Genomic DNA, 69,518 nt, shown 5'->3' on the forward strand with positions numbered 1-69,518 from the left:
TATGTACTATATTCATTCATACCTATATTTGAAAAAAGCACAAAAAGTCATATTTGATGGAGAATACAATGCTAAACTGCATATTTTGTCTATCATATATAAAAAAAATGATCAAAGTACCCCTCACTTCAACTGCTACCATGAGTCAAGCAACTCCATATCAAATTCCTGTAGCAGAAGCCTCTATACAGTCACTGGGCTTTCAACGTTTCCTGTACTCTATTCCTAAAACAACAGCCAGAATGATCCTTTTAAACATGGTAAATTGCACCACTCTTCTTTTAAAAACTCTCCAGATCCTATTTTAGTCAGCTTTTTCACTGCTGTGATGAAAAGACTTGACAAGAACAATTTTAGAGGAGGAAAAGTTTATTTGGGGCTCAGAGTTTCATAGGTCTCTGTCCATAGACAACCAATGCCACTGCTCTGGGCCCAAGATGAGGCAGCACATCATGACAGAAGGGTGAGACAGAGGAAAACAGCTCAGGATATAACCACCAGGAAACAAAGAGAGCTCGCATTTATCAGGAACAGAATATAAACCCCAAAGCCATGCCACCAATCATCCATCTCCTCCATCCACATTCTACCTGCCTACAGTTACCATCCAGTTAATCCCAATAGGGTATTAATGCACTTATTAGATTAAAACTCTCATAACCCAATCATTTTACCTCTAAACTTTCTTGCATTCTCTAACATGTAAGTTTTGGGGGAATAATTCATATCTAAACAATAACACCTCCTACTTCTATTCAAAAATATTCAGATTCTTTACCATGTACTCTATGATCAGCACTTACCAATTCCTACCACTCTTCTACTCTTCATCTCCAAATGATTCGATATTCCTGATGCTCCTGTCTGAAGCCAGACATGACCCTATCTTAAATATTTATACTGATCATTCCCTTTGCCTGGAGAACTTTTCTCAAATAGCCACATGGCTAATTCCCCCACTTCCTTCAAGTCTTTTCTCAAAGAATATCTTCTCAACTAAACTTGGTATAGATAATGGGTTGAAAATAATACTCTTTCTCCTTTTCCACAACCTTGACCTTGGGTTTACATTTTAGCACTGTTCCCCTGGAAACCTGATAAAGGTGGAAGAGCAACTCTGTTACCAAGCAACAGTGCTTTTGGTGAAGACAACCCATATCTTTAGACTTCTCAAAGTAGTAAATCTTATAATTAACATGCCCTTGCAGAATCCCCAAAGCTATGTCTGAGACTATAAAGTGAGATACCATGTCACATTTGGGACATGGGGATTTTATTATAATTTTATATTATAATTCCCCCACTGGATCTCTTCTCCTCACAACTGAACTAAAACTTGGTGTTGGTAACAGGGCACAAAAAGGACCAACTCATGGATGATTGGACTGCTGCAAGGACTGCTCCTGCCCTGCTGGCAGGATCTTTCCTGGCATATATCCTAAATGAAGTTTATTCCCATGTTGTCTATGGGAGTTTAGTTGAACCAAAGAAAACTTCAAAGGTGATAACTAGGATAAAATCTAAAGAATAAATGAGCAAGAAATCATCCATGTAGCAGACAGGCAAGAATATGGGAGAACTAGAAAGCTCCCAGAGAAACAGAGAGTGAGTGCACTGAGCATTGATGCAGACAGCCCAAGAATGCAAGACCAGAAAGGAGCCCATGTCTGCAGGGATTAAAAGAAGCAAGTAAGCTCCTCTACACATCTACCTTCCTATTGCCACCCACATCTAAGATGCCTGCATTCAGCTCCTAGCCTTTGGGAGGATCCTATAGAGGAAACTAGTGAACTTTCTACTGCTGTTCTCACACCTGATGATGAAACCAGTAATTATCTGCACCTTCCTGGAGTGGGAGCCATAGTCAATCAGCAGCATCTCCTGGAAAGTCCACCTGATAAACATAGTGGCTGAGTCAGAATCTTAAACCAGGCCAGATACCCTGTACCATGGTAACTCTGGTAAAGAGAGGGGAGCATATGAAGAATTATAGCTCTAGTTCTGGGATGTTAGGTCCCAGAAGTCAAAATCCATCTCACATTCCTCCCCTTTCATCCTCTACCTTTTTATCCAAACAGATCCCTTATTGCCTACCCTCAAACCAGATATTCTCCTGCCACCAAAAAAAAAAAGCAAGACAATATTCAGATATATTATTAACTCGATCTCTCAATTAATGTGAAGGGGATTTTTTAAATTGAACGAGGCACAGCAGGGAGCATGCTTTTGAGTTATATTTTGAAGACATAGGCAAAAGCTAAACTGTAAAGTCTCTTGGGCACCAGCCCCTGTATTTTTATTTGTTTCACTAAAGAGAAGTTCACATTATCCAGAAATATTTTGAAGGATTTGCTTTCCTAATCAGCCAGCAGACCATGACTATAGGAGAATATCCCATTTCCAAAGACCCTTCACAATACAGCTCCTGCCTGCTTCTCCAACTTCATCAACTCCACTCCACCCCAGAAACTTCCCACCCTGAACTTCTCACTATCATTTCACACATTAGACATTTTCCCACCTTCCTACCTTGTGAAGCATTATTCCCTCTGCCAGGCATTGACTTCTCCACTTCACTTTCTTTGTCTGGCTCAGAAAAATTCTGCAGGCCAGCTGAGTATCTTGACCCTAAGTCACCTTTTCTACAGGTGACCTTCTTTCCAGAAATTGCTTCTTCTCCTTTCCCCTTGAGACTGCCCACATTTTCATTAAATTCTCCTCAAATTATGCACTTTATGCATGTGCCAGATTTTCCTACTGGGACTTTGATAACATTTATAGAAATTCACTGAACTTTTTCCACTTGTGCCTTCCTTCATTAGGATCATAGTTTCCTCAATTATTTTATACTTTTGTTCAGTAGTTCAGCATGTATTGACAATCTTTTTCACTATGTCAGAGATTGTACTGGAAGCCCAGAGACAAAAATGACAAGTGAGAAAGACTAAGTCCTTGTGGAATTTACTGTCTAGCAAGGGCCATTAAAATACTTTCTTGGCATTTTTAATTCTGAAGGCCATAGCACACATCACAGCAAATGTGTTTTAAATGTACCTACCAAAATTTTGAAAGGAGTCTTATAATTTTGTGTTTCAGATTATTGGATACAAATAAAACACAAAATTCATGAATTTTTATGATTTTTTAGCATGTAGGCTTATTGAAGACTTTGAAATTAATAAACAAACTTCTTTTGTATGTAGTATAGGTATTAAAACCACGGGTGCTTTACCCCTGAGCTACATCCCAGCCCTTTTCATATTTTGTGTTGTGACAGGATCTCGCTGAGTTGCTGAGGCTGGCCTCAAACTTTCAATCCCCCTGTCTCAGCCTAACACATAGCTGGGGTTATAAGCCTGCACCACCAACCCCAGCAAGAAACAAAATTTCTGAATGCAATGAAATATTTATATACCCAATTTAATGATGAAGTAACATTTAGCTGAACATTTATTACTTTGGATTTTATTTTTTATTTTGATTTTTTATTAATTTGAATTTCCAGCTTTATTTTCATGTTTTAGAATTTTTTGAAAACATAATATTGATATTCACCAATAGCTGGCCCTCCTTCCTCATGGGCAAAAAGAAAGCTGCATATTTCAGATCATACACTTGAGCAAAGTCATGTGATTGGTCCCATCTAATGACAGGTGAGTGGTGAGGTAGAGAAAAGCCTATGCTCAATTCTTTAGGCTCTCTCTGCCTCTGCTTTGGCAATCAGGAAAGCTGTTTTCTAGATGGTGCAACTAAAAGATGGTAGAGGATCTATCAGTCTGGTTTTCTGAGTGACTTCATAGAGCCCAGAATCACCAACTCCTTTTTGTCAACCTCCAGTAGAAATGTAATGTAAGCTAGTAATAAAGTTTTGATAAGAAGCCAGAAAGACCTGAGAAATAATTGATACTGCAGTACAGCCTAACCAATACTGACAAACACAAGCCTCATTTTTGTGTTTGTTTTCCTTTTCTCACATTTCTTACATTTTCTGGAGATCCTGCAAATGGAGTCCAAATTAAAAGTTAAAATGAAATTCAATAGCTGCAATTCTTTCAACAAATATTTATATTATTTATAAGATTTATTGCTATATAGAAAGAGAATAGGGTTCTCTGAGTCACATGGCCTACATGAGGGGGAGTGGATGCTGGAACAGATTCAGAATGGAGTAGAAGAGCGGTTGAGGTTCTGTAGGCAATCAGAGTGTCATGGAAGAGCAACTTCAAAATTATAATGGGCTTAACTTTCACCAGTGATCCCAAGTGAAACAAAGATGCTAAAGGAAAGACTATTTTCCTAGGAAGACATGCCAAGACACTGTACTGTGTTATGCCTGTGACTATTAAGGAGGCTAAGAAGGATGAACTTATAAAGAGGCCATTCCGTTAAAAACAAGATAAAACACTTTCTTTTCAAGTATGGTGTGAGAGAAAAAGAAACTGGCTAAGAGATGACAGTGACTAGGGAGGAAAAAAAAAAGAGAAAGAAAGAAACAGCAGGGCACAGTGGCACATACCTGTAATCCCACAGGCTGGGGAGGCTGAGACAGGAGAATCACGAGTTCAAAGCCAGCCTCAGCAGAAGGGAGGCGCTAAGCAACTCAGTAAAATACAAAATAGGTCTGGGGATGTGGCTCAGTGGCTAAGTGCTTCCGAGTTCAATACCTGGTACACTCTACCACCTCCCACCAAAAAAGAAAGAAGAAAGAAACAGAAGGCAAGAAAAAGCTTTCAAGGCTTCTGGCCCAGAAAGCTACTCTCTCCACAGTATCTTTGGCTTCTGGCAATTCTATCAGTAAGATGTTATCTTATAAAATACTCATTGTAAGCCTGCAGGTAGGAGCTAGGTTCTTTTGACTATGAATATTTGTGTTTTTCAAAATTTTATAATTTTTAAAATACAATTTTCTGTATATAAACATACTTTTTATTCAATGGATTTTATTAAGGCCTAATTTAACTACAATAAAACTCATCAATATCAATTTTGATGAGTTTTAAAGGCATAAAGTCTTGTATCCATCACCCCTATTGATATATAAAACACACTCCCCAAAAGTTCCCTCATATCCCTTTTTTTTTTAAAGAGAGAGAGAAAGAGAGAATTTTTTAATGATTATTTTTTAGTTTTCGGCAGACCACAACATCTTTGTTTGTATGTGGTGCTGAGGATTGAACCTGGGCCACACGCATGCCAGGCGAGCGCGCTACCGCTTGAGCCACATCCCCAGCCCTCTCATATCGTTTTGATATGCACTCTTTAAAATGTGGCCTTAAGAAATTTGCCATCCTCAACTCCCCATATGGACTCTAATTAGATTGCATCAAAATAGGTAACCCCATAGCCTTTGCTGGTGAGTGGCTCAGGAATAAATGTGAAAATCTAATTCTGACCTAGGACAAGATTGTTATAGACTTTTGAGAAAGAACAGCCACCCTCTTCCTGTCCTGAGGGAGTAATGCTTATCTAAAATAAATAAATAAATAAATTTTTTTAAAAAGATTGAAATAGATAAATAAAAATAAACAATTAGAAAGCTGAACAAAATTTGTGAAGGGACTGTTTTTGGACATCACACAGCAGGCAGTGTAGGATGGGGCTGTGATCCTGTTGTTCACTCTTAATTTCTGCCCAGAGGTATGAGCCAAGCAGAGGCTAGTTTACAGAAATGGGAAGAGAGATAACAGAGTTTGGGAAGCTGAGCAGCCAGAATTTATGAGGCTGAGTATCAGAGAGAAGGGAACTGAACTAAGCAGAAAAAGAGTGGCAGAAATATACATCAGATCTGGCAGATTCCCAGAGGCCACGTGACTGGTCAAAGAACAACCTCAATGAAAAGAACAAATATCAGGTTGTTATAAGTTGAGTATCTACTGGGGATGTTTAATTGTGATGAATTAGCTGAAACATTCAACAGGAACCCTAGAAAGGCCACATATTACCATGTGTTCTTTAGCCTCCCCTAATGAAATTCCAACTTAATTACTGCACTGCGTGTTTTAGTTTTTCCTCCATAATAAATAAGCAGCTCTTGTAAATATCAGAAGTGTTTTTCCACACTCAAATAAAATTATAAGATTCTTAGAGTGATACAAATTCCCAATACAAAGAAAAAAGAAATATGAATAGATTAATATCTATTAAAGAAATTTAAGTCATAATTTAAAACTTTCCAGAAAAGAAAATGGCAGTCTCATTTTCTGGATTCATCTAGATAGATAATTGCATAAAAAAGAAGGAAGATATAACATCAATCTTATATGAACTTTCTTAAGAAACAGGAGAGAACACGTTTCAAACCATTTCAGGCCAATATAATCCTTACACCAAATCCTGCCAAAAACATTACAGACTTATAATCCTAGAAAACTACAGATTAATAATCCTCAAAAATATAGATGCAAAATTGTTCACAAAATATTTAAAATTTGAATTCATAAATATAGAAAAGTTACACATCACAACTAGTAACTCTTAAATCCATTTTGCATGAACACAAAGTGGGTTTAACAGTTTTAAATCAATCAATATAACTTACTATATTATCAAAAATCAGATACATAAAGGCATGTAAAAAATAGATACATAAAAAGAATTCAACAAAATTTTACATTAATTACCCTAAAAACTCTCAGAAAAAAAAAAAAAAAAAAAGAAAGAAAAAGAAACACAACCTGATAAGGGACATTTACAAACAAACAAACTACTGTTACCTAATTCTTAAGTCAGAATAAATAAATATGCTACTACTAAGATCAGGAAGAAACTAAGTTATGATGTTTTTTCATCATAGTAAATGTCCCAGCTAATACAACTGATAAGAAAGAAGGTTGCAAAGAAAGAAAGAAATTTTTTGTCCTTGATGAAGGATTGACATTAATTACTACATAAATAAATTCTACAGAATATACAAGAAAAAAATAACTAGAACTACTAAGTAAATTTAGCAAGAGTTCAGGATGCAAAGCCCATATCCAAAATCAATACTATTTCTATAAATAAAATAAAATAATTGAAAAAAGAATCTTAACAAAAACCAATACTTTTGAAAGTATCAAATAAATATAAATTACTTAGGTACAAAAATGCACGTAAGACCTGAGACTAAAAACTGTGAAACAATGTTGACAGAAACTAAAGATGATGTATATAAATAAAGATCTATACCATGTTTTGGGTTATGATATTTAAGATATAGATTCTCTATATATCTCTAAATTTATCATATTATCAACCCAAGCTCCAGCAAGATTTTTAGAGAAATTGACAAGGTAATCCTAAAATATATATGGAAATATAAAGGAGCTAGAATAGGAAATCAATTTTTAAAATAAAGAACAATTTTGGAGGACTTACACTTTTTAATAACAAGAGTTACTATAAAGCTAAACTTATAAGGACAGTATTCTACATATAGACATGGAAAAAAAAAGAAATTGACTCACACATATATGGGTATATCATTAAAACACAATTGTTTTAAATGAAGATGGAAAAATAATGCAATGAGGGAAGGACAGTCTTTCCACCAAATAATGCCAGATACGTTATGAATATTCATAAACAAAAATAAGTAGCCTCCTAAAATCAAACACAAAAATAAATTTATAAGCATATAGCAACTGGTACACAAATATTTTTAAAGTTCTACTTTATAGTAGCCAAAAGATAAAAACAAGTTAAATTGACAGGTGAATGGTTTAACAAATTTGGCATTTCCACACAATAGCATACTGCTAAACAGTAAAAAGGAATGAAGTATTGATATATATCATGACATGTATGCATCTCAAAAGCATTACACTAAGTAAAGGAAACCAGGCACAGCAAACTGAATGATCCCATTCACACAAAATGCCAAGACAGGCAAAACTAATTCATAGTGACAGAGATCAGATTAGTAATTATCCAGGCTTCAAAGTGGGATGAGGAGATTGCCCAGAAAAGACCTCAAAGGAATTGACTAGGGGCGAAAGAGCTGTTTTATATCCCAGTCTGTTGAGAGCCACAACCGAAGGGGCCCCAGCAAACTTCCAGCTGCCAGCAAACTTCCAGCTGCCAGCTGATTGGCTCTCAGCGGCCCCAGCAAATTCTAGCTGCCAACTGATTGGCTCCTCTGCGGTGATGCTCACTGGGCTGTTTCCCTACCCTTTCAGACCACAGAGCTGCTCATTGGGGGACTTTTTTTTGGCTCTGCCCACGCGACCCAGCCAATCGGACCCAAGAGCTGGAGGAGTGGGGGAGGTGGAAAGGCTTGTGGGAAGCCGGTGGTGGCAGTTGGGGTCTGAGGGTTTTTCCTGAAGAGCTGTGTGGCGCGGTGTGTGTTCTAAAAATAAAGTTCGTTTCTTTTGACAAGTGGCTCCTGAATTGTGCCCAGCCAGACTGCGGCACCAGTTGAAGAGGATAAATACATTTGCCCAAATTCATTGAACTTAAAAAATGAATGAAACTACATGTAACTCATATCTCAATAAAGTTGCTTTTTTAAAAACAAATACTTTTTAAAAAAACAAACCACTGAATTGTGCTTTGACTGAATTCAAGACTTAGCAATAAAGTTAAACGTGATTAAAATCAGAAAAGTAATATAGTTCTTGTCTAAGCAAGGGGCCATAGAATTTCTAATGTGGACCAAGATTTTAAAATGCAACTCTTTCCTCTAAGAATTTGAGTTACCATTTTTGAGATTTCAATTGATTTATTCCCTCAATTACAATATGAATAAGTATTTCACACTACTTTGTTCGTGGAGGATTGTCATCCTTGGCCTTTGTGGGTTCTCCCTCTTATTTTATACATATTTTCACCCTAGATGGACACTACCATTTCCCAATACTCACAAGCAGAGAGAACCATTTGAAAGGTTTAATTTATGTATTGATTATGCTTATACATCCCGCAAAAAGTTCATTGTTTTATGTGTTTCTAGTTTTTTATTTATGTACTTTTTAAATTTATCACAAGATTTCAGATCAGGTAGCCATATGTAGATTTACTTTGTTGCTTTTGATGCTATTTTCTCTACAGCATAAATTTCTGTAGTTTGGCCCCCCATATTTTATTTACCCATTGTTATGGTTTAGATATGTATGAGATAATACAAGAATGTTCAGAGGTGAAATAATTAGTGTATGAGAGCCATAACCTATTCAGTGGGCTAATCCACATGGATGTGGATTAACTGGGTAGTAGCAAGAGGCAGGTAGGGTGTGGATAGAGGAGGTAGGTCACTAGGGAGTGTGCCTTTGGGGTTTACATTTTGTCCCTGAGGAGCAGAGTGCCCTCCCCCACCCCTTTCTGTGTGTGTGTGTCTCTCTCTCCCCCATTCCCCTGGCCCCCTAGTTGGCATCTTCTGAGCTGCTTTCCCCTGCCACATGCTCCCATCATAATGTTCTGCCTCAGCTTGGGCCCAGAGCTATGGAGTCAGCAGGTCATGGACTAAATCTCTAAAACCACGAGTCAAAATAAACTGTTTCCTCCTTTAACTTGTTCTCGTCTGGCAATTTGTTCATCACAACAAAAAGCTGACTAGAACAGAAACTGGTACCCAGAGTGGGCTCCTTGCTGTGACTGAACTGACCATGTGGTTTAGAAACCTTTGTTGCTGGTTTGTGGGAGGAATTTTTAAAAGTTTAGCGAGAAACTGAAAAAGCTATATGATATTATAAACATAGCTTAATGGGTGATTCTGGTGGGAACTCAAAAGATCAGAATGCTGATAGGACTGTGGACAAAGACAGGGCTCATTAGGTGTCAGAGAAGACATTACTAGAAATTGGACTAGAGGCCATTCATGTTATATTTTGGCAAAGAAGTTGTCTACATTTTGCCCATGTCCTGAAACTTTCTGTGAAATTGAATTTAAAGGTGATGGACTAATGAATCTGGTAGAAGAAATTTCATGGCAGAATACAATTCAGGGTGTGGCATAGGTATTGTTGGCAGCTTTTAGCCAAGTTTACTGTGATAATCAGTAGCGGAAAGAACAGAAGATTTGAAAAACTTGCAGTTTGGCCAGAAAAGTGCAAGTCAAACTGAGGCTAAGGAACTTGTGGTTGTTAAGAAATTATAGAAACTAAAGAAATGCTAAATACTTTACACAGATACAATAGGAAGGATGAGGGCATCTTAGGAATTAGCAAGACCATGTGCATCACAGGTGCAAGGGTATAAAAGTAATTACTCCTTTAAGAAGAAGCCATGAGGGAACCTACTTGCACAGGGGGTCTAGGAAGTTGTTTTACTGTGCTTAGCCACCAAGAGACTGCTGTTGCCAAGGTCCCAGGAGGCTTGGCTACTGCAACAGATGTTGGCAGACCTTGGCATCAACCCGAATCACATGGTGCTAGTTATGCAAGAATGCAGAATACTGGAGTTATAGGGTCCTAGAAGATTCCACCAAGATTTCAAAGGAAGGCCTGGGAGGCCAGACAAGGTGTAGCACGGTTGGAATTCCTGCAGACTGCCCCAGAGGGTGATGCATGAAGGCAACCAAAGTTGCAGTGGAGCCCCCGGAGATTAAAGATGCCAGTTACATGGAACATTTGATGAGAAAAGCTGCAGGAATTGAGCAGAGACAAACCAAGAGAGAGGCCATGTGAGCTACAATCAGCAAGGCCATAAAGGAGGAGGTACATAAGCCCTTTGGAGAGAATATCATGATGCCGCATCCCCCAGAAATTGGATGTGGAGCTATGGGACTTATTTTTCACAGCTATGTTTTTATCTTGCTTTGGTTCCATCCCTTCTTTCTATGTCCCTATTTCTCCCTTGTGGAATGGAAACATTTATTCTGTGCTGTAAGAGATTTTGGACTTGGACTTTTGGGCAGTGCTGGAACTGTTAAGACTATGGTGACTCTTGAAAATAGACTAACCATATTTTGCATTGTGAGATGGACATGAGTTTTCAGAGGAAAGGGGCAGAATATTATTAGGTTATGATAGTCATAACCTAATCAGTGGATTAATCCATTAATATGGATTAACTAGGTGGTAACTATAGGCAGGTAGAGTGTGGCTGGAGGAAGTAGATCACTGGGGGTGTGCTTAAGTTTTCTATTTTGTACCTGATGAGCAGAGCTCATTCATGTTTTCTCTCCCCCTTCCCCATCCCCTCAACTTCCTGGTTGCCATGTCCTGAGCTGCTTTTCTCTACCACACACCCTTCTGACACAGATCTTGGGCCCAGAGTTATGAAATCAGTCAACTATGAACTGAATCTCTGAAACCATGAACCTTCTATTTATGTCAGGTATTTCAGTCACTGTGACAAAAAACAGACTAAAACATTCATTACCCTGGTGATGACCATCTAGATTGCCTCTGAATTCTAACAGTGATGGACATCCTTATAGTTGCTTGTGTAGAAAATTTATTGTGTGGTACATCCCCAGAAATGGGATGGCTGCTTCATAGAGTACAGACATACTTAGGCTTTGAGCTTAATTTTCTAGAAATCTTACACCAGGTTCTGTTGCCACAGGCTATGCATTGTGTATCTTAAACTTAAGCTTATTTAAAATGTACTCTAGCACTGTTGAAATATTAACTTCATTTTGTTTCTGCTTACTCCACACTCATAAGTAATAAAGGGAAGACATTGTTCATCCCCACCACCTAGGAGGTCTGCATGACTTTGATTTCTAAGGCCTGGATTTTTCTTAAGGTCTAAGGAAGAGTATATTAAAAGAAAAAACAAGAAACAAGCAATGGTAGTTCCGAATCTACAATTAAGCAAGTAGCTGAGGAAGAAGAGAAACTTTTAGGTCCTTTCTGCTTTTCATCAGTGGGGTGATGAAACTTTCTTCCAAGTCAGAAAGCAAAAGAAAAGATTCTACCTAACATCTTCTAGTTGGTTCAACATAGGATTCTGAGTTAAAAAGCTACTATCCACAATAAATGTTATGGCATTGCTAATTTATTTAAGTGAAGAATCCTCATCTGTGATTTCCCATCCTTGCTTAGCCAGCTAAACTTTGCCTGAAGCAGAGAGCATGCTGGTAGTCACTAGACTATTACTAATAGTAGTGGGTTTAGCTCATTAAAATGATTTTAGAGCTTATCAGTACAATAAACACGCCATGATGTTGCTATTTCTACATTTATTTCTTTGGGATATCAACTAGAAAGGCTGGATTCGATTATATAGTAAGTGACTGCAGCTAAGCTAATGGCAATGTGAAGAACCATGCCCTCCTAAGCTTCTGCTACATTCTCAATAGGTGGGAAATGATGGAATTCTTTAGTCAGTCAGATTGCATTCTCCAAAGGGAAGATACTTATCCACTCGGAGTCTTGGCTTTCTTATCAGTAAAGTTAGAGCAATAATGCATATGCTACAGAATTATTGTTAATAATTAGAGGCAACGTATATCTAACACACACCGCATTCGAGAAGTGATTGATAAATGATATGTTAATATAGCTCTCAGAAGATTGAAATAAATAAAAATCTCTAAGTAAAACACAAAATAGGGCTGGGGATGTGGCTCAGTGGTTGAGTGCCCCTGGGTTCAATCCTCCAAAAAAGATAATAAGATAAAAATAAAACCTAGACCCACAATTTATCTTAAATCAGTGTTGTCAAATAGAACTTTTTACAACACTGGCAATGTTCTATATCTACAGTAGTTATTGCACATCTACCTATTGACATTTAGCTACTTGACATAGGAAATGAATTTCTATTATTTTATTTTAAATTTAAATTAAGTTCAAATTGAAATTTAAACAGCTACATATACCTAATGGCTACTGTAATAAACAGCAGTTCTAACCACTAATAGAATGCATAATTCTTATGTTGATAAATATTTAACATATTAAATATAAATATATTACATATGAATATCTTATTACATTATTTGATTCATCCATCAAAGGAGGAGAAAAGCAACACAGAACAAATGAGACAAAAAAAAAACAGATATTATAGTGGTCAGTCTACACTCAAATATATCAGAATGATGTTAATTACAAAAAATAATTTAGAAAAATAAGGATTGTCAGACTAAAAAAGGAAACAAGAACTCTATGCTGCTTACAATCACTATACATTTAACTCTGGAAATTCTTTAAATACTGCCTCTCCTCTGCACTCTCTTTTATCATCCTCTAGAATACTCAAATATTAGATATATGTTCAACCCATTCAGCCCACCTCTATGTCTCAACCTTTTTGCTCCATTTTTCCAATTTCTTTATATTTTTGCTGAATTTTAGATTTCCAACTTTGCTTTCCAGTTCAACAATGCCTATTTTAGATATGGCCTACTTACTGTTTGACCTACCCAATGAGGTTTTTATTTCAATGATTTCATTTCTAGGAGTTTTTTTCAATTACTTTTCAAATTCATGTATCCTTATATCATAATATCCTATTTCTCTGTAATTTTTATTTCTACTTTTTCACTTTAACTGTGCTAAGCACAGTAACTCTATAGTACTTTTGAGATTGTCACAGGTCCACAAGCTCTTGAAGTTCTAATAGTCCTGTTTGCCATGTTTAATTGTGCTCTGTCATAGTCAATTATTTTCTTTTATGATTTACAAATTTCGATCACAAGCTCTACTTGAGAGTCCCCTATTGGATGGACTGCTGCAAGGGCAGTCACAGAAGGGTTTGCTTGTGATGAACACCCTAGTATTTCATTGATGTGAAAGATTAGTGTCCATGTTCAAATTCTAGGGAGATCATCAAATGGGACCTCACACTGGAATATGGAAAAGATTTGGAGCTTTGGTTTTTCAGAGAAGATTTTCTTTCTTTTATTTTTATTTTTTTAGTTTTTTAGTTTTCTAGCTCCCCTGTCACTGAGAGACAGCAAGTCTTAAGATCCTGCCTTGATGCAAGAATATCAGCTCTGACTTCCTCACACAACTCAAAGCCTTGTCTTCTCCCCGGTGGGCTTTAAAAATACAGACCCTAATTCTTAGTGGCTATATCTGATCTAAAGCTCCACCTAGGCAGTATTGTTCATTTTGTTGTTCTGGCTTTAATCAGACCAGATACAGCCACACTACAATGAGATTCTCTTACTGCTATGGCAGTAACTCATTTTATTGTTCATTTTGTTGTTCTGGCTTTATTTTTCTCTTTCTTGCTACTAGTGACATCTCCCTTATAATAAATAATTTTTGTTAGTTATTTATCCATATTTTCTATGTAGCTGTAGGGTATGAGAAGCTTGGATTCCGCCCACCAAGCTCCCAGAACTACCCTATGATCTCTACACCATGCTTCCTCCTTTTTCTGCCTCCACTCCTATTTGTTCAGGTCTGTTTGCCCATGCTGCCTTGGATCTAAAGGCCTCGTTATCATACACAAAATTTCCAATAATATGTATTATTTTTAATAGGCTTTCTAAAGTTCTGTGAAGCCACGGAGGTAAGAGAATCTCATTGTAATGTGTATTGCCATATGCATCTTGTTTGCACCAACCATCATCTTCATTCTTCTCAACAAAACTCCTTCATTCTCTGATTTTTCCAAAAGCCCATGTGCTCAGATGTCTTCTTCCTGAGCATGCACAGGAAGGCTGGTTCTCTTCATTGAAAGATGACCTCACTAGCCCAAAGCAGATCTATTTTCCTACTCCATGGAAATTCTACGGAAATGATATTTTTCTTGTCTCTTTAGACTCTCATCAATCATGCAGAAGAGGACAGAGGCTAAACAATACCACATTACCAAAGTTTTTTTAATATATATTTAGAAAATTGCAGTTAATCCATAAAAAAAACAACTAAGAATCAACAGATTTAAGAATTGTTTTGACATTCATACACACAGACACACACACACACACACACACACACACACACACACACACTACATAATGTGTCTATTAGATCAACAAATATTTATTAAGCACTTAATAAGCAATATTCAAGCTTATAGGAGTATAATTAGAAACAAAATACTTAACTTCATTTAATTGCCTCCCTTTCCTCCTAAACTATAAATTTTAGGAGGACAGAGCTGTATTTTGTTTATTCACTATTGGACTCAAACACTTAGCTCTGTGCTGGCACTTAATATTTGTTGACTGAAATGACAGATCATATTAATACACATAGGGATGATGTTACAAGATAATAGCCTAAAGAGAGGCTGGGTTTGTAGCTCAGCAGTAGACTACATACTTTGTATGTATGGGACCCTGGGTTCAATCTCCAGTACCAGAAATTTAAAACAAAACAAAATAATACCTAAAGGGTAAATCATAGGAAATTGTTCCTTAATACAGCATCTATTAAAAAATAATAAGACACAAATCCCTCTCCTGCTAGTTTACTCATGTGGACAACTTTTTCTATGGGCAAGATCTTAATAACCCCTATACACTTGTTTCTTTCACTTTCTCCCCATCACTCTCTTCTCCTGTGTTTCCTTGCCTGCTATGAGTGTCCCCAAAAGCTCATGTGAGACAAGGCAAGGATGTTCAGAGATGAAATGGTTATATTATGAAAGATATAACCTAATTAGTGGATCAATCCACTGTGGATTAATGAAGTTAATAATTGTAGGTAGGTTGGGTGTGCATAGAGGAGATAGGTCACTGGGGGTATGCTTTGGGGATTTAAATTTTGTCCCTGGAGAGAGAACTCTCTCTTTCTCTAATTCCTGGTTTCCATGTCCTGAACTGACTTCCTCTGCCACGCCCTTCTGCATGATGTTCTGTCTCAACTCGGGCCCAGAGCAATGGAGTCTGCTGACTGTGGACTGAAGCTCTGAAACCATGAGCCAAAATAAACTTTTCTTCCTTTATATTGTTGTTGTCAGGTCTTTTTAGTCACAGTGACTAAAACTGATGATGCTCATCCTGGACCTTATGGCTACCTTTCTGAAATTCTCTTGCTAATATAACCAGGACATTAGACAGTCATGATAAAAGTCATGGCTTAGTTTTTCATATCTGGTTATTTAACTATTTCAGTATCACTCTGAGTTTGTTCACTCAGCTATAACAAAATAACATAAACTGGTGGTTTGTGAACAATTCATATTATTTTCTTACAGATCTGAAGACAGAAGATCCAAGATCAAGGTGCTGGCAGATTCTGTTTAGTGAGCGCATACTTCCTGGTTCACAGACAGCATCTTCTCACTGTGTCCTCACATGTTGGAATAACTCCTGCCTCTTCAGTTTCTTAGAAGAGCATTAATCCCATTCATGAAGGTTTCCCCCTTCATGACCTAACCTCCTTCCAAAGGCCTCTCACTTCATAATATCACCACAATGGGGACTAAGGGTCAACATATGAATTTTGGGAGATACTACATTCAATCTATAGCATCTCAACTCATTAACTATATTGTGCAAATTATTAGATGATTGTTTCATATGGTTCAACCTAGTAGTCTTTTTAAGCTTCTTTTTCCCCATCTGTAATTTATGATCACACAAAAGATTGTTGTGAAGATGAAATAAATTGATACATGCAAAGCACTCAGTCCTGTTTAACACATAAGTGCTCAATAAATGCAGGTCTTTTTTAAAACTCACCAAATTCTACTTACTTACAAAATACATATGGAATTTATGTCTTTATTTCATCACTATTTACTTATTCACTCTCTTAGCATAATAACTACATGTTCCAGGTACTAAGATAGATGTTGGAAATGCAATGATGAAGTATACGTGACTTCTGCTCCAATGGTACTTTCAGGACAGAGGAAACGGAAGACTGCTGAATAGCTATTTAAATGGAAGTAGTAAAAGGTAATGACCCTAAGGTTTTGCTCTGGTTAGTGAGAGAATATATTTTCCATGTCCCATCTCTTTTCTCCAGGGTCCTGGGTAAGGAAACAAATGATAAATTCAGAGATAACAGCAAATTGCTGGAGAAATTCTTGCCACACTGATTTATCTAAACTACCTATGTGCCTTTGTCACTTGCTATCTAAACCACTCTACAGCTCTTAGTTGCCTTCAGGGTAAACACCTTAAAGTGACAGATTTCCCACCTCTCTCTTAGTACTCTTTTTCTCTCATTTTATGTTTCAACAAAACTGCACTATTTGTATTTCTCTAAACATGTCATGCTTCTTTATGTCTCTATGTTTTGCTCATGCAGCCCATGAAATGTCCTTCACCCTCTGCCTTGGCAACTCCTCACACCAACTGCAATTCTTGTGGCTGCAAAGGAAAGAAAACTATCTCAGACTAGTTTGAAAGAAAAGAAAATTTTATTATAAGGATACTGAGAAGTCTCACAAAAACAGAACAACAAAATGGCTGCACACCCACTACAGGTAAAAGCAGAACGTATTTTCTGGGAGATGCAGGGAGGATTCATTCCCTTCACAGTCATCTCTGCTTCTCTCCAGTTTCAGTATAACTCACGTGGTTGTTGTTATTGATTTTCCTCTATCAAATGGCAAAAACAAAGCAGTTGATAGTTTTCAAGCTTCTCTGAGTCCCATGTTGCAAAATCCTAGGGAGGGATATTGATTGGATAATGATTTATCCTCTTACAAGGAAAATCAAGCAACTGGAATAATTCCAAGCCTTCTTGTTACATTGCTACTTTCTCTTAGAAGTAATTATTAAGGGTAAGATAATCTATATAATTGGTTTGAATGTACATAACATTTACAATCAATTAATACAATATTACAGAGAAAAGATGTGAAAGCACATAAATAAGTTTCCAGTATTCTTACAAACTTTTCAACCCAGCTCAGTTGATGGACAGTGGGTTTACTAAAACTCTATTTCAATAATGAAAACATTCCCTGACTTCCCTAAAAGTACAGGAAAGGGTAGTGGTTTTCTCACAATTGCCAAGAAATGTATTAAATAAGTGGGGAAAATAATCAAAATACACAACAGAATGAGGAAAAAGTCAGTGAAAATGAGGAAAACAATGTTCTGTTCTCCCTCTGCTGGCACCTAGGCAGCATAGCTCTTCAACGTTTTGCCCAAAGAATCAAAAGGAAATTTTTTCATGAAATTCCGGAAACATTTGGAATTATTCACAGTATTCATCTGCATAAAACCCACCAAAGCCAAAGTTTCCCCACTAAAGCCATCAGTACTTTCTCTCCCTATCACTAATTATGACTGATATAGAAAATAGAAAAGATAGATCACATAGAAACTAATGGCTTAACTGATTTTCCAAAGAAGCAGTTCAAAAGAAGATATAACACTATATATTACACATGTACTATATTATATTTTCTGATTTTCTAAGAATATAATCCCCACAAGTTGAGATGAAGTCTGACAGAACAGCAGAACACTATCTCTTGAGTTAAAAGCCCTGAGTGTGAGCCTGGACTCCTCCTTTTTCTTACTGTTTGTATAACCCTTAATATATATGGTTGTCACTTACACATATTGGTTGTATAATTTTGCCATTTCTGGAATCGAGTTTCATCAATCTCTAAATGAAGATGCTGTGGAACAGAACTGTTGGCTCCATTTCTAGTTCTAATATTTTATAATTCTAAGTGCTGTTGAATTACAAATTTTAATGTTTTATTTATGCTTTTTCTTTATACCATTTGGGTCATTTTAAGACATAAGCAAAATGGTTGAAACCTTTCCTGTAGACATCCACTTCCTTCCTTGATAGAATGCCAAACACACTGTGGACACCCAGATGAATCTTAATTGATACAATAATGATTATTATGGCAATGAAGGGCCCTGGGATTTTAATTTGAGCCAAATTCTCTCCTGGTTATATGGCTAGTATTTTGAGTAGCAGATGTGAGCAGATCTGTATTTCCTTCCCCACGCCACCCCCACAACAGTCTGAAATCTTCACTTTAAATGAGAAAAATCAGAAGCTTAAAATGCAGTTTCAATCTGTCCTATACTATCCAATCATCAGTTAAGTTCCCTATGTCATATTTCTTTAAATCAACTGACTATTAAATATTGTTGTCAGGAAAGAGGGGACAAGATGGGTGAGAGGGAAGTCAGGAGTTAACAGGTTCAAAGAACAACTCTACTTTTTAGCTCAATATGATCTTTTAAGATTGAAACAGCATGTCATGAATGAGAGACATGTGTGAGCTGATCACCCAGTGTTTCTAGACATAATTGGAGGTCCCTAAATGGTAGCGAGAATAATTATAGCTACAAGTTATCAACTGCTCACTGTGTGCCAAGCACTATGCTAAACCCTTTAAACCTATCTTCATGTATGTTACTTTTACACCCATATACAAAAGCACACACTAATCTATTCCACACAAAAATCCTACAGGGTAGACGTGATTACCTTTATTTTACAAAGGAGAATTTTAAGCCTATAGAATTACAGTAATTTCCCTAGGTTATACCACTAACTAGTAGCAAAACAGATTTGAATCAGGCAGTCTGATTCTAGAGCTCACTTAGAGTCTTGTTTGTGTCACCAAATTGGAAAATGAAGCAACTTGGCTTTAGAAAACAATTAATTCTGTACTCTCTAGAATAACTAAAATGAAAACCAACAATAGCAACTGATGATCCCAAGGGTTTGTGAACATGCTTAGGAATGTAAACTAGTGCTGGAAAGTGTATGAATTTGGAAAACTCTTGGAAAAAATATAACTTTGGAAAACTCTTTGTCAGTATCTAATCAAACAGAACATACATATTTCCTATGATTCAAGAGTTCTACAGCCACTATATACCCGATCAGAAGTATGAATTTATGTGCACCAAAAAAACAGAATGTTCATAGAAACATTGTTTGCAAAAGCTCCAAATTGAAAGAACCCAATGTCTATCAACAGTAAAATGAACAGAATAAAATTTTAGCATCTTCATGTAAAAGAAATACAATTGGCAACACCAAAGGACTATTACTATATACAACATGGATGAATGTCACATTGTATTGAGCACAAGTAGACACAGTAGACTACACATGGCACAATTCCAAACTCAAAGTTCAAAAAACTCCCAAAACTAATCTATGGTGAAAGAAGTGAGAATAGTAGTTCACCTTTGACAACATTTAAAAACTGAGGTGCAGTGCAATTGAGGATTCTAGAATATTAGTAATTCTTTTCTGGGGGGAAGGGGGGTATTAGGGATTGAACTCAGGGGCACTTGACCACTTGGCCACATTCCCAGCCCTATATTGTATTTTATTTAGAGACAAGGTCTCACTGAGTTGCTTAGCACCTCGTTTTTGCTGAGGCTGGCTTTGAACTCAGGATCCTCCTGCCTCAGCCTCCAGAGCTTCTGGGATTACAGGTGTGTACCACTGCACCCAGATAGAATATTAGTAATTTTTGACCTAGGAAATACATATATGAAAATTCATTAAGTAGACTTAAATACTTCTCTGTGGTGTATTAAAATTTAATATGAAAGTTTACAAAAAGAAAATAATTACTAAGAATTCATCCTCCTTCATTTTTAACATCACCCTTCAAAGTATCACACCATCACAACCCAAAGTTGGGCCCCTCTGCATGTTAATATTTCAAGTCTCCTATTTCTTGGTTCATTTCCACATCTATAAGCATCTTTCATGAGAAACTAAAACTTGTCACAGCTGATATCCTAAACTCCAGTTCTATTCTTTAACCACAACTATTTACTCCTCCAATTTAATCAATTTTTTCACCTCTTTACCTTCTGTTTTGAGAGTTCCAGATCTTTTCATTCTCATAGTCATCAGAATTCTGTCTTGTTTGTTTGCAAAGATTTATCACTTCAACCATTCCATTCACTTAACTAATAATGCTAGGCTCTGGCAATGCTATAGTAAACTAAACAGTCATTATCTTCTCTTGAAGAATTCTTGTCATGGAGTGACTTCCATGGTAAACCCTAAAACTCTTTGTTCCCTTGTCCTTCTTATGCATTTGACTGATAGTTCCTCTACCTTGAATTAATCCAGTTGTCTGCCTTCACTGGTAGCACCCAAAAAACACCCACATGCTAGAAGAGAAATTGAAATTTGCATATGTATTTGCATATTTATGGTCTCTAACTTCATATAGTCTCCAAATTCTGTTCTTATAATATGCCCATAGTTGCCTATCTATTTTTCCTTTTAGCTAAAATCTCGCATTTTATTTACTTGCAAATGTAAACAAATTACTTCTATCAGCAGTGCCCATTAGTACTGTTGCAGTACTGGTAACTTGGTCCATAGTGCCAACAACTTTGCCACCAATAAAAATCACAAATTCTTTATAATATATTAGAGTTGTTACAAATATTTTGGTATTCCTCAAAATATTTATAGTCACTGCTACTTTGAAATTTGGGTAACTATTAGATTTACTAGATCAAGCTATTTTTGCATTAATATAAGCACAGCAGCATTTTAAAAACATATCTATGAATTTTTTTTAACACTTCTCCCATCAAGAGAATAGAGGCGGGCTGGGGCTGTGACTCAAGCATGCATGCGGCCGGGTTCAATCCTCAGCACCACATACAAACAAAGATGTTGTGTCAGCCGAAAACTAAAAAAAAAATAAATAAATATTTTTTAAAAATTCTCTCTCTCGCTAAAAAAAAAAAAGAGAGAGAGAGAGAGAGAAAGAGAGAGAATAGAGGCTATGCCCCTTCCCCCTATGAATCTGGGCCAAGCTGAATGAATCTCATATTAACCAATAGAATGTAGAGAAAGTGACACTACCTGACTCCAGATGTTGTCTTATAGGCTAAAGCAAATTTCACCCTGACTGCCAGCACTAGAAGCACTGAGCCATCCTGTAAGAATCCAACCACCCTGTATATGTGAGAAACTGATGTGACTCCATTTTTTTTTTTTTTAATTGGTTATTCAAAACATTACAAAGATTGCAGAATCACAACCCAGCTTCTACCTCAAGGTCTGTCCAAAGGGAGGGGGCGTGGCCCTTTTCCTTGGAAAAACCCACAGAGCACTCCTAGGCACATAGCCACCCTGCTGAGTTGTTTGTCTGCAAATAACAGGAGAGATCTACAGCACCAGGTGTCCCTGATTCAGTTAGGCTAGGTGAGGACCCATTGCAACCCCCTAGCAACCACCAATCAGCATGAGACAGAGAAAATACCTGGGATGCCAGATGACTCCCCAGTAGTTTTGGTGGTTGATAACATGTTAGGAAACCATGTAGTTTAGCACGTACACCCCTCACAGATTAAACCAATCAGTTCAAACGAATCCTCCTCTTATACTAACCAATCACCCCTACCCAACTTGTTCTGGCCAGTGAATGTGCTAAACAATGTTAAGAGTTGTTGTTTGATTTCCCCATGGTGTGAAATGATTTGCTGTGTGATTCTGTGACGCATAGAGTATCCCCCAAAAACCTATAAATCCTCACTGAACTAAGGGGTCAGGACTCACTCCTTGGGACAGCTGCGTTGGAAACAGTTGTGAGTCCAGGCTCGAGCTTGCAATAAAGACTCTTGTATGACTGCATTGGATTCGGCTCCTGGAGGTCTATTGGGGTCCCAAGAATCTGGTATTACAGACGCCAGGTGGTAAAGAAGACCAATGTAGTAGAAGCAGCAAGACCACATGGAGAATGGGAGTTGGGATTAGGGACAGAGACAGACACACCAACCAACATGGAGAATGGGGGTTGGGATTAGGGACAGAGACAGACACACCAACCAGGCCAGGCTCTGGCTGTTATTTTTATTGTAGAAACTAACAAATACTTATTACAGGGTCTCTCTTCTCCAGTTGATGGGAACACAAACTGTTTCCATCCCTGTTATAAGTACCAGAAATTGTTTGGTCTATTGCTTTGGGGGCTTTTTACTTCAGCCATATGGAATTTCACCCTTTTATTATGTAAATCAGTACTCAGCCAAAGATAGGAGGGAACACTTCTGCAGATGTCCAAGACTCTGTCTCTGTGACACCTCTTCCTCCCTGCTACTCTGCTCCTTGGTCTCCCTGAATTCCTATTTGTCTCTTTCATTCAGCTAAACCACTGGCCTCTATATGAATCCCCTCCCTTCTCTAATCACTCCCTGGACATTGCCTCCATGTGGTAAGCTAGGATGACTATAAAACTCAACATTTGTTTCCCTTTGCTCAGGGATCACAATCCTACATAGCCTGGTGTCCAAGGTCTGAAAGCAATTATTTCTCATATTTTGTCCATGTTTCTAGTTGTTTCTAGTAAAAGAGCAATTCTATTGAAGCAAAAGTCCAAATGTAATTCTTAAATCTTAAAATTAAAAAAACTTGAATTGTGTTGTTTAATCTTAAAATTCATATACAAAGATACAAAAAATAAAGTTCTTCATACTTAATATAGTAAAACTTCTTGAAAATGTTCTCTAACTTCTCATTCTTTAACTGGGTATATGCTGGCTTCTACCCTCATCTTCACTTCCTTGAAAAAACTGCTTTCACACCCTTTATGGCCACCATATTATTATAGGTGAAAAATACATTTTATTATTTTTTTATTTCATTTCTTTGCAGTTCTTTTCAATTCTTTTTTATATAACTTTCTTCAGTTGTACTATCCAATATGGCAGCCACCAGCCACATGTGACTAATCCATACTGAGACATGCTGAAGGTATAAAATATATCAGATTTCCAAGACTTAATATGAAAAAATATATAACATACATGATTAATTTCTATGTTAATCACGTTAAAATGTTAATGTTTTAGACATTTGGGTTAAATAATGTTTCTATAATTAATTTCACCTGCTCCTTTTTTTTAACCTTTTTAATATTGCTTTTAGTAAATTTGCAATTCCACTTGTGATTCACATTATACTTCTAATGACCAGTACAGCCCTATAGCAACCTTGTCTACTGCCAGAACTCTGAAATCCTCTCCTTTATTAGTTTGTGGGACTCTGCTCTTCCCTAGTTTTCCTGCTACCTTATTGCTCCTTCTCCAACTTCTTTTCTTAGAGTAAATCCATTGCTGTGAAATTTCATTGTGCTTCAAAATAACTCAGGGTTACCTGCAAACAGGACTGATTCTTAGACCTTATATGCAGAAATTCTGATGTGACAGACTGGCCTGGGGGACTGTTATAGTTTAGACATGAAATGTGCTCCAAAAGCTTATGTGTGAGACAATGTGAGAAAGTTCAAAGGTAAAATGATTCAGTTATAAGAGCCTTCACCTAATCAGTGCATTAATCTACTTGAATGGATTAACTGGATGGGAACTATAGATAGGATGTGGTCACTAAAGGCATGCCTTTGGGGTATATATTTTGTCCCTGGTGAGTGGAGCTCTCTCAACTTCCTGATTGCTAGGTCTTGCTGCTTTTCTCCTTCAAACCCATCCAACTTAATGTTCTGACCCACTTCAGGCCTAGAGCTATGAAGTTGATATTTATAGACTAGACCTACAAAACTGTGAGCGTCAAATAAACTTTTCCCCCTCTAAAACTGTTGTCAGGTCTTTTGGTCACAGTGTTGAAAAAGCTGCCTAAAATAAGGACAGAGATTCTGATTCAGTAAAATGGAATGAAGGTGCAAAAACTTGGATTAATCTTCAGTCCTATTCTTTCTCATTCTACCCTATATATTCCTTGGTTAATTCATCTTCTTTACCCTACCTCATCCCCCAAAACAGAACTACTATTACTCATAGACCAATATTTGCCAGATTCCTCTTATCTCCCAACGCTTCCTTCTAACTGCCAACTGCACATCTTCACTTGGATGTCTTAAATTTAGTATATCCAACAGTTAAGTCTTTATCTCTATTCTCCCTAACTCATTTCTCTTTTTGTCCTCCCAGTTACCCAAACCAGAATCCTAAAATCATCCTCTCCTTCCTAATATTGATATCTAATCAGTTACAAAATCCTACTAATTCTTTTTGCTTAACTTCTATCTACTTCATGCCTGCTTAATTCCTTTAGTTTAGGGTTTCTCAATCTCAGAACTAAAGTATTGTTGTAGGGGGTTTATGTGGCATTGTGTGATGTCCAGCAGTTTCCCTGCTCTTACCCTCCTACATACCAGTAGCATCTCCCTGGTTAGTACAAACCAAAATGTCTCCAAATGTTACCAAATGTTGGGGGCAGGGAGTGAAGTGAAGGAAATCCCCTCTCATCCTTAGAGCCACTACCTTAGTTAATTTAGTTCGCTAAAGCTCTCATTATCAGTCATGTACATTAGGATGAAAGGATTCTATGCCTTGTCCAGGACTGCATCTCTCCCCCATTCTCCATACTCCTTATGGTTTTATAATGTCCATCAGGATAAAATCCAGTATCTATAATAAAGCATAAAAAGGGCATTGCCTTCTACTTGTCTTTCCAGCCATACTGAATTCTTCTGCAGTTTAATTAGGAATGTATGAAATTCATAAAAAGTGTTAACTGTAGACAGTAAGTAAGCTACTAGCTTATGAGATAAATGCAAAACTCCCAGGGTGTTTTAAATATAGAATATGAGTAAGCATGTACTTTATGAAACATAGGCAGAGTTGTGTTAAATATGCATAGTAAGTTAGTAAACTATAAGGCATGCCAAAGTTAAAATACATAGAAAATATGATGGAACAGAGGGTCACTTATAGTCAAAGGGATGAAAAAAATAAGTTATGAATAATCATGACATCTCTAGACTGACAACTGTGTCACTCCTACATTGGCCACACATTGGTGAAACCCACAACAGTCTCATATGTTCTCTACCAAAGAAATGCAAACAAATGTTCAGCAGCCTAACTTGCAAGTTCTGGTTGTGGCCAGGCATACTTTCTACCCAACAGCACGTGCATGCCATTGGCCCAAAGCATTTTTCACTTGTAGGCCTCCTTGCTTGTTTTAGTCAGCTTTTTTGCTGCTGTGACTTAAGACCCGGCCCGAAAAATTGTAGAGGAGACAAAGTTTATTTGGAGGTTTACAGTTTTAGAGGTCTTAGTCCATAGAAGACGGGCTCCATTTCTCAGGGCTCAAGGTGAGACTGAACATCATGGTGGAAAAGTGTGGCAGAAGAAAGCAGTTCACATGATGATCAGAAAGCAGAGAAAGAAACTCCACTCTCCAGATACAAAATATATACTCCATAGCCATTCTCCTAATGAACCACTTCCTCCAGCCATACCCCACTTGCCTCCAGTTACTACTCAGATAATCCATTTAGGGCTTTTTTTCCACCGGTTAGGTTAAGGCTATAACCCAATCATTTCTTCTCCAAAACCTTCTTGCATTGTCTCACATGGTGAGCTTTTGGGGGACACCACATCTAAATGATAACATTGCTGAAACCTCACTTCTGGCTCTTACGAGCACAGCTTCAATGGAAAAGGCAAAGATGGCAGACAGGTCATATGAACATTGCTTAACCAGTGATTTAGATGGCTTCCATTCGCTTGTACCCTATCTAACCATGTTAACTTACTACAATTCTTTCCTACTGTTTTCATTGGATACCTAAATTGATTCATTAAGCCATATCATTCACAAATCTTAATTTGGTCTCATGAGCCTGCTGTTTTACACTGCTGGGTTAGCTATCCTAGTGTTCACCTAGAGGCCACCATTGCATCAAGTTCATTTCCCATACGACAATTTAATTCAAGCATTAATCCCTTCCCCCCACAGAATGTCCTTGCATATTAGTATCTCCTGTTTTATCCTGTTCATATCCCTATGCTTTTATTATAGCACTTATCAAATCACAGTGTAATTAACAATTTATTCCTCACTCACTAATCTTTGAACTCCTTGGGAGCAGGAATACATTTTATTCATTTATAGTCAGTATTACTTAGCAAAGTGCCAACCCAAAGTAACCAGCAAAAGAACTATCCAAATCAGTTAAGGGGATTACCCATGGTTTTTGCCTTTCTCCCATCCCCTAATTCTAAGATTGGTATAATACAGTCAGTGTCAAAATCCTGCTTAGCTGAGGAGGAGTATGAAAGATGAAAGTGTTGGAAAGAACCATAAACTCACTTTAGAAAACAATTTACAGTAAATATATGAAATTACAAGCAAGCATGGGCTTTGGTGGACCTTGTTTACCTGTCCCATGTCATTCACTTGCAGATTAAAATAGCAATAGTTTTTGGTTTTTGTTGACCTCTTAGGCCCACATCATTATGGTTAAAAGATCACAAACCTTCAGTGGAAAAGACATTAAGCCTTATGCATGGGTGTCTGATAACTATCAAAAGAGACTCTGCTAAAGTAAGTTTGCCCTAAGTTAATTTGTCTGATTTGACAGACATGCTTTTGGGGGGGGAAAATCCAGATCCTGAGATGTATACAGGCAAATAAAAACTATTAAAGATTACCTGCATATCCTCACCTGACCATAACTGCTATTAGAACCTCTGGTAACTATACTTCTGCTCCTATTGCTCAGCCCTTGCATTTTTAATCTTCTAATAGAGTTTGTATCTTCCAAAATTACAAGAATACTATGTTAGGAGGATGGCAACACAAAAATTCCAACCCATCCCACACTGAGACCAGTGTCTTTTTCTTTCAGATTAGTCAGGATGAGATCTTTAATGTCTAAGGAGGCAGGTTCATTACACATGGCCCCCTAAAGCAATTACAGAGGATGGATCTTTCTCGCTCACCAACCCTTCAGATTAAGGGATCAATGTCTGGGGCTGCGGTGAATTAGGAATTTGGGATAGAAAGATATACTGAGTCTAGAAGCACCCAATGTTCAAGTGCAGAGAAAACTGGCGTGAAATCATGCCGCTCCACTCTGCCTCTACCTCTAGCCCAGCCCCTAACAACCAGCCCTCTATAGATGTTAGTACCCCCACACCACTCTAGAGAGAGCCAGCATGCTCTGTTGAATGTGGATACCTTATTTTACCCCAAAGACATCTCTCTTGAGATTGCCCCCATTCTCCCTTGAATATGTACCTACTTTCCTAAATAAACCTCCGTCTATGCCTTTGAAAAAGAAAGAGGGAGGGGGAGAGGAAGAAGAGAAGGGAGCATGGAGCACTAGATGAATGCAGGTGAATAAAGTCCAATTTAAAAATTAATGAGCGCCTACTTGTGGCAGACAATTGAGATACAAGGAGACCATTTCTTCCCTTAGAAAATTACTGGAGGCTAAATTTTACTCAAAATAATAGCTATTTCGTAGTTCATTATTTTTTAAAAAAAATTAGAATATTTCGTTTGCCTGAAAGAAGCAAAATAAAATGTGTGACCTTAAATCAAAGGCTCGTTCTTGAGGTGCTTTTAACGCATTCACTCCCTTCAGGGGTTAAGGGTATCTGGGAGCAAAAGTTTGGTATCGTGCACAGGCGGAGAGATTTGAAGGCAGTTAAAATTAGCAGAACCTGTGTCTCCTAACAGTTAAACCCTAGAGATCACCCAATTCCCTAACCGAGAGGAGACGGTAAATACCAGTCAGCGTCTGAAGCAACTATTGCCTCGCGTTGAGTCATTTACCAATTCCGGCCACTGAGTCCCTTTCACTCCCGGAGGCGACCAGGCGGGGTTCCACTCTAGGCTTCTCTCGGGCCTCTCTTGATGGTGGCGCTGGGCCTCTCTAGCCGGCGCGCACCGTCTTCTCTGTGGTAGCGCGAGGACGACCTGGAAGGCGGGCAACCGAGTGAGGCCTTCCTGTATGCGGTGCTGCCGGTACCCGCGAAAACTCCAGCTAAGGTGGAAAGGAGCTGGGGGTGGCTCTGGAGGTGCGCGAACGTGGATACCGGCCCCTAAGTAGGGAAGGAGCCTCCAGGCGTCTAAGGAGTTGGTAACGGAGGCCCGCGCTGGTGAGGGGGTTTCCAGCTGCCGGCTGGGGCCTGCCCCAGCCTCCCATCCCGTGGTTCCCCCGAGCTCTACAGCAGCCTCCCGTCCTGTGGGTCCCCCCAGCTCTTCCCCGGGTTCATCTGCGACCCTTTGGGTAAAAGCCCAGCGCAGTTTCTGCCACTTGTGTCTCCTCTGCGGCTATCGGCTCTCTGGGGGAGATTCGCAGCCCTCTAAGCTCTTAATTTAGGATCGAGCTACTTAGAATTTTTGGGGCCTCGAACCCTGTGTGCAGTTTGTGTCTTTCCTTGCTTGTGTTTATCTTTAAATCAGAAATCTCTCACCTTTAACAGTTTGCGTGAAGCCAGAAACCAAGTAAAAAAATTTTTCTTTCCTCCTGGCACCATGAACGTAGAAGGTGCTCATTGGACGTATCTGCTTATTTGAATCATTTTGATATAACCATTAACGAGGGGCATTTTGTATGGGACCGTTATAGGTTTAAGATGAGAATAATTGTAGGATCCTTGGACCTAGTCTCATTGATTTAAGGGAGATTCAGCCTTCCTGATTTGAGATTCTGGGAGTTTCTGAACTCATTCTAAAGAGGTTGTTAAGTGTCTGTTAAGTCCCAATGTTGTGCTAATTAGAGAAGCCACAACTCTGAAAAGGCCCCAGGGGATTTCTTGCCCTCACAGACCCAAATGTATAAAAGATTAACAAGTGACAAAAAAAAAAAAAAAAGCATATGATATTGCTATGAAAAATGAAGTTCTTAAAGTTAATTTTTAACATTGGTTGATAGAGAAAATGACATCATGTTCTTGTCTACCATCTGAAAGATAGTAGAGAAAAAGTTTCAGTACAGTGAAAGTGTTATGCAAACACAGGAAGGAAGCCTTTAACAATAGTATTTGAGTAAGGCTGCACGGGATAGAAGAGGCTGGTGATGTCTTAAAGGATAAATAATTATTGCATGGCCCAGAAAGTGCCAAAGATTTATAGTACCACATGTTATACACCAAGCCCTCATCTATTCATGGATCTATTTATCTATACTATAGCAGTACCACACAGTTTAAATTATAACAGCTTTATAGTAAATCAATATCTTGTTTTATTTCCATTTTGAACCTTTGTTCTTCTGGGGTTTTTTTGGGGGGGGGGTTGCTTTTTGGGTTTGTATTTTGACCTTTGGTCTTTCATATAGGTCAGCTAGCTTGCATCAGGTTAGGGGTAGAAGAATATCTGATGGAATTTTGATTGGAAGAGCATTGAATTTATATATGAATTCTCAGAGAATTGGCATATTTTACTATAGTCAAGCTTCCCATGATTTGTAGCTTTATTTAGTTATATTGTCTTTTTTGTCTTTCAGTTTGGATAATTTTCTCCATAAAGATCTTGCATATCTTTTGTAAGATTTATATATTTTGGAAGGTATTTTATACGTGGTTTTGGTTTCCATCATCTCTACTAAATTCTCTTACTGGTTCTAATTGTTTGTCTGTTGAACCTCTTATATTTCCCATGTAGATATTTGTGTCATCTTCAAATAATACTTCTTGTATCTTGCGTTTTAATCCTTATACCTTTTAATATTGTCTTACATAGAAGCTGTGATAGCAGATATTATGTGTAGTTTTGATCTTACAAGGAATGCTTCTGACATCTGATGATTAAAAATAATACTGTTTATTGTAGGATTCTGGTAGAATACTTCCCAATTCTTAATTTGCTGAGAGATTTTCTTTTTTTGAAACAAATAATGAATTTTATCAATTTTTTTTTCTTTTTGGTTTTCCAGGTAAAATAGTTTATAAAACAAATCTGTCTTTAATGTTTTTTTTCTAGGGTAATCATCACATGACCTACTAAAGAAAGATCTCTAGACAAAATAAAACAGGGAAAGTTTGCAAGAGTCAAGAATGATGGATCCATGTTCAGTTGGAGTACAGCTTCGTACCACAAATGAGTGCCATAAAACATACTATACTCGTCACACAGGTTTCAAGACTTTACAAGAATTATCATCAAATGATATGCTTTTACTTCAACTTAGAACTGGAATGACACTTTCTGGAAACAATACAATTTGCTTCCATCATGTAAAAATTTACATTGACAGATTTGAAGATTTGCAGAAGTCATGTTGTGATCCATTTAACATACACAAAAAGCTAGCCAAAAAAAATTTGCATGTAATTGACTTAGATGATGCCACTTTTCTGAGTGCAAAATTTGGAAGACAGCTTGTACCTGGTTGGAAACTTTGTCCAAAATGTACACAGATAATCAACGGAAGTGTGGATATTGATTCTGAAGACCGCCAGAGAAGAAAACCTGAATCAGATGTATGTATAGTAATACTTTTTCTATCCTGTGATGTGTTAGCTTTTTGTCACTGTGACCAAAATACCTGACAAGGACACCGTAGGGGAGGAAAAGTTAATTTTGGATTCATATTTTTAGAGGTTTAATCCATAGGAAGTTGAGTCCCTTGCTATGGACCCAAGATGAGGCAGAATGTCATAGTGTAAGGAGATGGCAGAAGAAAGCTACTCTCCTCGTGGCAGCCAGGAAGCAGAGAACAGGGTGGGGCTGCAGGAAAGATGGACCCTTCCAAGGCAAGCCCCTGTGACCTAACTTCTCCAGCTACTTCCCACTGTCTAAAGTCACCACTAGGATGAATTAATCATGTTATAGCCCTCATAATCTAATTATTTCACTTCTGGGCATTCCTGCATTAACACAGGAGCTTTAACAGGGACATCTTATAGCCAAACCATAGCATGTGACAAGTATATTAAGAGTATATCTCAAAATTTTTATTTACAGCCATTTTATAATTCTTGCTGCTGGAATATTTTTTTGAATTTCCTCTTTTTCATTATGTTCATAAAACAAAAGATAACTAAATTTTTTAATTATATGAATTATATGTATTGTTTTCCTTTTGTTCTAAGGCACATCTCTACAACCCATTTTTATCTGCAGTTCATTATTGATACTTGTTGATAACTGTAACTTCAGCTGTCTTCATCTTATGTGTACATTGCTCTTGTGTTATTGTGTTATTCTTTTCCTAAATCCACTATCTTTATCACCCAAGGGTGATTCAGGGTAAATGCAAACATTTTGAAAGACCATTTACTTTCACTTCCTCAAATAACAAACATAAGCCCTTAGGCACCAAAATTTTGTTTTATCAAAGCTATTTAAAAATATCATACTATTTCAGAACTTGAAACCATATTGCTTCTCTCGTCTTAATACTAGAAAGGACCTAAAGGACCTAAGGACCCAAAGTTGTTATCAGGAAGCTCAGTTTTGTGCCATTGGTTTATAGCAGTTTTTCTGCCTTTGTTCCCATGTACCAGCAGCCATTGCAGTTGTCACCATGCCAGCCCGCCTCTACACCTAATTGCTGGAGACTAAAATCACATAATGGAAATGTCATTAATAAAAAAGTTTTAATATACTCAAGGACTAAGTAAATTTTCTTGCACTTGGGTCCTAATCTTTTTTCTGTGTTCCAGGTTAAGAAATAAATCTGGGTCAATACTAAGGGAAGTATTTATTTATTTTCTAATGACAATATTTTAATGGATAATTTGCTTGTCTTTAATCAGGGAAGAACTGCTAAAGCTTTGAGGTCACTACAGTTTACAAACCCAGGAAAGCAAACTGAATTTGCTCCAGAAACTGGTAAAAGAGAAAAAAGAAGGCTTACCAAAAATGCAACTGCTGGTTCAGACAGGTATTCTATGCATTTACTCATATTCTAACTTACTGCTTCACATCTGCATTGTTCCTTTATTTTCTATTAAATTTTGAGTTTTCTGAGTAGACATTTTAAGTTGAATAATGTGGAATTGGTAAAAAACCTCCAAGGACCTTGGGATTTATTCATAGAAAATTAAAGCATCCCTTTCAACTCTAAAAGTTTGTTTCTAAGAAAGTAGCAATGATATGAAAAGGTAACATTTTGACATGAGGGTTAAGATATTGAAGCAGACTTAAAGTAATTCACTTTGTGAAAAGCCCTAATGATATTATCTTATTGGTATATCTCTCTCTATGACTGACAGCTAAAAGGTAATTCAATTTTATGAGAATGCAAGATTGCTTTTTATTTTTTACCTGTTTTTCATGGGGCTGAAATAGAAACAGTTCTGGTACAGTGAACAGAAAGAATGGGAGAACTAAATTATTTAAAATTATTTCACTATTTCTAAAATATAATCATTCAGAAATTTTACTATTTCTAAAATATAAAGTATAATCATTCAGAATTAAATGCAATTAACATTTTTGTGTATTCCATTTATTCCATTTGTTAAAGTTTTATATTGATTAATTACAGTATAAAAACTTATGGGGTGGTATACTACAAACTATGTTCACAAAGTAGTGAAGAGATTGATAACCAATAAAGTAAACCACTATTAACTAGCCATTATTTTTTCTTTAAAGGAAAATAATTTTAGCAGAAATTTACATATGATCTGGACAAAGTTCTCGTCTGTTCCTTTGTTGAACTGACTTTTAAATGGACTTCAGGGAAATGGAGATATAGCCGAGTGGAAGATTGTTTGCCTAGTACACACAAGGTTCTAGATTCAATTCTTAGCACCTCCTCTCACTTACTGTTTGTAGAATTGGCTGTAAGCCTGGTAAATTACATACTACTTTAGCAGGACTTTATCCCTAACTCAAAATACTTAATGTCCTTAAATTTTTTTATTATCCTATTTTCAGTTAAATATTCAAAAGTAATATATTCATGAGGTATAATTTCATTACATTTTATTTTACAGACAGGTGATACCAGCGAAGAGTAAGGTCTATGATAGCCAAGGGCTCTTGATTTTCAGTGGGATGGACCTCTGTGACTGCCTGGATGAAGATTGCTTAGGATGTTTCTATGCTTGTCCTGCCTGTGGTTCTACCAAGTGTGGAGCTGAATGTCGCTGTGATCGCAAGTGGCTATATGAGCAAATAGAAATTGAAGGAGGAGAAATAATTCATAATAAACATGCAGGATAATTTGCAATATCAAACCACTGGAGTCTGTAAAGTTCCTCTATTTCTAAAATTCTGTTACTCTTAAGGTACATTTTAAGCATGATGGTCAAATAACAAAAATTTGAAAACTACCAAGTGTATGTATGCTAATGTTTCATTTGGGTTTCTTTAAGTTCATTATTTGATGTAAATTTATATGAGTTGTTTCTTAGTAGTCACTTTTAAGCCTGTCTGGGTCAATGTTAAGAAGGGTGTGGGCAGTCCTCAGTTTGCGTGGTTCCCATAGTCACAAATTTCAGTGACCATAATTTAGTTAAATAACACCAGCCTCCTAATAGCATGGTTCTCATTCAGTTAGGGTAGCATATCAGCTGTTCATCTTGTGAAGTATTAGCACCTCTGTCCAGAAATTATTAAGTAACAGGTGTGCTTTATAGTCAGTGACCAATTATGTTATCTCTTTTCAAATTCTGCTTGTGATTGGTCCTTGAATGTATCATCTACAGCAAAGCATATAGTTACACTGTCATCACCCAGTGTGTCATTTTATAAAAATGGATAATCAAAAAAATTGGCCATCTAAGATCGAAAATGAAGCAAAGAAGTGAACAATAATAATGCTGAAAGTAATAATTTGAACATAAGTGGAGTTTTAAAAAAAATGTCACTGATTCTGGGTGTTTAGATACAGTTGCTGTACAATGACTAGCTGAGTCTTGCTTAACAAACTTACCAACATAAATGAGGAAAGCAGTTGTGATGGAGAAGTAATGGCAAAACTTTCACATTAAAGAATATTTATTGTTAACACAGGAGTAGGTCACAACATAGAAAGCACAAACAATAATAAATGGTGGAAGCTGATCCCATATAGGAGATGCTGACTCAGCATTATAAGTTAGAGAAGGCAAGCTGTGTTCAAACTACTCCTGATTAGTATTTTACAGTAAAATAAAACTCTCACTCTCACTGTTTAAACTTTGATTTTCATCCACATTTATAACTGGCAGCTGAGAGTGTTTAATACTCCTACAGGTTTTTAAAGGTCATAGAATAATCGTAATTTTCCTTATTGATCATTGGGATTGCTTTGCTTAGACATCTTTATAGTCCCATACTACCAGGTAAATGAGGACTGCCTATAGCTGGAAACAGTGCCTCCTTCAGAGAAAACTGATTTTGATACTACTGACACTATGAGCTATTTTGAAAATAATCTATATATCTAAGTACTAAAATATATTTATTTTCTCCCAACTTAAATAAAAATAAGTATTAGTACCATAAAACTTTCATTATTTATACGGTGTATTCTTTGTGGGAGAAAAATATTCTTTTTATGTATAAAACATGAATATACATAAACATACATTATATCTATTATTGAAATTGTATAAGATGACTGATGAGGATTAAGAGATCAAAAACTATTTCTTAAGGGAATGATAGTGACAAAAAGGAGAAATAGTGGTTAGAACAGGATATAAATAAGATTTTTTGGAAATAGATTGAACTGTGGTGTGGAATTTGTGCGGATGCTGCTTAGAGGATGGGACAATGATACTTCTGCACTTTGTTTTTTTAAGACATTTACCCACCATTTTGTCTAAAGGCTCCTACCACCTAGAAAATTGTAAGCTGAGTTTTTGTTTTCTCCAAATACGATACCTCAGTTAATTGAATGAACTTTTGGCAATTTGAAATATTTTGTAGCTGTTGAAACTAAATTTCTATAGCCAGTTTAAATTGTCCACTGGAGTTTTGTTTTTTTTTTAACGCTCTCTTAAATCACTGGTTTTACCTTGATGCAATGTCATTTTCTACTTTGAAATTAAATGTCATTTTGAAGTTATAATTTTTCTTTGACCTAATTATTAGTACAGTTGACTTGTCAATTCCTTATCTATGTTTGAACTGAGCACTGGCGAAAGGAATAGTTTAATATTTAATATTTAAATCAGGTGTTAGATTGTTAACTTTTTCTGAATGAAGAAAATATTTTGTTATAGAGGATACAAACAGACTCCAATTAGGATCATTAGAACTTAGTTTTTTGTTTTGTTTTTTGGAGGAATTTCTAAGTATAAGTTAGATTGTACATTGCTTAGACTCTTCAGAGAGAGATAATCTTACACTTTCTCTTTGCTTCAAACAGGATATAGGGCTGGAATGTTGCTCAGAGGTAGAGTGCTCACCTAGCATGCGTGAGACACTGAGTTCTGTCCTCAGCACCACGTAAAATATAATATTGTGTCCACCTATAACTAAAAAAAATGTTTAAAAAAATTATAAGGACTGGGGCTGTCTCTCAGTTTTAGAACACCTGCCTCGCACATATCTGTGAGGCACTAGGTTCAATCCTCAGCACCACTAAAAATAAAGATATTGGGAAAAAAAATTATAAAAAAAACAGAATATATCTCTGGAATAAATGACTTAAGTTTTAAATGGCTGTATTTCAGCATTCATTCAAATATATCTGTTACTTTTCAAAGACAGTAATGATTAAATTTTTCAAAGGCAAGTTACTTGGAACAATTTTGCTAGTATTCTGCATTCCTACTTAGGGGCCCAGATAAGAGTTGTATTTTTTTTTTTTTTTTTTTTAATAACATCACAGGTTCACTTACTATTTTTAATCCAGATTACAAATATAGAATACAATGAAATCATCTAGATCCCTTTTATACTACAAAATGTTAAGCATTAAATTAGTATATATTCATCTGAAAAGCAAATAAAAGTTATATAAACTCTTATGCTTTATAAAGATTCTGTAGAGAATTTAATGTAAAGCCACTCAAACATTGGTCTTATAAAATGCTGGTCACAAATATTAAAGTAAAAGTGCTTGTATATATTTGAATAAAATGAATGTCATCCCTTGTGACCTTATTCCAACTTTTTACAATTACATGTAAGAATATAGCTATTAACCTTTGGGATATAATACATAGAAATTTTCTGTTTTTAAAATATGTCTAATTCTACATAACAAGCTGTTCTACAACTTGACACTCTATTCTAAAAATGCTCTCTTGACCTAGAGTCCAGCAAGTAATTTTGAACAAGTGAATTTTGACACATACATAGTGATTTGTTAATAAAAATATATCTATAGATTTAATAAGTTTTAGCATCATTCTTTACAGAAGTCAGAGACCCATGGGGGAAGCTGATGAAATGTATGGACTATCTCCGCAGGAAAAAAATAAATATTCATGTACTCACAAATTCAAAATAAATATTCATGTACTCACAAATTCCAGAATACCTGAACATGGAATGTCTGGGTAGTATGAGATCTGATTTATTTGATTATATTTTAAGTGAAGTTGCCTATCTAAAGTGTGGTTTGTTTTATTATATGGTGGTGATGTTTTAAATATAGTTCAGTCCTTAAAAAAGCTATTGCTGTCCTGAAAAGTTAGATCTCACTATGGCCTCTCACACCACCACCTGCCCCACCTCCAGAAAGGTAATTACAAGTTGAGTCACAATGTAAGAAAAGTGTCTTATCTGGACTGAACTGGGTTATTAGAGATTTCTACTTGCATTATGGTTACCCTACTACAAATAGATTAATGTTTTTGTGTAAAACTCATGTAACACCTTAGTTTTTGCTGACATCTGCTGGTATCTTCATGAAAATGAACTCTCCACTGCCGCTACATCTGCTTTATCTTTTCACTTCTAAATTAAACTATGAACACATAATTATATAATCCTCTGCCGACATGAGTATCAAAACAAAAATCCTAAAAATAGTTTGTAGCATTCTTAAGTCTTGCTTTGCAGTCAACTATATTGGATTTTATTTTATAAGAATATAAGGATACACAAATACACGTGGGCAATTCTGGGTTTCTTTTTATAAAGAGGGGGTACTTGGAGAAATAATGCTTTTACCTTTTTTAGAAATCACCAAACACCATTGAACACTTAGTTTGAAAGGTGAAATAAACTTCTGCACAGCATATGTCCCAACTTATAGATATTTTGTAATGATGTTGTAGTGAAGCCAGATTCAAAGTTAGGTAGTCAGTGTAGTTAGGTAAATCAGGTCTAACATCGAGGGCCATGTTGAGAATGAATTCTGGGGAAAAGCAGAACAACTATTGGAATGTTAATGAAGTCCCGGAAAAGCCCAAGCCCCCCCCCCCCCAGCCTATCCCAAAGAAATGTTAATGAAGATTACTTCTTTGGCCCACCTGTGCCCCACCCTTTGGGCCTTCCCACCTACATTCCATCACTGAAGAAACTATAAAATGGAGAGACAACCACACTTCCATGGATTCCATCTCTTGGGTCCCCTTCTTCCTCTGGGAGAAGTCTTTTCTGCTCTCCTTTAATAAACTTCTATTGTCCACTCTGACCTTGCCTCGGCGTGCTTCTCTAGTGCTGTACTTCAACATTGGGGAAGCAAGGACTCGTCACCGGTCAACAGCGGTAACAGTAACCAATCATCCTACCCAACTTGTTCCCGCCAATGAATGTGCTAATCATGTTTTAGAGTTATTATTTGATTTTCCCGCGGTGTGTGATGATTTGCTAAGAGATGCTATGATGTATGTGGGGGTCCCTGCCTTCTCCAAAGAATGTATAAAACTGATGCAAACCCTGGGGCCAGGGCCTCAGTGTCACCAGTTGCTGTGTGTGCATGTGGAGGACGGAGCTAGCTCGCAATAAACACCTCTTTGCTGCTTACATCGATCTTGGTCTCTGGTGGTCTTTTGGGGGTCCCGAATTCGAGTATAACACTAACAGGCTGATAACTTAATAAAAATTTTTCACTTGATTCTTTTTTGTAGGCACAATTTGAAGTGAGGGCACATTTTACTTTAAAAAAATTAAAAAGAGCCAGGCATGGTTGTGCATGCCTATAATCCCAGCAGCTAGGGAGGCTAGGCAGGAGGATCAGGAGTTCAAAGCCAGCCTCAACAATTTAGTGAGGCCCTAAGCAACTCAACAAGACCCTATGTCTAAATTTTAAAAGGGCTAAGGATGTGGCTCAGTGGTGAAGTGCCCCTGGGTTAAATCCCTGGTACCAAAAAAAGAAAAAGAGCCCTTGGCTAAGGGTTATAAGATCTATGTCTTACCAAGAAGAAACTTAATCTAAATCTAAAACTAGACAGTATAGATATTAAAAGGAGACCTGAAATTATTCAAAATAACCAGTTTATCACTATCCTTTTATTATCAACAATTGATCAGTTAACTTGAAGAATAAACCCAAATTAAACTCTGCTTTTTACTATCTTGTATTCTAAGACCCAAATTTGTGATTGGATTTAAAGGGAGCATTTATTTATGGTGTTATGCTCGAATTCGGGACCCCCAAAAGACCACCAGAGACCATGATCCATGTAAACAGCAAAGAGGTGTTTATTGCGAGCTAGCTTGGTCCTCAGCACACTCAGCAACTGTTGACGCTGAGAGGCCCGGAGCCCAGGGTTTGCAGCAGTTTTACACTCTTTGGGGAAGGCAGGGACTTCACATACATCATAGCATCTCTTAGCAAATCATTATACACGGCAGGAAAATCATAAAACAACTCTAAAACATGATTAGCACATTCACTGGCGGGAACAAGTTGGGTAAGGGTGATTGGTTAGTACAAAAGGGGGATTCGTTTGAATTGATTGGTTTAAACCATGAGGGATGTACGTGCTGAACTACATGGTTTCCCAATATGTTATCAACCATCATAAACTACTGGGAGGGTCATCTGGCATCCCAGGTATTTTCCCTGTCTCATGCTGATTGGTGGTTGCTAGGGGGTTGCTATGGGTCCTCACTTAGCCTGAGTCCGGGACACCTGGCTCCTCAGATCTCTCCTTTATTTGTATATAAACAACTCAGCAGGGTGGTTATGTGCCTAGGAGTGCTCTGTGGGTCTTTCCAAGGACAAGGGTCACACCCCTTTCTTGGACAGGCTTTGCTCTGAGGTAGAGGCTGGTTTTTCAATGGCTACTTTGAAAATTATTAGGATCATTAGATAAAGTAGCCAATAACAGCAATGTTGATTCCATTTAAATATGTTCTACAAGTTCTGGGTAAAGTACAAGATTTCGATAATAACCAGAGCTGCTATTAGAAAATACTCAAACTCAAGGAAGCCTGGCCATGAAGTCAAAGTCCTTCTTGCTTTCATATTATCCTGGAAACAAATACATCAGCTCCCTTAAGGAAAGCTGAGGGAAGAGTAGCTCTTACACCCAAATGCACCTGCCCATCTAGTCTAGAGAAACAGACTGGAGGTAAAAAATGTCATACTCCTGCATATTTTAGTATTGTATTCTTAAATAACTTTAAACCAACTTGATCATGCATTAGAATCACCTGGAGGTCTTAAACCACTGGCAGCTAAGCCCCACTCCTGGAATTTCTAATTTAGTAGGCCTGGAATGGGGACAGGGAATTTATACTTCTAGAAAGTGCATGGGTGAGGTTGAGGTTTGGCTAGTCTAAGAACCACCCATGAAAATCAGGGTTTAACATCGACCATCTCAGCCTTGGATACACATTGGAATCATCTGTGCAACACCAAAAAAAAAAAAAAAAAAAAAAAAACTTTAAACTGGGCCTCATACCCAGATATTTAATTTAATTGGTCTGAAGTTTGGTCTGAGCATTGGGAAGCCATCTCCATTCTGGCTTTAGTGTGGGGATCACTCAGAATTCAAGTTGGTCACTGTGATGGTTAATTTCATGTGTCAACTTGGTTAGGCCATGATACCCATTTTTTACCAAATATTATTCTAGATGTTGCTTTTTGAGAAAATATTTTTATTGAAGCTGTTATTAACACTTATGCCAGCAGACTTCAAGTAGAGCAGATCATAAACACACGTGCACAAACACCGAGACACACAGATACACACATCCAATTTAATCTGCTTCTCTGAAGAACCTTGACTAATACAGTAACCTAATTAACTTCTATTCCAAATTAGCTCCCAGAATCTAAAAGAGTTGAAACTCTACTAGATTTTTATGCTCTATATGATCTCAGATGAGTCAAGCAGTCATTTGACCTCTTTTTTGTTTCATATTATAAGTCCATTTGGTCCCTTTGGAAGACTCTTGAATCTGTTTGCGGGTTTTTGTTTTGCTTTTTGTTTTTGTTTTTGCTTGGCTTTTATTTTGTTTCTATAACATCCAAGTTTAGTGGTGTTTTGTATGCCCGTGTCAATTCCCTTTTTTGGTATTAATACTGCAATTTGTCACTGAGAAACCACCCTTCTATTCTCTGCCCAGGTAATTCAGATAGGGTTGGCCTCACTTTGTGCTTCCTGGTATGGGTGTATGACCAAGGCCTGGTCTTTGGGAGTGCAGCAGCTCCCTAGCCTTTGTGAATGTTCTAAGGGTGGACATTGTCCGGCCAAGTCAATCATGGCCAATAAACATCAATTTGATGATACTACAGAAAGAGTAATGCTCTTTTTTCTAGAGGGTTGCTAAGCTTACAAATATAAGACTGGACCTCTCACTATATAATCTTGGCACTACTTAAAGCAAATCTGCCTTAGAATAAAAACAATATAGATGAAAGCAGAAGCCAAAGTCCGGACAAACATAGGACTTGAGTGTCTGGATTGAACTATGTCTAAAGTCAAACCTGGATTTTTCAATTATATGAGTCAATCATTTTTTCTTTTTGTACATGACTGACCATGAAGTGTTTGAATACAAGGTGACCAGATGGAGAATTAGTGCTATCATCTGAGGATTCCAACAAAGCTCTAGGGTAGAGTGGCCTGTTTAAAACTCATACCCTTGGGAACTTTTATATATTTTAAGAAAGGAGAGCAAACAGCTGTGACCCACAGTCACATCTTCAATCCTACTCTAAATTCCTGCGGAATCTTCTCATAATAGTTCTCATGGACCTTAGCTCTACCTCCTTTACACAAATGACATGGCCTCAGTCATTTGCTAAGATGGTCTGAAATTCTATAAGCAAAATAAGATATTCACAATTAAGTTATCAATGTTTGGTATTTTTATTGGAGTTACTTGCTTTTAAAGCACTTAGCATAGTTGAAATTGTTTGAATATTTGTAGCATGCTCTCTGTAATCCTATGCTTCATAGCTAGAATTCAGTCCCAAGTCAAATGAATAGAATTTTATAATAGCTGAGTCTCCTGAGAATTAACTTCTCGGGCAATTAGAGGTATATCACTGACTCAAATTTGTGATTTATAATGTAACGTAGCATAGTTAGCTTTAAGTATCAAAAGCTCTTACAGGATACCCTAGTCAGTGATGCTGAAGAGTGGAATGTGAAACAGTGGTTCTCACCAAACAAAAGGGAACTCAGTGCAGCTCAACATTTTCTACAAGTCATTTCCATTAATAATGGTGAAAAAAATCAAATGCATAATGACATTCTGTTTCTTGATAATAGTTTAGAAAGTTGGATAGTCTCAATAATTTGTGATAGGGATACTTAGGTGATTGCTTTGTTTTTTATATTCTAGTATATTGATGTATTTTTAAAACTTTTCTCAGTTTTAAAAATAGATAAAACAGAGCACAGATTATCTTTGGCATGGATTTCATAGGTTCACATATTTCCAAGGTTTCTCTTCCAAAATGTCTTTATAGGGATATCATTAATTTCCTTGGCAAGTATATAGCTCTAAAATTTGGATAAATTTAGAGAAGGAGTTGGTTTATTATCCTTGTGCTATTAGCCAAAACTTAGGTAAAAAATAAAATAGGACAATTCAGAAAAAGAAACTACATTGGATATTTTAGTCCATTTTGGTTGCTATAAGAAAACACCATAGACTGGGTGCTCATAAACAACAGAAATGTAATTTCCAAAGTTCAGGAGGCTAGTAAATCCAAGATCAAGGTGCCAGCAGATTCAGTATAGGGCCCCAGATGCTGAACAAATGTCTTTTTGCTATAGCTTCATGCAGTAGAAGATCTCTAGGAAGCCTTTTCACAAGGGCACTGATCCCGTGCATGAGGGTCCTACCCTCCTGACTAGCTATTTCCCGAAAGCCAACCTCCTAACACCATCACAATGAGGATGGAGTCTCGAATATAAATTTGTAGGGGATAAAAATCTTCAGTTTATGGGACTTCTGCATTATTGACGACTGTGCTTCAAAACTTAGTTGATTTCACAGTTAATAATTGTGAAGGACATCATTTTTAAATACCATTGAGTCTAACCCTTAGCAACATGCTTCCATAGGTAATGTCTTAGTTCATTTTTGGTCTTCTATGACAAAATGCCTTAAATACCTCAGGCTGGGTGGCTTAAAAACAACAGAAATTTATTTCTCACTCTTCTGGAGGTTGGGAAGTCTGCACCAGCAGATTCTATGTCTGGTAAGGGCCTGCTTTCTCACAGACAATCCTCTCTCACCTCATGTAGTGAGCTGAAGGGGTGAGGAGTCTTTCTGAGACCTCTTGTATGATGGCATTAACCCCACTTATATGTGCTCTAACCCCATGACCTAGTCACTTCCCAAAGGTCCTGCCTCCTAAGGTCACCTATGTAGCATAAGGCTTTCAATAGGGATTTTGGAGATATGCGAACATAAAGACCACAGCAGGCACTCTGGTATTTCACTTTTCCACTGTCCTACTCAGTGACTGCTTTGATAATCACCACTTTACAGATAAGAAAACTAAGGCTTAAGGAATGTAGAGAACTCCAATTCCGTCTATTTGTCTCCAGAGTGCCGATGTGACCTATGTTCAAGATGTTCTTTTTTCTCCATTCATCTCATCTGTGTGGAGCTCTTCCTATTCGGGGTTCATTGGAGCTATTTGATTGTGATGACTTAGGTATTACCACAGTGTGATCACTCAGGGTTATGTCCTGCAGCTAAAGACTTCCATCCCCTCCACTCAGCCACCTCCACAAAAATGGATGAGAAGTTATTGCTTGCTCCATTCTAAATGTGTTTCTGCTTCCACTCTGAGAACTCACGCGGAAGACAAAGTGATTACTGCCGCTGTTCATCCTGTGAATGGACACATAATTGAATTGTACTTTTGTTCTTACTTGTAAAAATCCTTTGTATCCATCTCTGGTGTATGATTCTCATCTTTCCAGAAGAGGGCGATGTTTCACTACAAACTCCTAGTGCCATGGCTGCCCTGCTTTGGAGAAGCATTGACAGAGAAAATGAGGTCTCTTAAGGTTAGCAGAGTATCATTTGCATAAGTGCTTTTGGGGGAAAGATGTTTCTTCTAAACATGTGGAGAAAAGAAAAATCTCCTATTTCTCATCCCCTCTCTTTTATATAAGTTGTTCTTTCAACTGGAAAATCAAATATGCTACTGAAGTAGAGTTGAAGTGGAATATTCCAGAACCAGTCCATAGTGCAATTACAAGTATTTATGATCCAGAGGAAAAAGCATGGGCCTGGATGTCAGAATATTGATTTTGTGACTTTAGACAAGTTTTTGTTTTAGAAAGGCTTCAAATTCCTTGCATGTAATAGCAATACCTAGCCTGTTGAGATATTATTAGGATTCAGTATGTTAGGCTAATAGAGATCCTCAATAAATGGCAATTTCTCTTGTTCAATAGAAATAGTGTTACCAGATAAAACACAGGATTCTGAAATTTGAATTTTCAATAAACAATGAATAAATTTTTGGCATGTCTCATGAAATATTTGGGACACACATAAAACTATTACATGGAATATGATAAAAGGTATTTGTTTATCTGGAATTCAAATTTAACAGAATGTCCTGTGTTTTGGGTTAAGTTTGAAAATCTTAAACAGAAAATAAAATAAAAATGGCTAGAGACTTTTGCCTGGGATGTTTAGAATGCTATTAGTGTAGGCCTTAATGTTTCTAGTATCTAGGAAAATTAATATCAGCAATATTCTAAAGTTTTGACTGAGCAACCAACCTAAGCAAAGTTGGATGAATTTTTCCTTTAAATTAAGCTTAGGTCATTTGCATTACCTATTGCACTAAATATAATGCTTGCTTCCTAGTACATATCTAATATATTTTGTTGAGCAAAATATTTAAAATTGTGGAAAAAAAGGCATGGAACCAGAGATACTTAGAGGTACAATCTAATCACTGTATCTCTACATTTTCCCCTTTTCTTTCGACTCCCTGTGCCCCCCAAAAGAAAGCAATCCCCTCCCTTGAATAGGGAAAGTGAGTTTGACCAAGTATAAATAAGTTTTCGGGAACTAAAGAAGAGCATTTGGGTCAGCTTTTTTCACTGCTGTGACTAAAAGACCTGACAAGAACAACCTCAGGGGAAGAAAAGTTTCAGAGATCCAAGTCCACAGACAGCTGGCCCCACTCCTCATGGCTGGAGATGAGTCTAAACGTCGTGGTGGAAGAGAATGGCGGAGGGAAGTGGCTCACATGATGATGAGACAGCAGAGAGATGCCCCACTGGCCAGATACATAATATATACCCCCAAAACACACCCCCGGGGACCCACCTCCTCCAGCCATGCCCTACCTGCCTTCAATTTCCATTCAGTTAATCCTGTCAGGGGATTGATTCAATGATTGGGTTAAGGCTTCATAACCCAATCATTTCTCCTCTAGACCGTGCCTTGTCTCACACATGTGCTTTTGGGGACACCTCACATCCAAACCTTAATAAAGGCAAAAAGAGATAAAAGGAAGTGTTTTTCTTGCTGTCCTTTGTCTTCTCTTCCCTGGGTAGGAAATCTACCACAGAAGGAAGCCGAGCAGTCTGCAGAGGGACTCAGGTCCCTCCAGGTGACAGCCAAGGGTGCTCAGGTAGGCGCTCAGGTGGCTTGCCCTGTGGCAGCCAGTGGAGAGTGCCCAGGCCTGAGGTGCAGGGTAGCACCTCAGTGCCTCTCACTGCTTGGTCACCTCTGTATCCTCTGAAAAATTACCACTCAGCATCATATATAAATAAATGAGTAAAAATAAAGGTCCATCAACAACTAAAAAAAAAAAAAAGTGATTTATCTCTCTCAGGACATGCCATTCCTGGTTGTCTGCTCACAGTGACTTCCACGGCATGATGGGTGGGGGAGATTTCCTCCACCAAGGAACTCTGAGGAATCCTAACCCTGCACCAGGTGGGTGGTGGGGGGAGTGGCTGCCAGTGCTCTCACTCTGCTGGTTTGGCCTTTGGTCTGGATGCTCACATCCAGGCCCAGCTCTGGGCACCTCTCAATAAGTATGAAGTATCAGCTCCCCCACCCACCATGCCGTGGAGGTCACTGTGAGCGGACGACCAGGAAATGTAGATGGTGTCACGTCCTATGAGAGACAAATCACTTTTTTAAAAAATGTTTTTAGTTGTCGATGGACCTTTGTTTTTATTCATTTATTTCTCTATGGTGCAGAGAATCGAATCCAGTGCCTCACACGTGTGAGGTAAGTGTTCTACCACTGAGCCACAACCCTAGCCCCGACAAATCACTCCTACATGACAACATGGAGGCCACTGGCACAATAAGTGGAGATTTATACGATGATGTTCATCATATTTATAAGAGCAAAACTTGAAAACTACCCGAGTTTTCATCAAGAGAAAAAATGGTTGAATAAGTATTGGCATATAATATGTATATGTTAATATAATATAAGCAAATAACGTTTTGGAGAATTTTTAGTGATGTGGAGCAAGATTCATGACATTATATTAATTATCTTTTTAGACTATAAGACAAGATAAAGGGAATAATTTCAAATTTGTTAAAAAGGAAAATAAAACAGAAAAACAGTGAGAACAACTAAAATGTTAATAGAATTCATCTTTGACTTGTGATTTTTAAAAATTCCTTGCATCATATATGTTTCTAGAAACATCTTCAAGTTTTCCACACTGAACATAATTACTTCTGTAATCATGAAAGTATAGTGTTGCAAAAAAGGTGGTGACATCACTGCTAAAAATTTGTATTTCTTTTTTCTCACATAGCAGATGGGGCACAGCTTTTGCGGTTAAATGTTGAACTACTTTCGACTGTTCTCTTAACTCTTACCCTCAGTTTTGCATCCAGAAAATGGGAATAATTTAAGGGGGAAGGAGAATTTCATGGGATTGTGATGGTTAAATGAGTTGATGTGTGTAAACTTTGGGAAGTCCAGTGCTTTGTACAGAGGAAGCAAGGACGATTCCAGTAAATTACAATAATTATTAAGAAGCAGAATGTATCCATAATTATCTGATTCTAGCTTTCTCAAGAACCTTTTCTCCCTCCCTCCCTCCCTTTCTTCAATTTTTTTTTTTTTTTTTTTTTTGGTGTATATGTGTTTGTGTGTGTGTGTGTATAACATTGGGGACTGAACCCAGGGGTGCTCTACCACCGGTCTACATCCTCAGCCCTTAGTTGGAGACAGCATCTCACTAAGTTGCTGAGGCCGGCCTTGAAATCCTCCTGCCTTGCGCTTTTGAGTAGTTGCAATTACAGGTGTGCACCACCATGGCCAGTTCTTCCTTTTTCCTTCTTTATTTATTTATTTATTTTTGCTTCCTTCCTTCCTTACTGGTTTCCTTTCTTTCAGTCAGAGATAGTTAATATGAGAGATCCCATAAGGTTTAACTTTGCTTCTAATTTTATGTCCATTTCAAACATTGGGGACAAAGAAATCAATACCAGACCCTATTGGGAAATGGTCTCTCCAGAATAAAAAGGAAAAGGAAGAGATAACGATGGCACACAATATACCCTAGAAGTGGAAGAAGAGGATAGCCTGCTGTCTGCCCATCGCATCATGCTGTGTTCCAAGGAAGGAGGGCCCGCACACCATCCTGGGACTCCAAAGCACTACAGAGGCCAGAGGAGCGGCCCAGGTACCAGGCCTGGGAGAAGTGGGCCTCTCTTATTTAGTTCGTGCAACTCAACCCCCCACCACTGAGACCTGGAGGGCAAGATGAAAGGAAATGAGTTTGAGCCACAACATCAGAGATTTAGGTTAAATGCTTCATTTGACACTCTTTAATAGTGTTCTTGACATACAGAAACTCCAGAGGGAAAGTAGTACAGGCAGAAGCTTTTCAGAGTAATGCTGAAAATGAAGAGTTCCTGTGACTATCTATACAACTATCTATGCTGGAGCCGATCCGGACCATGACTCAGTTTACCAAATGTATGTAGACCTCCTGCTGCCCTACCTCCTACCATATTCCTGCCCACATGACCTAAAAACCAGACATTAGCAGTTTTTCTAGACCCCACCAAAGGAAACCTCTTAACATTTTTCTGAAAATAGTTTTGAAGGGGCTGAAACTATAAACAAAGGAACAACCTTGAGTTTTCTTAAAATCTAGAATTGAGGTTAAAAACACATTACAGTAGTAATTATATGTCAATTACCACAATCCTTATATAGCCCATAAGCTAGGTACCACAATTGTTCTCACTTTTCAAATAGACAGAAACTCCTTGAAGCAGTTTTGTTCTGTTCACTGCTTTGTCTTGAGAATTTACAACACCAGCCGGCACTTAGTAGGTGCTCAGGAAATATTTTGAGTCACTGAATGAAGTTAAGTGATGTGCATCGACCACCCCAAGTGTAGGCATATATACATACACCCAGATCCAGATGGGAATATACAGGTCACACCCAGGCCCCTCTCATTCCACAGCCTGAATTCTTAACCTCTGCCTCCACTTACCTCTTTACACCGACTGCATAATTCTGAGAGAGAATACCAGGCCCTGTTGGCAGAGGCTCTTTCCTGCATGAAACCTAGCGGTGGCATATCCTTAAAAATGAATGGGACATGGAGTGACTTCCCTCAGAGTCAGTATTTAGATGTCACTCACAGTCCGAGGCATTACTGGTTAGCACCGTGGTTACATATCAACTATGAAAGCTGAATATTTCTTTGTAATATAATTTTCCAGGCTTTCTGTTATACCGAGTGATAAATTATAGGCTATTACCAAAAATCTCTAGATACAGGCAAATGTATTTCTAGTATCACTTTAGCAATTGCTGGAGGGTTTTGAAAGACTCTTGAAGACAGGCAGGTGAAGAAGTTTGCCCTAAGAAATTATCAAGATGAGGGCTTCAGAAGTTAAATGTAATTTCTGTCCCTTTCGGGCTCTGTGTTTTCAAAGGTGAACAAATTGAGCATGCATTTCTCTGTGTGATTAACATCAAGCGTCCTGTGTTTGCTGAAAAGGTTCATTAGCTTGAGAAGAACTTAAAAGGCAGGATGGACAACTTCAATTCAGGTAATTGTTGGGAGTGATGGAGTGCTACGCAGATGCCCAGGGTGAGGCGGAGGCAGGCAGGAGCGCCATCTATGAACCCGGAAAGGCTCACAGAATCCTCAGGCAGCAAGTCTGGTGTGGAGGCTGCACAGCATCTGGGACCAGAGGCCCTGAGTTCCAGCTCTGGCCCTGTCACTTATAGCCAGGTGCTAGGTGGCCTCAGGCAAAATCAGTCTCTTTCAAGCAGCCCATCAACTTTAAAAGTGGCAAGGGCCATGCAAAACGTCCATGCCATTATAAAGATCAAGGAAGATAGCTGAGCCAGTTGAGTGTGCCTTGCTGATGTTTTGGACAAGAGTTGTGAGGATCAGCAGCACCATCATAGTGATCATCATTACTAAACATGGTTTAAGAGGCTTCAAAAGTGAAGAGAAGACTTCCAGAACAATTTTATAGGACCTGAAGTTAATACAATTGTTAAATCCTCTTGAAGAAGCAGTGTACAAAATTATAAATTACTGACCTGAAAAGGGCTTTGCTGGCCTTTTCTCTACCTCCATGGAAAGTAGTGTAATAGTGATGAGGAGCATGGATTTGGGGAGGTAGATCACGTGGGTCCAAAGCCAAGTACCTTGCTTTTGGGCAAGTTACTGTGCCTATCTGTTTCAATGTTCATCTGTAAAAAGCATTGCTAAGAAGATTAAATAACTTGAAATTTGGAGCAGTGCCAGCACAGAGCAAGAAATATGTTTTTACCATCACTTAAAAAAATCCTCTTAAGGATATTTCACCTGAAACAGTGGAATAAAACAAGTACAAACCATGATCAACACAGAACATGGTAAGCGTTGTAGGGACGTACAGCTAGGTGGGGATGGAAGAAGAAGAAGTGGTATCTACTTGGGGAAATCAGGAAAAGCTTCATAAAGGATGGAAGGAGTAGCTTTTAAAAGGCAGCACGTTCCAGGAAGAAAAAAATAAATAGCCCAGGCTCAGGCTTGGAGATGGAACTTGGTTTGGCATATTTGCAGGCAACTCAAGGGGGAAGTGAGAGATGAACCCAGAAAGGCCGACTGGGGCCGTGGCATGCGTGCTTTTGAGTGCACAGCTGAGGAACTGGCAAGCAGTGGGCAGGGTCGGGATGCCAGCTGGGGCTGGAGGAGAGAGAACCACAGGCAGTGACCAGGAGGGACGGGTGGGTTCAGGGCTGCCTGGTCCTCCAGGCAGCAGGTGACAAAGGTGACAGAAGTTCCTCCACATAAGAAACACAAACAATTTGGAATATGCTTCCAACGATATTGAGAAGGGCAATCGCTCTTTTGAATACTGGAGAAGAAACTGTCAGTTCGTAGTGCCCCTTTCTTTTGTTTCTGTCAGTGGCTGAGTTGAATTTGGCGATCCAACCTATCAGTACGAAGGGCAGAGGAATCTTTACCCAGGAACCTACTCCTAGAATGATGTGGGTTTTGTTGTTGTTGTTTTGGTTTGGGTTTGTTGTTTTTTTTTTTTGTTTGTTTGTTTGTTTTTTGTACCAGGGATTGAACTCAAGGGCACTCAACCACTGAGCCACATCCCCAGCCCTATTTTGTATTTTATTTAGAGACAGGGTCTCACTGAGTTGTTTAGTGCCTTGCTTTTGGCTGAGGCTGGCTTTTGTGATCCTCCTGCCTCAGCCTCCTGAGCTGAGCCACTAGGATTAGAGGTGTGCACCATCATGCCCAGCTTAGAATGAGATTTTTACAGGTCCCAGCAGTACACTTTCTTGCACTCATAGGCCCTGCACCACGGGCTGAGTAGGGCTTCTCCATAACATCTTTTTCTTCCAGTGGGAACTTCTCCCCATCTGCTCTCGCAAGGACTGACATTTTGCAAAACTTCTCTCTCCGCCCTTTTGGGGTGCCTTCCCCAGGAGGACTGAAGTGTTTCCATGTCCCTGTCTGGCATGTCAATCTTCTCTCCGGCCAGGGGAGCCCACTGTGTAGAGCACATCCCACATGTGAAAGCTCTCTGCTGAGTCCCCACTTCTTTGGAAAGGAAGTTGCTGTGTCCCCCTGAGAGTTTTGTCCTTCTGGTCTCAGTTGGTCCAGAAATGGGCCTCTGACCTCAGTCATGGCCATCGGCATCCTTCCCTGGAACACTCAAAATTGAAACTAAAGAGACCAAGGTCCCCTGAGAGGTAGGAGCAACAGAATTTGCACATTGGGTTCCCACAGCAGCCAGGTCTCAGAGCATGGAAGAAGATGGTCTGCAAAGCAGGATGCTCTCCTGTGAGAAAAGAAAAGGAAGTCCCATTTGAATCAGAATCCCTTCTCTAATTTTCCCTGAAGACCCACCCAGCCCTTATTCTAGTCCTTCTTTCTCCTAAACATTCAAATTGGATTTTTCTCCCTTTAATGCAAGGGGCATGATTCATACATGATGCTTTCACCTGTGCCCATCAATCAAAACTTCCTCAATCTGTTTTCCCTCTCTCCAGGGCCCCAGTGTTGGACAGAAAACCTCATCTCTGCTATAATCACTCTTAATAATCAATAATGACAGTAAGCACCTTTGTAGTCTTCTTCAAATTCAAAATAGTTTTTCAATTGATAGTCCACCTGACCCACATAAACATGGAAAAAGGAAGATACATATAATCTCCCTCATTTTACAAAATAGAAAAGTTAGGTCTAGATAAATTAATTGACTTGTGCACATTTCCTCAGTTATTTTCTGCCAGAGCTTGAATTTTAACCCAGATCTTTTGCTTCCAAAATCCTGTGTGCTTTTCTCCAATGTCTTCTTTCTTGCTCTGGGAAGAGACCCAGTGTTTAGACTTTGGGATATTGATGAAGGACGGTAAGGGCTAAGGCAGTGTGGTCAAGGGACCTTCATAGGATCCTTGGAACTCCTTGGTTAAGCAGCTGTCCACTCTGCCTGTGAGGAAGGCACAGTCCTGTTGCTTATGCATGATGAGGACCAATGGAAATAACATAAAGCCTGGCTAACAAGGGAGATTCTGAGGGTGAAAGAATCAGAGATTGCTCTTTGGGAATCTGGGCTGTGCAGGGGCTTGCCTGGGCCCTGTAATAGGATTAAGGTGATAGCTGCAACATTTGGTCTCTGGGGCTTGTGAGATACTTCCTGAGTGAAGACACCTCTCCTAGGCTCAGTGGGAGGTATGTCAGGTAGAGGAATTCGATGACCAGAAATAGACCCTGTTGGTCAACTCAGTTGTACCTAGAACCTGGATGTCATTGTTCTCAAACCTTTGCTTCAGTGCCTTCATGTAAAATGGATTCACCTGACTAACCATGCTCTTAAGAAACAGATTTCAGCACTCACTCTGACAACAAAAGGCCCTTAAAAGTAGACTCTTGGGTGAAAGAAAATTACAATCATTTTTTTGGGAAACCTAGTAAAAGCTAAACAAATACAAGAAGAAAAAAGACAAAGGGGAAAAAAAAATCAGCATTTTGAAACCTAAAGGAGATCCTAGAGATAATCTATTTCATGTTAAATTTCTGTCAGTTTTGACCAAAGAGTCCCAATTACTGTACCCTTACTCCTAGGCTATTCTCATCCATCAGAACTGACCAGTCCTTTTTCCCTTCCTTTCAGTGTCTAAAGGTTCATCAGATCAGAAAGTGAAAGCTGATAGAACATAAGTGTTTTTCAAGGTCATCCAGCTCATTAGTAAAGAAGTCTGGATTAGAACCCAGTCCTTACTGATAGATAGTGCTCATTCTACCATGCTGCAAAATTCCTACACTCCATATCAGACTAAGAGAGTTTTTGTCCCGACTATGAAAAAATTTCAAAACCAATCATTTCATATATGTGAATGTTTCAGGGTATTTTTGCATCTACTATTTTGTTTTTAATTGTACCTATGATTCAGATAAGAAAATTGAGGCACAGAAAGATCGTGTGTCATACCTGAGGAAGCAGAGAGGTGACAGCATAGCTACTGTTTTCCTCCACCATTTCCTCCATTGTTTCTGTTTTTCCTGCCAATCTAATGACAGGTCAGACATACCTAGAGCTATTTGTTTAAAATCCATTCTCTTTTGGGCTGGGGATGTGTCTCAAGCGGCAACGCGCTCGCCTGGCATGCGCAGGGCACTGGGTTCGATCCTCAGCAACACAAAAAATAAAGATGTTGTGTCCACCGAAAACTGAAAAAAAAAATATTAAAAAATTCTCTCTCTCTGCTCTCTCTCTTTAAAAAAAAAATTAAAAATAAAAAATAAATAAAATAAAATCCACTCTCTCTTGTCCTGTATTCATTACCTATTACTATATAACACAAAAGATTATCACCTCATAGTTTCTGTGGGTCAGAAATCCAGGTGCACTTAACTGGGTGTCTCTGGCTTACTGTCACTCTTGAGTGTCAGCTGGGGCTGTGGGCTCATCTGATGACTTAGCTGAGGAATGATTCAATTCCACACTGTTGGCAGGCTTTGGTTCCTCATGGGATATTGGGCCAGCAGCCTTACTTCTTTGCTAGTTGTTGGTGAGAGAGCTCCCTGTTACCACGTGGCCTCTCCACCCGCCGGCTTACAACATGGCAGCTGGCTTCCTTTAGAGTGAGCCTGTGAGGGAGCCCGACAGGGAAGCCCATGGCAGAAGCCACAGGACTTTGTGTAACCTAATCTTGGAAGTGACATGCCATTACTTTTGCCATGTTCTATTCATTAGAAGCGAGTCAAAAGGTCCAGTCCACAATCAAAGGGAAGGGATTACAAAAGGGTGTGAGTATCAGAAGGCAGAAATCATTTGAGCCATTCCCAAGGCTGCCTAACACATGCTCCAAATTAAAATCACACCTTCAAGATGCCTAAGGTGAAAGAGAGTTAAGTTTATGATCCTTCCGTTTTTTTAAGGGAAAACATTTTTTTTTTTAATTGTAAGCAAAAAAGGATTATTCATGCAAAAATTACAGCTGGCAGCCTCTTGGATATTTTGAAGCCATTGTGCAAAGTGGACACGTATCCCAAAGGGATAGATCTGTGATTCTGCCATCCATCTCTCCCTTCCTCAGAGCATGCTAATTTCATAGTTTGATTTTTTTTTTCTGTCTGAACTGAAAGTCTTGCCTTCCAGACAGCACCAGTGAATGACCCTGCCTCCATGTCAGAAATTGCTACTGACATTTCAATTTTGCTTAATTTTTTTCTTTCTTTGATAGTATTACGGAGAAAATTTACATTTGAATAAAAAGCAAATAGTGCATGTCAGAGTAAGCATCAGGGAATGTCAAATTGTTTTTTTCCAATTACAACTCTATTTCAAATAGGGTAATGCAATTAAAGGATAATTACTAGAAGCACAAAGCCAAGGTTACGATCAGAAATGGTTACCCTTTCACTTTAAGTCCTGTCTTGCTAAATAAAATATTCCTGAGGGGCAAGTTACTGTTTGAAAATAGAATACACTCATCCGGGAACAACCAAACACTTGGCAGTGTTGACCAAAACACGTATTTGTGCATAAATACAAGTGTTTAAAAGAGATGAAAAGATACTAAAGGTGAGCTGTATTTTCCTTGCCTTTATGACTCTGATTAATAATGTGATAAATTAGCTGTAGGATACAATATTAATTAACAGGATATTAGTTGCATTTTATGGCCAATAACATAACAAGCTCTGAAATAGTAGTCAGACTAAACTGCTGACACGGGCTTTTCTGAAAACTGAGCTGTAGTTTGATTTCTCATTTGTCCAAGTGAAGCATCAGCAACTGAGTAAAACCAATTACCTCCAAACCCACCAAGCCCTCGGCAGCAACTTAGTGCATCTGAGCTTTGCCCAAATGTTATTACTTTCAAATTAGAGGCTGGTCTGAGATGGGGCATCAAAGAATTTCTACTGCTGAAAATAATACAATATGGCAGTCCAGTTGTATAACACTTCGAGGGGCCAAATAGAAAGCAAAAGCTCCTTCCAAGTCTTAGACATCTTGAATCCATGGCCATTCACTTCTGGAAAGCAAACCCAGAGGCACAGAAGTGAGATACAAAGAGGGAGGCGTTTTTGAAGTAAAGTCTTTGGTTTGGGGTGAAAAATACTTTAGGAAAAAGGGCACAAAATCAAGCATGGAGGAGACTAAAGAGACTCACCTGATGGAAACTATCTCACCTCACCATGTAATGAGAAACTCCATAGCACAAGAGTTCCTGAGTTCGAGAGAGAAGAAGGCATTGAGTGAACACGTGATGAGAGGAATTAAAACAAGCAGGGAAGGGGTGTTATAGGTACTGGAAGAAATCTCCATGCATGTATTTATTTATTTATCTCTTTCACAAATCTTCGCTTTCTAGCTTCTCTCTCTCTCTCTCTCTCCCCGCCCCCATTCCCTCCACCCAGGAGCCCACACGTGCACACACACACACACACACACACACACACACACTCGGTTATTTTTTATCTTCCTTTCTTGCCTAATTTCTTTAATAGAAATTACATTTCAGATAGTTTACTCTTTTTTACTTGTTTGTTACCTGTGTCTCTTATAAACTCCATGAAGTCAGGTATGTGTCTGTTCTGTCTACTGCAAACCAGTTCCTGGAGTATAATAGTCACAAATTAGTCAAATCAAAGAAAGACCCCCTTCGAAGACCTTCCATGTACCAAATACCTCATATGTAAATACAAAGAATTCAATTGTAATGCCAATTATAACTACCAGTCACCAAGAGGGGGAACACATTGATCTAAAAGTTTTGCATATAGTACTTTATTTAGAGTTCTCAGCAACCCTGTGAAACATGTATTTTTATTTCCTTTTTGTTTTTTGTTTTTCAAAATGAGGGTATAGAGGCTCAGAGAGACTGACTTGATGCCACAAAGCTGGAAAGATGTAAAGCCGTGAATGAAATGGGATTTGTCTGACCCTGACTTCAGGCATTGTCATGTTCAAAGATGAATAAGATACACACAGCATCTCTGAGAACCTCAAGGCCCATGGTTTGGCTTTGAAGCAGCATTGTCTGTGAAGGTCTCCTTTCTCTTCTGTGGCCAGAAAAAGATTCTGGCAATGAATCTCAGAGAACTGGAGATGCACCATTTGCCATCCTGGGAACTTCAAGAATGTGCTTCCTCATGGCAAGATCTGGTATTTCATGCTGTTTCGCCTTTGGGTGAGGTCGGATTCTGCTGTAGAGGTTTGCCAAGCAACAAATATTCTCACATCTCCCATTCCCTGACTGTGTGTGAGTCCAACAGCTGTCAGGGATCCTATTTACTTTTAATAAATCTAACAAATGAACAATAAATAAGTGATGAGTCTTCTGCCTCAGAGGATCCAGCAAGGGCAGGACCCAGCCAGGTGCATGGGAAACTGAACTCTTTTTCAGCATTCATAACCGAATTCTAAACAGCCAGCACCAAACTCCAAAGTCAGTCAGACCACCGTTTCTACGTATTTTACAGATCACAAAACTATTCCTTCCTCTGGTCTTCTGGAATAAAAGGAAATTCCTCAGCCTATTCATCCCATGAATTAAAAGAGAGAGAGAGAGAGAGAGAGATATTAAAAAAAAAAAAAAAAAAAAGGTCTCCCCAGTTACAATGCTGTTCATGTCCTTTGACCAGAAAGAGTTAGAGAAAAACTTCAGGATTGATCTGAGGGATACAGAGCCCAGGTTCCATTAAAGTGCATTAATGCCAAGGTCTGTGTAATTAGTGAAAAGTCAATTCCCATTACTAGTTAACACTATTGAATATCTGCTTTCTTTAATAAAAAGCCATGTCCAGTACAAAGAGAATAAATCAATAGGTTGGCTGCATTTAGATCTATTCGGCCTTCTAAAATGCACAGAGAAACTCCCTGTCAGAGCTGCACTGTCTGTCTGCCAAACTCCGTCTGTGAGCTGGCAGCTGGCCCTGACTTCTTTGCCTGGAATCTTTCATTAGCACTCTCTCGCCTTCGCTCTCATTTCTCTAATCAGGAAAGTTGAGTTTTGCCCTATGCCTAAAAATCTTCTATTTGAGCTTAATCTTGATCCCCCTCTAATTTGAACTTGTTCAGAAAACAAGCTTCAAAGCCACTCTGTCCATACCTTGGAATCCCAGCATTTGCCGCACACCAGCCCTCGCTCAGGCCAGGACAGTGTGAGGTAGACGCAATCACTTACAAGAGACCAAAGAATCCCCAGGGCCTGAAAGAGTTTTCCCCTCCAGATAGACTCTCTGCACTTTTACAGCTGGCGAGCCTACTTGCTGCCAATTTTGGAGGCAGCTGGAATGTTCCAGATTCTCAATTGTGTAAAGCAAAAAAAAAAAAAAAAAATACACCTGTCCTGTAATGTATATAAGTCCTTCCAATCCTCAGCACCATATGCAGAAGAACACATTCATCTCCTTACTTTGGAGTCTCCCTCTTTGCAGCCAAGCGGGGCTATTCTTTCTTCAATGGGGAAAGCTGCTTAGACATGATCTTCATTATAAGGCTTGGTTGATGAAAGAATACTTTAAACCCCTCTGCCTTTTAAGGATGTGTAAGTTACTCCGAAGTTGGAAAAGTATATTTCCACTTAAGTGAATTACTTATCTCAAACCATTTCATTTTTATTTACATTTTCATTTACCACCATGCTCAGTCTTTGACTAAAAGAGAATCAATATAATCTTGCTTCAGGTTAAGTTTACTGTACAGTATTATTTGACATTCTTTTTGATCCTTGGTTCTTCTTTTTATCTGTTGGTTCTCTTTCTGGACCTCCTTCCTTTCTAAAGTGAGTGTTTTGTGGATTGGGAGGGCTTAGTAGTGATATTGGTCTGGGTCACCGTATCAGTGGGAATAAATACTTGAATTTCATTCCTTTCAGGATTTAGCAAATTGGTATAGTGTGCTGGGTTTTTCAGTTGGTTCAAGCCTAACATTTCTCCTCTCAAGCAGGTGGACATGTCAAATGAAACAGGAGTTGCTAAAGCTACATCTACATTTTTCCATGACCCTGTCCCTAGTCCCCAAACCTGGTCTGCCATTAGAGATGATCAAAACCAAGACCCTTACACTGTGAAACCAACCAGTGACCACCCTCCCACACACACACACCCCATAGTTTTGTGAATATTCCTAAAGTCATTTAAATCATCTGCTGGTCAGAGAACTAGGGGAGGGAATTTCCTGCACCTTCACAATGCAGTAGCAGGGTCACAGTAACCAAGACAGATAATAAAAATGAATGCTGTCCTAACATGAGAGTGGGAAGTGACAGGTTGTAAGGAGACATTCATGTCCTCAAAAATGACCAGTTTTTCCTTTTTCCAGGTTATAGATTTTGAAAAGGTAGGTTTATTAAGTGACAAGAAGAGTCTTAAAAGTCATCAGACAGGTTGGCCAAGGGTACTCTAATAGCATGGGTGACTCTGCCAAAGAGAAACTAACTGGAGAACTCGTGGTGAATGAAGGGACCCCAGACCATTGTTATCCTGAGTCAATGAAACTTCCCACTGGGCCAAGGCAGTGACCGAATTTCCATTCGGAAATGGAGCTCACAAAGCAATGAGCTGGCAGAGTCAAGAAATGAACCCGATGAAGTCGGGGGGAAAAAATATTGGGGAGTAAATGAGTGTAGCCTCGAGCAATCTGCCCAGGTGTCTTTTACACAGAAAAACTGTCTTTGAGGAGGTTGGCAGTTGTCTTTGATCCCTTTAGTAAATCCAGCCCTGAAAACTCTGAAATGAATAGCAGGAGGCAGACGACTCAGATTAAATATTTTCACAAAACATATAGATCTGTTTTAAAACAGTACAATTCACAAAATCACCTCAAATGCTGTAAACCTTATGAAACACCAGACAACCAATTCCTCTTGCCTTCAAGTTCAGGAAGAGATTTTCCCTACCCTGTAAGAGCTCATGAGAACTGACCTTTGGAGAAGAGTCAGATTGCCAAACCGGAGCTGGTAGAAGAATTGCTCTACGCGATGAGAACTGATGGAATGCGCTCTCTCCTTCAAGTTCAAGTGTATATTGAGATTTTTATCTGAAATTAATTCTGATTAATATCAAGTTGGACTAAAGGAGAAAAACATTTCAAGCATGAGTTTATACTTGTTGACATGCTTATAGGATACACCTTAAATCTGAGTCATAAAACTGGAATAAAAGACTACTGAGAAATGCATACCACTGATGGAGTCTCACCAAGAAAGCCGTCATTCCACATTCCCCAAGGGCAGGAGACATTTGTTTCAAGGTGTTGTCCAATCACTCTCTAGCCATCAGAACAACCTATGGCTGAAAGGCCTCAAGTCTGTTTACACCACTTTCAATCATTTTAGTTTATTGTCTAAGTTTCTCCCTCTAATGCTTCATTCTTCAATAATTTTAAGTAGAAAGAGAAATGGGCACACCATTCATGGGTGCTTCAAAAGCCTCATTGCGGGTACAGAGGACGAAGAGAGGGTTAAGTTCCTTGTTCTCAGGAGAACATTGCATCCATCACGATGGCTGTCACACAATCAAATAAGACAACAAAGCAAGCCCACCCACTCAGATGACGATGAGGCACATCCCTGAAGTCAGCTCTCCTCACTGAACCTGAACCTTTGCCTCCAGCTAAGTCAGGTTGTTCAGTGGAGGTAGAATGGAATTCCCAAATTAGCAAGATTGGGAACAAGGCTGGTAAGCCCTATCTATCACAAGTAGAAGCAGGTTTATATACCCTAGAGATTAATGCTCTATCTGATGTGGGAGGGATGAAAATTTGTTCTCAAGATGTAGGCTTTCTATTCACCTCACTGATTGTTTCTTTTGCTGAGAAGAAAGTTTTTAGTTTGAAGACATCCCATTTATTGATTCTTGCTTTTAATTCTTGTGCTATAAGAGTCTTATTAAGGAAGTTGGGGCCTAATCTCACATGATGAAGATTAGGGCCTACTTTTTCTTCTATTAGACGCAGAATCTCGGGTTTAATTCCTAGGTCCTTGATCTACTTTCAGTTGAGTTTTGTGCATGGTGAGGGATAGGGGTTTAATTTCATTTTGTTGCATATGGATTTCCAGTTTTCCCAGCACTACTTGTTGATGAAGCTATCTTTTCTCCAGTGCATGTTTTTGGCACCTTTGTTTAATATAATAAGATAATTGTGATTTTGTGGGTTAGTCTCTGTGTCCTCTATTCTGTACCATTGGTCTACCAGTCTGTTTTGGTGCCAATACCATGCTGTTTTTGTTACTATTGCTCTGTAGTATAGCTTAAGGTCTGGTATAGTGATACCATCTGCTTCACTCTGCCTACTAAGAATTGCTTTAGCTATTCTGGGTCTCTTATTTTTCCAGATGAATTTCATGATTGCTTTTTCTATTTCTATGAGGAATGCCATTGGGATTTTGATCAAAATTGCATTAAATCTGTATAATGCTTTTGGTAGTATGGTCATTTTGATAATATTAATTCTGCCTACCCAAGAGCAAGACAAGTAAAAGCAGGTTTAGAGAGTGAAAATATAAAACTCTTGGATAGTCAACCCTTACACTCCTTATTCCATCTGCATGACTTCTCAGCAAAAATTGAAGTGTATGAAATAGTTTTATTAAATGCCTGCCCACCCCACACAGAGTAAAAACAAAGTTTTTACCAGGCCTTCATCATCAGGCCACGAGTCAACCACTCACCCAATTCCTTCTCCAGTCTCTTCCAGGCCCACTAACCTACTTATTAGTCCTTAAGTATTCTAGACACATTCTTCTTTTAAGCCCTTGAACTTGCTCTTCCCTCTGTCTGGATTATTCCATTGCCACATGGAAAAACTGGGTCTTGAATATCACTTTCTCAATAGAGATTGATGAGCTAGCCTACCTGAAGTTCTAACTTCCCCTACCTCCCAAACACCTCCTTTGCTAACAAATCATATGGTTCATGTTTTCAGTCATATTTATGATTTATACTCTCCACTCAGATGTAAGCTCCATGAAGACAGTGTTTGCTGTATCCCCCGTGCCTAGAACAATGCCTGATGCATAGTAATGACTTAATAAATACTAGTTGAATGAATGAATGAATGTCAACGATTTACCAAACCCATCCCTTCATTCACAAAAACCCAATCTTTATATGGTCACTAGAAGCATTACCACCATGGTCTTCATTACAAATGGCCATGAGCTCTCACCATGTGCTAAGTATTGTAAGGAACACCATATGTGCACTATCCTATTTAAGCTTACGATGAATAGATAGATGATAAGCCAGGAACAGTCAAGTAATCTGTCCATGTTGCCTTACTAGTATGTGGCAGAGTTGAAATACAAGTTGAAGTTTGTCTCACACAGTGGGTCTCAATGAGGGGCAATTTTGCCCTCCAAGGAACACTTGGCAATGTCTGAAAACACAATTCCCTTGTCACACTGAGGTTTGCTGTTGGACTGTGAGTAGATATTGATGCTGCTAAACGTCCAACAGTGCACAGGACAGCTCTCATAACAAACAATCACCCAGCCCAGAGGTCAATTGTGCTGAGGTTGAGAAACCCTGGTCTAACACCATAAATGTTTTGAGTTGCTTTGCAGTTTTGCTCGATTAGTCGCTAGTGGCTGTGCAAACTGCTTCCACCCTTCTATAAAGGAACATGCAATATTTCTTGAGAGTGTTGCATGTTTTCATACCTTTTTGACCCTCCAATCCTACTTCTGTAAATCTGGCTTAAAGAAATAACCTAAAATGTGGAAAATGTCCCCAAATATTTCTCAGAACTTTATTTGTAATAATAAAAAAACCTGAAAACTACCTAATGTCTGATAATAAAAGAATCATTAAGTAAACTCTGGAATACCCACTTGTTGGAACATTAAACAGCCATTAAGATGTTATTTATTGAGAGTTTATAACAACATGGGAAAGTGCGTACATAGAAATGTTAAATTTTAAAAATTAGGTTTCAGGCTTACGTAAGCAGTGTGACTATTAACTGACAGAAATTACGCACACTAAAGAGGTCAAGCAGAAATAACACGAAATACTGATAATGTGGTAGAACTATGGCTGGTTAATTTCTTTCTTTTATATTCCAGTACTTCTGAAATGTTCTGTAATAATTGTATTCATTTTCCAATGGGAAAAATATCATTTAAGAAATCAGGGTTTTTTTTTTTCTTATAAAAAGAAGGAAAAAAACTTTTAAAAAAATAGCAACTGACTGTCTCTCAAGTGAATTTCAGATCTGTGAGGGTAGATTTGACTCTTATTTACATTTATTAGCTAATTTAATTAGAGATTATTATCATTTTCAAGCAGCTATCTTTGTTATAGGAAGCAAAGAATGCATAGTTAGTAGTTGCTGGAACCAGCTCCGTCTTTGACAGAAAATATTTTCCTCACTCATCTTCTACCTTTTTTCTAATGTTTTAGAAACATTTGATTCCATAAGAGAAAAACAGGCATGTACTTGGAACAAGCCCTGCTGTCTGCTCAGTTGCTTAATTGGGGCCCAGAGGGACATAGGGAAGGTGCCCTGGTGAATTGTCACATGGCCCACCCAAACGGGGAGCCATAAGTCTAACACCGAGGACCATGGACTCTGGAATTGAACAGGCTCTGGTTCACGTCATAGCTCCCACCCACCATTGTGCCCTTGAGTGAGTCCTTAGGCTCTTTGTGCCTTCTCTGAATCCCAAGCCTAAGTTTAAAACCACTGTGGAATGCTATTAATGCCATCAGATGCTATATGTGTTGGTCTCCATGACTTAGGACTGTCCATTTGAGGTAACCTGCCCACAATTCCCCAATATTCGTCCTTCACCCCTCTTTGAGAGCTCTTTATCTCAACACAACTTGAGGCCTAGCAATGGAAGTGACGATGCCATCCACAAGAGCTTCATGTGAGACCCCCTATGTTCCGACTTGATTTTCAACTATACCTGAGCATTGGCTTTCTGGTCAACCTTGGGCTGCAGACTAAAATGAGGAGCACACAAAGCAGCCAAGAGAGAGAGAGCCTCCTCACTCACTCAGCCACTACTGGGGAAATGAAAGAACAAGAGAACTTGGTTATTTAATTAACCCTCAGAGTCTCTGGAATGTAAACGTTTTCTTTGTAAAGCTCAGAGACCTCTCTTGTGTCCAACCCACAGGCTTTTATTTCCGCCTCTCCTTCTGTTTCTCTGCTCTTGACCCCCCTGTAATACATTATTACATGACTTGTTTGCACAGAGGGACAAGCTCCCCCCGCTCCCAATTCTTGAGGTGTTAGAAATTTTCTCCCTTATCAATTTTCCAAGGACTGGCCCTTTATTCCCTAATGGCGCTAGATTGGTACACACTGCAGACACTGGCTCAGAAACAAAAGGAAAGGCAAGAAGATAGAGATACACACAGCCGGCCTCCCCGTCTATTCCCAGTATGTCCGACTGACAATGCTGTGTGGAAGGGAAATTGTTCTATCAGCGACTGTGTTAGATTCATGACCCCACCACAACCTTGAATTGGCCTTTAGTTGTCGCTGATGGGAACTGAAGAACAGCGCCTGTCGACATGATTGCTACTCTCCAATGAATCAGAACATACAGGGCGAGGAGCAGCACATTAAAGTAGCAACAGAAATATATCACTGTACTTTTATATAGATGTATTGCTTTTGCCCAGGCATATAAATGATTGGGCCAGCCACTTATTTTTTTTTCCAAGGACTATAAATTAAAAATAAGCTAAGGGTTTTTAAATTATGTTCTTTTTTAAAAAAAATCAGGGTAGCTATTTTAAGGCAACAGTCAAATATTTAAAGATCATCTTATATGGATATTTCAGCCACTGTCATTGGGAGGAACATCAGCTCTTGCCACCTGCACTCAGGTTACTAACACATGGATTTATCACGGGTTGGCATCTGCTAATTGATCTTTTTTAAATATCTGTGTTTCCTAGTGTTTGTTTCTTTGCCTGCTTATCAAAAAAAGCACCATTCATAAAATTAAGTTATGATTTAAACGGACGGCATGCATATTCACCAGCCTGAACAAGATGCTGTAAGACAGTTTGTTCAGAGAAAGCTGATCAACAGTTCTTAAATTTGGGAAGTCACTGGGCCCCATGGAGAATGTACTGAAGTGAACCCCTCCTTAAGAACATGCATGCGTGCTTGCACTTACAAGCAAAAATTTCCGTTTTGCTTCAAGGACTCACAAGTTCTTTGAAGCCCTTCCTTGAAGCCCAGGTTAAGATCCTCTGTTTTTAAGAGTCTCCTATAAAGCTATCTAGTTGTGACTCATTGGGATGTGGTATCAACTTTGAAGCATATAGATCAAGTAAATGGTTTCTAGTGATAGGTCAAGTATAGAGGTCTATAAGTAATTTATTCTTTATAAATATGCACAGGTGAGAAGATTCACGTTCTTTTATGGCGTCACTTCCATTTAATTGCCAGCTGATAAGATCTTATGTGGTCTGGCCCCTGACTACCTCCCTGACATGGCTCTTACTGATTTTCTCCTCACCCTAAAGGCACCAGCCACACAGCCTTCTTTCTAATCTCCAGCCTAGTGAGTTATTTCCTGCCTTGGGCTATTTGCCTCACTGGGTGATGTTCTAGGCACAGTTTGAGCAAGACCACAAGATCTATTTTTTATTTTTTTCTGTGTGTGTGGATCATATTATATTCAATGAAGAGAAACAAGCAATAGGGACATAAACAAATCCGTAAGTTTGAGATAAAATTCTATGAAGAGTGATGATGGGATGATGGGCTAGGAGATGTGTGGCCAGGTAAGGCCTCTCTGGGGAAATTTTAACAACAATTTCAGCTAAGATGGAAAAAAGGTGTCCTTTTGCTGCATTTAAATGTCATACTATACTTCATAAGTATATACAATTATTACATGCTGATCAAAAAAATTCTTTTAAAAAATGCTGCAAAACACAGTGGCACAAGCCTGTAATCCCAGCTATTTAGGAGACTAAGGCAGAAGGATCACAAGTCGGAGGATCCCCTGGACAACTTAGGGAGACCCTGTCTAAAATTTTTTTAAAAGATTGGAGATGTAGCTCAGTAATAGAGCACCCCTAGTTTCCATCACAGTACTACACACACACACACACACACACAAAGTATACATACACACACAAAAAAATATACACACACACATAAAAATGGAAGTACTAACTACTCTGATTTAATCATTACACTTTATGTGTGTATAGAATTATCAAAGTGTGACCCAAAAATATGTACAATTAAAATAATAATTAACTTAAAAAGAAAATAAATAGCTACAGGTTAAAGGAAACATTTTCAGGCAAATGCAGCAGCAAGCACAAATACCCTGAGGTTGGAAAGAATTTAATGGATTGGTTAAAAATTTGGAATGTAAGCTCTGTGGCACATGATATCTCTTCTCAGAGATAAACTTAAATTATCCATTCTGCTGCCCAATTTATTGATATGCAGTGGTGGAGATAACAAATCAAGTGCTTTATTTAAGTGCTGCAATGATTTTGACTTTTCATCAAAATCTGGGCATGTGAATCAAGGTAATTTAAGACCTAATTTGAAATGGTAGTCCAGAGAGGTTAAGTAAATTACCCAAGGTCCCATAGGTTGTTAATAAGTTACCTTAGTGGAGAGATCAAAGAAAAGCCCTGGCTTCTGCCTTTTGCAGGGTGATATTCTTGCACTACTCTGCCTGCCTATACTCTTTATGTCATTAGGAAAGGTCAAGTTGCCTTGAAAACTAGTGTCTGGCTTCATATGGAATTATGGTCTAGAGCCTCACCATCTGTGTCAGTCAGCTTTTCACCACTGTGACCAAAATACCTGAGGGGGTAAAGTTTATTTTGAGCTCATGATTTTAGAGGTCTCAGTCCATAGTCTGCTAACTCCATTGCTCTGGACAGAACATCGTGGCGGAAGGGCATGGCAGAGGAAGGTGGCTCAGCTCAGGACAGTCAGGAAGTTGAGAAAGAAAGAAGGGAGACGAGATATAATCCAGGCCATGCACCCAGTGACCTAGTCCTTCCAGCTGTGCCCTACCTGCCTACAGTAAGAGTCCTTTAAAGGATTAACTTATCAAATGGATTAATCCACTAATGATGTCACAGCTCTCATAATCTAATCATTTCACTTCTGAACATTACTACATTAACACATGAGCTGTTCAGGGGACATTAAAGATCCAGATCATAACACCATCATTACATGGTTTTCAACTTTTATGAACTTTTATTGAAACTTCAGCTCAGGGCTGCTGACTTCTTCCAAGATGGATGTAACCAGGGTGAGCTAAAAATTCCACACCCCTGGAGGAAACAAAACACTATCTCCTCTGAGCCAAGCATCAAGATTCAGGAAACTACAATAATTTCTGAATCTTCACCTGTACCTAGTGGTTCTGGCATTTGGAATCCCAAACAACAACTGAATGGACAGCAGTTTGGATTCCTACTAAGTGTGGGGATTTCTTGATCCAATGGAATCAAGTATTTTTAAAATATCAGGAAAAATATAACACACTATTTTAATGACAGAATTGGGTCATTGTGTCATCAAATAAATTTGGGATCCACATACTGTATCCTTCTTTTTCAGAATCATAAAGCTTATTAACAAGAATCCTGCCAGAAAAAAAAAATCCTGCAATAAAGAAATGATTTAGCCATGCTTTAATGTTTCTCAAATTTATTTGGCCACAAAAACCCTTCATTATAAAATCTTTCTTAATATACTCCAGAATAAGTGCTCTGTAAAATATACTTCAGGAAATACTGGGGTAAATAAACTTATATGTCTGTATCCTGGAATACTTTGCTGCTATTTAAAACAATTTTAAAGAATATTGATTCCCCGGGATAAGTGCTGAGGAATATAATGTTAAGTGGGAAAAAAGCAGGTTATATAACAATGAATATTTTATTAGCCTAATGTTGGAAACAGAAAAAATGTGTCTGCAATTATACCAAAATGAAAACAGGTTTGATCTCTTGGTTATGGAATTACTGATTATTTTTTCTTTGTGCTATTCTGAACTTTACCAATTATTGATATTAGCCAGTCATTGATTTTATGAGGAAAACATTATGTTGTTTTTTAAAATATTTTTTTAGTTGTAGATGAACACAATACCGTTATTTTATTTGTTTATTTTTATGGTACGAACCCAGTGCCTCACCCATGCTAGGCAAACGTTCTACCCCTGAGCCACAACCCTGGCCCAACACCATGTTTTTAACTTTTTGTTTTGAACTATGTTTGGAGTTGTAGAAAAGTTGCAAAATGTAGTAAAATTTTCACACACCATTTACCCACATGCTTCTTGCAAAAACTGTACAAGTATTGAAACCTAGAAATGAACATTGAGAGAATATTCATTTGAATTTCATCATTTTCCCACTAATGTCTTCCTTCTGGTTCAAGATCCCACACTGTTGTTAGTAATCATGTCTGCTTAGTTCTTGCAATCTATGCCAGTTTCTCAGTGTTATCTTCAATGACCTTGACCCTGTTAAAGAGTTATAGTTATTTGTAGGGTGTCCCTCCACTTCAGTTTGTCTGCAGTGTTCTCAACTTAAATTCATGCAGTTTTTAACATTTTGTTCCCTTCCCAGTGTATCCTATCAGGAATTGTTAATTTGAATTGGTATACTGTAGTAAAGTCTACCCAATAGGGTGCACCCTATGCAATTCCTTGAAGGTCTGACTAGCATAAGACAGCATAAGGAAGTATGCTGACTGTGCCATCAGTCTTTGGCACTTGGACTTACATCATTGGTTCTCAGGGCTTGGGACTCACACTGGAATGATATCACCATTGACTCTCCTGAGTCTTCAGCTTAAAGATGGTATATCATGGACGTTATTAGCCTCCAGAGTAGCATGAGCAAATTCCCTAAGACAAAGCTCTTTATAAATACAAATAAAGATAAAACAACATATACATACATATATAAAACAATAGAATATACATCATATACATGAAGTAATAAGATACATATTCTTTTGGAGAACACAGATACATAAATGATAGAATGATAGATATATAGTAGACATAAAAATAAAGATATTTTTATATGAGTAGCTGAGAACTTTGTATATTATCTAATTTTGCACACTAAAGGCCTAGAATGATAACACACTAATAGCAAAGAGCGCACCTAGTGCCTAGATATTGGTGAAGATTAATCAGTGGACAACATATTTTTTTGGCAAGAGTGTAGAAAAACAAGCATTATCCTGCACTTCAGGTAAGAATGTAAACTGCTACATCATTTGTAGGACAATTTAGACACACTTAACAAAACTATATATACACACTTACTTTTCAACCCAGGAATTTCACTTTTAGAAATCAATCCTGAAGACTTATGTCCAACAATATGCAAATACATATCCAAAAGATTATTGCACCATCAGTTGTAATTGCAAAATATCAGAAAAAACTTAAAGGCTTGCACATAGGAGAGTAGTTGAATAGACTATGGCACATTCATTCAATGAAATACTAAGAAAGTGTAAAGAAAAAAGCTGGCCTGGATGTCTAGTATATTCTGTTAGACACAAAAAAGCGATGCAAAGTATATTCATCATATGCTAACTTTCATGTAAGAAAAGGAAAACAAAGGAAACAGTGATATATGTTCATTTGCACAAAAGATAAATGGTGAGTATAAACTAGAAGCTAAAGGGAATAGTTACTGAAAGATGGTGGGTGGGAACAGAATATAAAAAAATGGGGAATGGAAATGGGATAGAAGGAGTAAGGAAGAGTGATACTCTGAGTATAACTTTTTAATGTATAGCTGTGGCAAATATTATCATATCCCCAAAATAAATTTTAAGAATTGATACTGATCAGGATGTGAGGAGATCTTTAATAAAATACAAACAATAAAAATGAAACCAACTACATGACAAATCAATAATATAAACACACCAAAAGGAGAAGCCCAAATAACTTGGGAAGAAAATATTTGACACTATGTTATTAAGCTAAAGACAAAAATAAGACTACACGAATATTTTACTCATGTTGGCAGATGACATTCTTTTCTACAAGGGTATGGCCTAGCAAATCTGAAACTCTTTACATGTGTTCTAGGATTGAAGTGATAAGTAAATTTATTATATTGTGGATAATGGAAATCTAGGTCTCTCATTGTCAAAGAAAGTTGTTAAAAGTACGAAACGGAGGAAGGCTGGGATGAACACTGCAGAATCTTCACTAGAATCACATGGATTAGTATGAAGTCATGGTGATGAGATGAATGGATGGAGTGGGTGGGTGGACAGGTAACTGGATGGGTGGATGATGGAGTGATGGATATCTGTGACACAAAAATGGTCAATTTTATGTGTCCACTTGCCTGTGCCACAGGGTGCCCAGATATTTGGCTAAACAATATTTGGAGTATGTCTTTAAGGGTGTTTCTGGATGAGGTATGTAACTTAAATGTTGGTGTAATTTGCATTTTCCTAATAATGATGTGGGTTTGAACATTAAATCTTTTTTGTGTGCCATTCATGAAGTTTTTATTTTTATATCATGTTTTTGATCAATTCTTTATGTGTGGCTTATATTGCAAATATTTCCCCCTCAATTCTGATTACCTCTTGATATTTTTTAAATGGTGTTTCTTATCCTGCAAATTTTTTATTTAATTTTGTGTAGTCAGAATGATTTTTAAAAATTCCTTCTAAGTTTTATTTATGTTTTTGAAAATGTACTTGACCCTTTCTTAAAAGATTTAGGCACTGCTTTGGCAAAAAGGAGGAAAGAAT

At 38.1% G+C, this 69,518-nt stretch overlaps 1 protein-coding gene across 4 annotated transcripts; it reads left to right on the top strand.

Moving 5' to 3' along the window:
• The first annotated feature begins 28,454 nt into the window (after positions 1-28,454).
• On the top strand, positions 28,455-36,792 carry Arl14ep (ARF like GTPase 14 effector protein). 4 transcript variants are annotated; one of them, XM_076846997.2, is made up of 4 exons: positions 28,455-28,579; positions 30,489-30,988; positions 32,267-32,394; positions 33,455-36,792. In XM_076846997.2, the coding sequence occupies exons 2-4, from the start codon at positions 30,563-30,565 to the stop codon at positions 33,681-33,683; spliced, it is 783 nt and encodes a 260-aa protein (XP_076703112.1). In that variant the 5' UTR covers positions 28,455-28,579; positions 30,489-30,562; the 3' UTR covers positions 33,684-36,792. The 4 variants fall into 4 exon arrangements, with proteins under 4 accessions (XP_076703112.1, XP_076703114.1, XP_076703115.1 ...); XM_076846999.2 differs by having other exon boundaries at positions 28,455-28,550; XM_076847000.2 differs by having other exon boundaries at positions 28,573-28,660.
• The last annotated feature ends 32,726 nt before the right edge of the window (positions 36,793-69,518 follow it).

Source organism: Callospermophilus lateralis, chromosome 2 (genome assembly GCF_048772815.1).
Source record: "Callospermophilus lateralis isolate mCalLat2 chromosome 2, mCalLat2.hap1, whole genome shotgun sequence".
Lineage (NCBI taxonomy): Eukaryota > Metazoa > Chordata > Mammalia > Rodentia > Sciuridae > Callospermophilus > Callospermophilus lateralis.

Excerpts from the sequence above, each read along its gene's own strand:
- Arl14ep (XM_076846997.2), top strand. The coding sequence starts at position 30,563 with ATGATGGATCCATGTTCAGTTGGAGTACAGCTTCGTACCACAAATGAG. Across the intron at positions 30,989-32,266 it reads GAAGAAAACCTGAATCAGAT|GGAAGAACTGCTAAAGCTTT; the intron begins GTATGTATAGTA and ends GTCTTTAATCAG. Across the intron at positions 32,395-33,454 it reads GCAACTGCTGGTTCAGACAG|ACAGGTGATACCAGCGAAGA; the intron begins GTATTCTATGCA and ends TTTATTTTACAG.